Source organism: Talpa europaea, assembly GCF_964194135.1.
Source record: "Talpa europaea genome assembly, chromosome: 1".
Taxonomy (NCBI): Eukaryota; Metazoa; Chordata; class Mammalia; order Eulipotyphla; family Talpidae; genus Talpa; species Talpa europaea.
The window spans coordinates 65,280,160-65,350,537 of record NC_140073.1 but is presented as its reverse complement, the minus strand read 5'-3'; the positions used below and the strand labels follow the sequence as shown (position 1 = coordinate 65,350,537).

The window sequence follows — 70,378 nt, the reverse complement described above, 5'->3', positions numbered from 1 at the left end:
TTCAGTATTTCTCTTTTTCCTTCTGACTTATTTCACTGAGCAAAATCTCTTCTAGCTCCATCCATGTTGCTGTGAATGGCATGAGCTTAATCTTTTTTGATTGCTGAATAGTATTCCATTGTGTATCTGTACCACATTTTCTTGATCCAGTCATCTCTTTGGGCATTTGAGTTGTTTCCAGGTTTTACCTATTGTAAATAGTGCTGCAATAAACATAGGGTAATACAAAGCCATAATAATGAAAACAGTTTGGTATTAGCACAAAAAGAGACACACAGACCAATGAAACTGAATAGAAAGCCCAGAAATAAAGCCACACATATATGGACAACTAACTTTTGACAAAGGAGCAAAGAATATGCAACAAGGACAGTTTGTTCAATAATATTGGGGAAACTGGACCACCACATACAAAAGAATGAAACTAGACCACTACCTCTCACCACACACAATAATCAACTCAAAATGGTTAAAAGATCTGGACATAAGACCTGAAACCATAAAATATATGGAAGAAAATATAGGTAAAACACTACAAGACATATGTCTCAGTAATATCTTTATTTTTTTTTAATTTATTTATTTGTTTGCTTGTTTTTGTTTATACATGCACTGGGTACAGTCAGAAGCGCGGGAAGGTGAGAGAATTCACCAGAGCCAGAGCGGGGAGCACAGCAGGCAGAAGGACCGAAGTACACTGCTGAGGGGAGCAGCGGGCGGCAGGAGAGGTCTGCGCGCCATGTGGGACCCTCCTCTGGTGGCCGGGGAGCAACCGGGGATCGAACCGGCGCTGCAGAGGCCGCGGGCAGCTTCGCAACCCAGCGCTCAACCGCTGCGCCACCGGGGAGGCCCTCAGTAATATCTTTAAAGACTCATCACCCAAAGCAAAGAAAGTGAAGGCAAAGATAAACAGCTGGGATTACATCAAACTGAAAAGCTTCTGCACAGCAAAAGAGACATTAAACAAAACAGAGAGATACCACACTGATTAGGAAAAATATCTTTGCACTCCATTCAACTGATAAGGGAGTAATCACAAAGATATACAAAGAATTCACATGGTGCAACAAAAACAAAATAAACAATCCAGTCAAGAAATGAGCAGAAGAACTCAAAAGACATTTCTTCAAAAAGGAAAAGCAAATGACCAAGAGGCATATGAAAAAATGTTCAACATCCCTGATAATCAGGGAAACACAAATCAAAACCACACTAAGATACCACCTTACACCAGTGAGAATGGCACATATCAAATAAAAAAAAAAAACAAACAAGCAACAGCAAATGTTGAATGTTGGCGAGGATGTGGTGAAAAAGGAACTCTCCCACATTGCTGGTGGGTGTGCAAACTGGTCCAACCACTATGGAAAGCTGTAGGGAGGTTCCTCAGTCTACTAAAAATGGAGCTACCATACGACCCAGCAATTCCATTCCTAGGGATCTACCCAAAGGACCCAAAAACTAGGATGTAAGACTGATTTTTAAAATTACTTTTTAATTACTTTTTATAAGCATAAACTTAAATGGCCACATGTGGCCACTAGCTGCTGTACTGGACAAGCAGTGCTCTGGAAGAGGAATCTAAGGGGGAGCACTCTGGCAAGTCAAACACACCCTGTCAGCTGTGGCCTGCAGACCACGTAAGTCGTGTCTCAGGGAGTGTTGTATGCACTATAAGAAGTGAACAGAAAAGAAATAGCAGGGAAAAACAAAAGAGGAATAAGACCGTACCTGTTTTTGAAGTGTGGCAAAATGCACCCGAATGGTGTGGTCAGTGCCCCAGGCCTGCATGAGGTTTGCTGTGACACAGAGAGAGGGCCTTTGCCGCCTCGGCTGCTCAGCACAGCCGTCAGTACCCATCAGCCTCGGAGAGCTCCCCGGTTCCTTCAGCTGCGTCAGCCTAACAAACACCTAGCTGTGTCACCATCATTTTTGTTATTCCCATGGGCAGGTAAAAAAAAAAAGGTTAAAAAACCTGGTGAGCTTAGGCCTGGACGCCTGGCGCCATATATTTCCTTGGCACATTGTTGTTTTTGTTTTGTTTTTTGCTAATTTCCCCAACCATGTTATCTTTCCACAGCTTATCAAGTCAGCTTCATGGAGAAAGGGAGTTAAAAGACCCAGAAGGAAGGGGAGTCACAGACCTTGAGGCCAGAGCACTTGCATCTGGAGCCGCGGGCACACAGCCTCCAGGAGATGCCACCTGAACACAGTCACGGCCGGCATGACCCCAAGCTGCAGCTGATGGTGCCCACGATCAGCAACAATAATGGACTTTGGCCAAGTCCACTCACCTTGCTTTCTCAGCCAATAAAATTTGATTCCTTTATTCTCAAACCCCATTCTTAAAACCTATATAGACTCCCACCCCTGTACCTCCTGGAGTCTCTCTCATACCCAGCGAGGTCTCCCCAGGCACCCTTTCCTGGCTTTTTTGTTAATCAATAAGCTCTGACGCCTTGCCTGTGCTCACCACTGTCGGTCGAGTCCTCTTTTCAATCTTGGCCAGAGGGTCTCAAGAGCCCATTTCCTGACATGTGAACAGGAGCCCTCAGACCAGCCCTCTGACTCCCAGAGAGTGCAGCAGTGGACAGAGGCTGGTAAGCTGTAGCTTAGCTACCTGTTTTGTGGGGGCAGTTGGGGCCAGACTAAAGCACCTGGGCCCACTTCCTGTCCAGTGACACTGTCACCTCCTAAATGCATAACTGGATTTGCACAAAGTGAGCCTAACTTAGTTTCTCCATCCTGTGCAGAGTTGGGTCCTGTTTGTAATCATGATGATAGGGGTAGAGAAGTGAGCACTCAGTAGTTGGCTCTTGTTTCTCTCCTGGGTTCCTACAGCAGTGTCTCCCCAACAAGCAATGAACAGCACCCTTCATGAACTCATGAAATCATACCTGAAAATTCATCTAGGGATCCCACATGAGACAAGCCTTCTCAATTTATTAAAGAGAGTTAGAATGCTAGCCGACTTCAGGTTACATACTTTTTTAACCTTTAAAAAAATCTATTCTTTTTCATTTGTTTTGGCAACTTGTTAAACGTTATACATATAGTCTTAAGATAGATGATACATACAGATGGCTATTTTCTACCCCAAAGATATTTAATATTCCTCTATATTTTCTTTCTTTTTTTAAAGATTTATTTATTTATCCATACAAGAACCAGGGTACAGGTCAGATGCACGGGAGGGTGAGAGGATTCACCAGAGACAGAGTGGGGAGCAGAACAGACAGACTGACGAAATACACTGCTGAGGGGACCAGCGGTTGAGACAGGAGAGGTCTGCTGCACCATGTGGGACCCTCGCCTGCTGGCCGGGATCGAACAGGCACTGCAGAGGCTGTGGACAGCTTCATAGCATGGCGCTCAACTGCCTGTGCCACCAGGGGAGGCCCCTCTATATATTCTAATATACCTTTATAATACTTTATATGTCCAGTTTATTAATCCTTGTGAAATTTATATTTAATGGTGGAAATAGAGCTGCTAATTTCTCTCCCCAAATTCGTAATCAGTTCTTCAAACATAAATAGATCTATTCCTTTTTTTCCATTGGAGACACCTCCTTCAACATTTACTGTATTTCCAGAAGCACATGGGTTTTTCTGAGATCTAACATTTTGTTCCATTGCTCCATCTAGCTCTGACATTTTAATTGCCATAGTTTTCAAAATTCTAAAAATTCTTAGATGTTGTACATTTCATCTGCCCAATGTAGATTAGAATCAGTTTGTCAAGTTCCTTTTTAAAATCCTTTGGCAATTTGATTGTTATGGAGTGTTTTCTGTGCCTTCAAAGAAAACAATGTGGTCAGAATTTAGAGGTTACCCTTTATGAACCTTTATGACGTCTCCTTCCTGCCCGTGCTCACTCGGCCTTCCTGAACCTGACGCCACCTATCAGCCCTCCTCACACTGACACGCATCACCCCCAGGACCTCCCTTCTCTTGTACCTAATTTTGTCCTTTTTTTTCACAGCACTTACTCATACCAAACATAAGGGTGTTGACATATTAGACATATTAATAATGTCTGTAATAACAATTTAGCTAAAAAAAAAGCAACAACTTCTTTCTTTAATTCACTGGTCTATCCCAAAACACATTATAGATACTCAATATTTGTGGAAGGAAAGAGTGAAATTGGAGTGATGGTGTCTGGGGAATGAGAGTCACCCCCTCATATAAATGCCAGCCTCAGCAGTCAGGGCTGACCTCACATGGGAGAACCAGGTGGTGCTCTCCGTTGTGGAGGGGCACCTATCCAGGTGGAGAAAGACCTTTCTTTGGTCAACACCACCTTAAGTTTTGTTTGATCTTCTTAACAATGTTGGGAGGAAGACAAAGTAGTTTCAACACTGGTGGGAATGCAAATTACTGCAACCTTTTGGGGAAGCAATTTTGCACAAAATGTAGTCTTATGTTCTTTTCCACCCTTCCCCCTGACCCTCCCCCCGCCCCCGGCACCCAGAGAATGCCATACCAGGGAGAATGTACATACGTCTATTCATGGGTGTTTCACATGGAAAGAGAATTTTAGGAAGGGGGCATACAATAATAAGCATATAAACATAAATAGCTTATCAACCGTGTCAAAGGAAATTATAAGTTCATCTGACACACACTCACTGAGGGAGGGGCCTACTCCATTGTTGTTTTTCTCTGTGACTCCTGGTGATGTTTAAGGGCAAGAGCATAGAATGTGCTTAGAGCGAGACTGGCTCAATCCCGAGGCCATGCTGCAACCACAAGCTGTTCAGGCCTGGAAACTGGATTTTGGCCCTCAACCACAAACCTGATAAGGCAACTGTCAATCAAATACCAATAATAATTTATTAGCCACGGAGATGGCTTGTGTTCTTTAGTGACAATCGGGGGGATGGACCTCTCCAGTAAGAGGACTCAGGGATCCCTTGGGATCTTTCTGGGCTCAGAAGATTTAATTTGTGAGAAGCCACATTACTTAGACAGCTGTAACTTCTACTATTTCATGATGAAGATTGTAATCCAGTCATCAATTTATACACACACATACATTATTGTTCAAAATAAATAAGAATTTAAAGACTCAAATCGATAAGTATGATTACAATAGTCTATTCCATTCATTTGTCTTTCAGATGTTTGGTGAAATTACTGCAGCCAAACAACTAACACCATCTTGAATTTTGTTTATTGTAATAAAGAAAGTGTATTAATGAAAAAGTGCAAGCATAGTTAATAGAAATTAATGTGCCAGGACATAAAATTTTGCTTAAAAATCAAGGCAAGTACAGTAAAAGCTAATGTCCTTAAATGAGCATCATGAAATGTACATCTAACACCTATTAAAACCATTTTTATTGAAGTGTGTCTTTAAATGATCCAATATGAAAAATGACAGCAATATGCTCAAGACTGACTAAGTCTAGTCTATGGAAATAAATTAATTTTGATCAGTATTTAAAAGTTGTTCTGGATAATCACAGGAAATAGGAGTTGAAAAGTATCTGCATATACTCTATTTTTTCCTGTTTATATCCAAGTTTCATTTAATCTAATTCTAGTATTGTAAATTATTATACACAATTCCTTTCTAAAACATCATTTTGATTCAAATAAAAATAAACCCTCACTATCACTTATAATAAGATACAAAGTTGTATACTGATAATAGATAGTATACGGTATAAGAACACATTATATGGCATATACCATGTTATATGGTAGTGTATGGAAAAATGTGGGAGATAGAAAATATTATTAGATTTTATATATGATGTAACTAATAAATAATATCACTAATTTTCAGTTTGTAATATTTATAAGTTAAAAATCACTTAAAAAGTCTTCAAAAAATACATTAATTAATTCATACTGTTTATAAACGACCACTTTAAAATATGCTAATTTACCAACAAATAAATCTTCAATGAATTAGGAAAAATGTATAACAATTTCAGTCTTACATTTAAGATTTTCAAAAAAGCACTTTATGACTTAGTAGCAGAATATGTTTTTTACTCTAATTTTTCCTAATTACCTGAAAAATTAATGCACATCAACATAAGCATTTGTTGGACTAAATTAAAAAATAGTCCAAAGTCATATTGCTTCTGTGAAATGTTCAACTACAGTAAACAAAACAGATGTTCCATTCAAAGTAAGGATATCTGGTTTCGAATATTGAGCATCAAAATTGCTGCCAAATTGAATAATACCCTTTTGAAAAAGATTGTTTTATTTATGCATACAAGAGCTGGAGTATAGGCCAGAGGTGCAGGGGGTAAGAGGACTCAACAGAGACAGAGCAGGGAACAGAACAGCAGACTGACTGAAATCCACTGCTGAGGGGAGCAGAGGGAAGACAGGAGAGGTCTGCTGTGCCATGTGGGTTAGCTTCTGGGCTGTGGATCAAACTCTTGAACATATGCTTCACTGGCTGGGGATAGCTGCATAGCATGGAGACTTAACTCCTGCACCACAAGGGAGGCCCTGAATAATACAAGTCTAAGCCAGAATAAACTAGGGTTTGACGGGCGAATTCTACCAAACTTAAAAAAAAAAATTCTTTTAAAGATTTATTTATTTATGCGTAAAGGAACTGAGGTACAGGCCAGAGGTGCAGGGGGTGAGAGGATTCATCAGAGACAGAGTGGGGAGCAGAAAAGGCCGACTGACTGAAAGCCACTGCTGAGGGGAGCAGTGGTGAGTCAGGAGAGGTCTGCTGCCCCATGTGGGTCACTTCCCTGGTTGCCTGGGGATGAAACTCCTGCTGCAGTGGCTGCCCATAGCTTCACAATGCTGTGCTTAAGCCCTCGTGCCACCCAGGAGGCCCCACTTTTTTTTAAGATTGATTGATTGATTGATTGATTGATTGATTTACTTATTTATTTATTTATTTATTTATTTATTTTTATACCAGAGCTGGGGTATAGGCCAGAGACCCAGGAAGGTGAGTGGATTCACCAGAGACAGAGTAGGGAACAGAACAGGCAGACTGACAAAATGCACTGCTGAGGGGAGCAGGGGGGAGCAGCAGGAGAGGTCTGCTGAGCCATGTGGGAATCTCCCTGGCCAGCCAGGATCGAACCCTCGGTGCTACAGAGGCTGCGGACAGCTTCACAGCACTGGGCTCAAAGTGCTGAGCCACCGGGGAGGCCCCGGGAGGCCCCATTTTTGAAGACATCGTACCAATTCTCTACAGCTCGGAGTGTTTTTCTGATGGAAGAAGGTACATGAACACTTCATACCTATAGAAGCACACACATGCCACACTCATGTACAGACTCACATGCACACACTTGCACACAGTGCAAGACATGCACATACACCTAAAGAAAACAGTGCAAATACCTGATTCCATCCTCACTGCTAGCTCTGCTTCACGCGCCTGTCTCACTGTCTTACACCACGTGACCCCTCTGACTTTTCTACAATTTTCTAAATGCTTTCCAGAATTTTCTAAATTTTCTAAACTTTTCACTGCTGATTACAAGAATGTTAAAGGAAATTTAGGTCTCTGGCGTCCGATGTGTTGGAAGTGTGGGTGCAGTCATAAATGGAAAGCAAACGCGGTCGGTTTCGAACACCAATTTAATGTGTCCTGGGATAGACATTTTAACTGAACAATCCATTTCAGACTGTCTCCTCCAGGCGGAGAAGGAGCGTCCAGATGCCTCCATGTCCCAGGGCCCTGCAGGCCGAGCGGGTCACCTGGAGGTGCCCCTACTATGGGAGCCAGTGTGTCCACGGCGGCCGCCTCCTCGCACCCTCTGGGACCTGTGTGGGAAGAGCAGAGCCAGTAAAGCCCAAGCACGGAGGGACCTGTTGAGGAGGCGCTTTCCTTAGTGACATCCCCCAGGGGGTGCTGCACAGATTCAGATGCGACAAGGCACAGATGGAGACTTGGAGGCCCTACCAAGGCGCCACTAGCTGGGGGTGGGTGAGCTATTCTCCAACTTGGAATCTCCGTTTTGCAAAGGGGCCCAGTCCAGGGGGACTTCCTACCGTGGATGTCAGTCCCTGACAGCGCCAGTCAGCCCGAAGAGCTCCTGCATAGTCTGCGCCGTCCGGGTGCCCAGGGGCCACCAGCAGGGCCCTCCCGGGATAGAGCCTAAGATGGGGAAGCAAGGCCCTGGGGTCCCAGCCTCTGGCCCTGGGGCCTCTGGAGGCTCAGCCCACACAGCTCCACTCCCATCCCGGGCCCTGCACCTGCTCAGCTGCCCCAAGCCCTCCTCTCCCCCCCTTACCTCCCTGCTCCCCTCCAGGTGCTTCACCAGACCCATTGCCCTCCTGGCCCTTCACCTGCTCTGCTCCGGGGACTGCTGTGCTCGCGGACATCTGTGCTCCACGTCTCTGGGCTTGTGCTGCTCCTGGCCCCTCTGGCTGGGCCCAACCCCTGACCCCTCTCCAGGCCTGGGCCTCCGCTGGTGTGCTCCTTTCACCATGGCCACTGGGTGGCTTCCCTGGAGCGGGGAAGTGAATTCTGGGGAGGTGATGGTGATCATCCTAATCCCTGGCAGGGTGAACTCTGGACTGGTGTTTTCCTGGGAAGGGTGCACAGAAAAGGCAACATTTAAAAATCCTGTTGAGGATTCTTCGAGCTCTGGCCTTGTAGCCTCCGCAGGAATGAAGGATGGAATGGGAATGGTCAGCACGGAGTTCATGGCCCAGTGTCTCTGCAGGGCCACCGATCTCGGGGGAGGTGTTCAGGCGGTGCTGGAGGGCTGGGGGACTGGGCTGGAGGTTTTCCTGCTGCTTTCCTGGTCCGGCTTCAGCTGTGCTGTGCTCCTCCACGGGGCCTGGCAAGGTGGTGTTGGGCAGCGGGGCTTCCTCCTGCAGGGGGCCCGGCAGCGAGATGGCGCTGTGCCCCCAGGCCTCCCGCAGCACGGGCCCTGACCTGGAGGCCATGCTGGGCTTTCAGGCGTCCGGTAGCAGGGGCCCTGAGCCAGAGTCGGAGCTCTGCACGCCGGCGTCCTCCTGCGGGATGCCTGGCCCGGAGGTGGTGGTGGGCTTCTTGGCGTCCTCCTTCTGGGACACTCGCACGGGCAAGGTCTCGTGCCCTGAGACCTCAGGCTGCGGGTGGTCCTCCGGCATCGGGGCACAGTGGGCCCCATAGGGACTGAGGAGCTTGGGGGTGATGGCGGGGCCCGGCCCCTCCTCGTCCTCCCTCTGCCTGGAGAGCAGCATGAGGTAGGTCCCCATCACAGGGTCATACCTGGCCTCCAAAAGCGCCCTGTCGATGACCTCTTTCCGGAACCCCAGGGGGACCATGGCTTCTGTCGCGGCCTGGTGCTGGCCCCGGGGACGGCTCGCGGCAGGGCGGGAGTCCGTTCGTCAGCCCCACCCAGGGGTGCTGTATGACGCTGTCCAGGGTGCTGCAGCTCTGGGGGTCGAGCGCCCTCATCTTCCTCAGCAGGTCCCGGCACTGCTGGGAGAGGTAGTGCGGCTCGTGGTAGACGCCGCTCTGCACCCTGGCCCGCAGCTCCCCGAGGCTGGTGCCCGGGGTGACCATGTCGCAGAGGACCCCCCAGGCTCGAGATGTCCGCCGCGGGGCCACTGTACTCCTGGCGACGGAGGCGCTCGGGGGCGCGAACTCCGGGCGGCCGCAGGGGTCTTGAGCAGCGTTTCGGTGCCGGTCCAGGAGCAGGTTCTCCGGCTTCGGGTCCCGGTGCGCGACGCCCGGGCGTGGCAGTGGCTGAGCGCGCGAGGATCTGCCGGAAGAGGCGGCGCCTCCGTGTCCCCAGGCGCCCGCGCTCCAGCAGGTCGTCCTCCAGGTCGCCCCTGCACGCTCCGGGACCAGCAGCACCTCGTCCTCGGGGTCCACCACCGGGAAGAGCTGCACTATGCTCGGGTGCCGAAGGACTCATGCAGGCCACCTCGCGGGCCAGGAGCCTCTGGGGCGTGCCGGACTTGGGGACGACCTTTACGGCCACCTCCGTGCCTGTGGGCAGGTGCCGCGCCAGCGTGACCTTGGGTGGGCGCCCTTCCCCAGCGTGCGGAGCGTCACACACGGTCTCAGGGCCAGTCCCTGGGCACACGGGCGCGTCGGGCAGGGAGGCGGACCCGCCCCTGCGCGCAGGCCCTGGTGTCTAGAGCCTCGGCACTAGCTCCGCTACCGGATTAGCAAGTGCACTGTTAGCCTAGAGCCAGTAGCACTCGGAAAGGGTCCCCGAAACTAAGTAAATGCTACCCGCGCTGACTACTCTACCGAAACACTAAGGACGCTGACCGTGCTGACTTACCTCTACCAGAAACACGGACTATGCTAACCTAACTAGGACACTAATACTAACTAGCTACACACTCAAAAATGAAAACACACACCAAAAAAAAGTAACAAAGATAAATATTTAAAAATATGATAAAAAGCAATTATAAACTAACCACTAAGGTTAACAACAACACAGACAAAACCAACAAACCACAAGAGAACAAACAACAATTACAAACTAACAACTAAAATTAAAAAAAAAAAGACAAACAACAAAGGGGAAAAAACAACACACACAAAAATAACAACACGAGGGAAAATGGAGGAAATAAAAAAAATTTAAAAATTAAAAACGAAAGCAAATAAAAATTAAAATAAAAAATAAGCAAATAATAAAACAATAAAGGAAAATAAAAAACAAAGAAAATAAAATAACTAAAATAAATTAAAATAAAATAAATAAAATAAAATAAATAGCTAAAATAAATAACTGAATAAGATATAAACAAACAAAGCGAAAGCAATCCAACCCACCAACACGCGCTCTCTCTCTCTCCCTCCGAGCCCACCGTCACTAGCCCAACACTCCTCGCTCTACCTGCACCGCGCGGGGGCTTAAGTAGGCTCCCGGGTGACTACATCACAGAGCTCTTTGTGGCGTCAGAGCAGAGGCCACGCCCCCGGCAGAGGGCACCCCAGGGGCTTTTCAGCCCTCACGGGACAGCAACCGCCAGGAGCTGTGTGGACAGACTCCCTGGAGCCTGGAACCCTCCCCGTTCCAGAGCCCGCCGCAGGGCGCTGGCGAGGCCGTGTCCTCTGTCGCGAGCGACCTGTCCCAGGTTTTGGCTTTTAGGGTCTCTCCGCACAGCCCCCTCAAACCCTGATGCGTCTCACATGACCCGACACATCCACGGGCACAATAAACGACACCATGTTGGGCGCATGAGACGCGACAGAGTCCGCTCTTCACACCCCGACACTGAAAACTCTCTGGGATATGGTCCCCCCCCCCACGTTTGGCCCACGAGCTGCATGTGCCCCTCGGCGGCCCGCAGGCGGGAGGCCGGGGCGGCTCCCAGGGCGGCAGACGCTGTAAAGTGGGTTCTGGGGGTGGTGTCCGCCCCCCCCCACGCTGTGGGGACACCCCCTGACCTGACTCAGCCGGGGCTGGGGGCAGCTGGGGCTCGTCAGCTCCCCCCGAGATTTCCGGCTTGGAAATACCTGCTCCTGGGGCTCCCCGTTGGCGCAGCGGGTTGAGCGCAGCGCTGTGGAGCTGTCCGCACCTCTGCAGAGCCGGTTCGATTCCCGGCCCGCCAGGGAGAGCCCGCAGGGCGCGCAGACTCTCCTTTCCCGCCCGCTGCGGCCCTCAGCAGTGTACTTCTGTCGTCTGCCTGCTCTGCTCCCGGCTCTGTCTCTGGTGAATCCTCTCACCCTCTCGCAGCTCTGGCCTGTGCCCAGCTCTTGTATAAATAAATATTTTTTTAAAAAGACTATTAAAAAAAAAATCTGCTTCTTGCTCGAACTCGGGGTCGGGGAGCAGAGCTTGGCAAAGGCCAGGTCCGGACGCTGTGGCCCTGCGCCCCGCCGGGAACGGCCCGGCTTCTGGAATTGTGGGTTCGCGTGAACAGTGGGGTCCGCTGCTGCTCAGGCTGCAGGTTCCCCCCGCCCCCGGCCAACCCTGGTCACTCACGCACAGCGTCCGCCGAGGACCAGGTCTCCCCTGAGCAGCCCAGGGCGCGGCCAGAGCCCGAGGCTCAGAGCCTGGGCTCGGGGGTCGGGCCCGGTGGCCCCAGCGCCGCGTGTCCCGGGCCCGGAGGGCGGAGGGTGTCATCCGTCTCGGGGGACAGGACGCCCAGGGCAGGTTCCCGCGGGCCGCCCCCCGGGGACCTGCCCCGGCAGCGGCCGGGAGAGGCCGGGCTGCTCCTCCTGCGACCGCGGCTGCCCCGGAGCTGCAGCGCAGAGAGGCCTCGCCCGGGTCGGGGCGGACTCCCGGGCCCCTTCCCGGCTTTCTCCCCAACCTCACGGCCGCCTCGGGGGAGTCCGCGCTCTGCGGCCGCCTGTGTCCGCGCCCGCCTCAGCCTCAGGGCTGCCAACCCCACGGGGGCTCCGCGTTCCCTCTCGCCTCCGAGAACCCACGATGCCCCCGCCAGCCTGGGCTGCTGCGCGTCACGGGCCAGGGCTGAGCCCCTCACTGGTTCCTCCCCTGCCTTCAACCCCCCCACACCCAGGGAAGAGCGAGAGCGTCAATCAGGTCATCTGCTTGCCAGCCTCACGCCTTCCCGTGGCCCTGCTGGGCTTGACACTTCACAGAAACCCCTGTGCCCAGGCTTCACTGCCCCGCTGGCCTCAGCCCTGCACACACCCGCCTCCCCTCCCTGTCCAGCCCTCCTGGGTGAGCTGCCCTTCTGTTATTTTTTTAATTTTTTAAAAATTCTGTGTATTTTTAACATCATGTTTCGTTTTTGCCAATGTATGCATTTTCACCTTGGTTATAGTCCCCGTACAATTCCCACCCCCCTTGTTTTGATCCTACTCCCTCCTCCCCAGAACGGTAGTGTGTCTCTGGCTTATAGTTGCTTGTTGATTTTGATTTTTACTTTATATTATAATTAGTATTTTCCTGGTCCCTTATTTAAGTTTTCTAAGTTCCTGCTATGAGTGAGACCATCTGATATTTTTCTTTTTCTTTCTGGCTTACTTTGTCGAACATGACTCCTTCCAGCTCCATCCATGTTGCTGCAAATTGCATGAGTTTATCTTTTTTGATAGCTGAGTAATATTCCATTGTGTATATGTACCACATCTTCTTGATCCAGTCATCTATTTTGGGATATTTGGGTGCCCTTCTTTCTGCCACATCCTGTTGCCTCCTGGGGCCTTTGCTCTTCTTGCAAAATCCCTCCCCCTGTGTCTGCCCCTACCAGCTCTCTGACCTTGCTTTCCTCCAACCCACATGTCACTTCTGACCACCTTGCAGGCAGGTGCTGCACATTTCTTCCTGAACCACATCCTCTCCGCCCTTCACAGTGTCATCTGCACCTAAATCATACTAACATGTTTTCAGAATTTCATGCACAATGGAATTCCCACCTGTGTCTTGAGCTCCTAAGACAGTTTTGCTTATGGAAAGAATGCTGTTGACTGACCCAAATCAGTCCTAAAACAAGAACATTCTAAATAATGGTACATTTTGAATGTCCCCTTGCCTTTTTTTTTTTTTTTTGATTTATTTATTTATTACACAAGAACTGGAGTACAGGCCAGATGCATGGGAGGGTGAGAGGATTCACCAGAGACAGAGCGGTGAACAGAACATGCAGACTGACTGAAATACACTGCTGAGGGGAGCAGCGGGCAAGACAGGAGAGGTCTGCTGCGCCATGTGGGTATCTCCACAGCCAGCTGGGATCGAACCGGCACTGCAGAGGCTGCGGGCAGCTTCACAGCACTGCACTCAACTGTGCCACCAGGGGAGGCCCTCCGCTTGCCTTTTTACATGTGAACATATTGTCACTCTCCATCAGGAAATAGATTCAAACAGTTTTGACTAGGGAAACTTTGTTTTAAGCAATATTTCAAAGTGCTTCAAAGGACAATGTCACGTGCGATGTCATAAAGGTTTACATCATCAGCCACATTGAGTTTTTTTTGCTTTATTTTAACCTGTTGGCTTAATTTTGGAATTGTCTCGCAGTCCAAATCAGTGTCAATATGTGTGTCTAAACATAGAAGGAATCCAGATGGGGAAAGAAGAAGTAAAACTATCACTATTTGCAGACAATGTGATAATATACACAGAGAACCCTAAAAGCTCCACAGAAAAACTACGCAAAATAATCAACCAGTTCAGTAAAGTAGCCGGATTCATAATCAACACACAAAAATCAGTAGCCTTCCTATACACAGCCTGAAGAAGAAGAAATCAAGAAAACCATCCCTTATATAATTGAAACAAAAAAAAAAATCAAATACTTGGGAATAAACCTAATAAAAGAGGTGAAAGACCTCTACAGGGCTCCCTAGTGGAGCAGAGGGTTGAGCGCAGCGCTGTGAAGCTGTCCGCAGCTTCTGCAGTACAGGTTTGATTCCAGCCAGCTGTGGAGATACACACATGGCGCAGCAAACCTCTCCTGTCTCGCCCGCTGCTCCCCTCAGCAGTGTATTTCAGTCAGTCTGCCTGTTCTGTTCCCCGCTCTGTCTCTGGTGAATCCTCTCACCCTCTTGTGCATCTGGTCTGTACCCTGGTTCTTGTATAAATGAAATAAGTCTTTAAAAAAATACCTATACAAAGAAAATTATAAAACACTGTTAAAAGAAATAGAAGAAGACACAAAGAAATGGAAAGACATCCCCTGCTCATGGATTGGAAGAATTAACATTATTAAAATGTCCATCCTACCAAACACAATATACAGATTCAATGCTATTCCAATAAAAATCTCAATGACATTCTTCAAAGAAATAGAACAAATACTGATGAAATTCGTATGGAACCACAAAAAAAACATGAATAGCTAAAGCCCTGCTGATGAAAACAATGTAGAAAGGAGGTATCACACTTCCAAACATCAAGCTATACTACAATGCCATAATAATGAAAACAGTGGTATTGGCACAAAAAGAGACACACAGACCAATAGAAATGAATAGAGAACCCAGAAATAAAACCACACTTATATGGACAACTGATCTTTGACAAAGGCGCAAAGATTATGCAATGGAACACGGACAGTTTGTTCAATAAATGGCACTGGGAAGACCAGGCCATCACATGCAAAAAAATGAAACTAGACCACTGCCTCTCACCATGCACAAAAATCAACTCAAAGTAGAGAAAAGAACTGGACATAAGACCTGAAACCATAAAATATATGGAAGAAAATATAGGTAAAACACTACAAGACATACATTGCAATAACATCTTTAAAGACTCATCACCCAAAGCAAAGAAAGTCAAGAAAAACACAAACAGCTGGGATTACATCGAACTGAAAAGCTTCTGCACAGCACAAGAGACATTAACCAAAACAGATTGGGAAAATTCACCCCACTGATTGGGAAAAAAATTTTTCACTCCATTCAACTGATAAGGACTGATCACAAAGATATACAAAGAACTCACACAACTCAGCAAAAACAAAATAAACAATCCAGTCAAGAAATGGGCAGAAGAACTCAAAAGACATTTCTCCAAAGAGGAAATGCAAATGGCCAACAGGCATATGAAGAAAAAATGTTCAACATTCCTTATCATTGGGGAAATACAAATCAAAACCACATGGAGATACCACCTTACACCAATAAGAATGGCACATTTCAAAAAAACAAACAACAACAAATGTTGGCGAGGATGTGGCAAAAAAGGAACTCTCCTGCACTGCTAGTGGGAGTGCAAACTGGTCCAACCACAATGGAAAGCTGTGTGGGGGCTCCTCAGTCTACTAAAAATGGAACTACCATACGACCCAGCAATTCCACTCCCAGGTATCTACCCAAAGGACAAAAAACATTGATTCAAAAGAATACCTGTACACCTATGTTTATTGCAGCACTATTTACAATAGGTAAAACCTGTAAACAACCCAAATGCCCAAAAATAGATGACTGGATCAAGAAGATGTGGTACATATACACAATGGAATATTACTCAGCAATCAAAAAAGATAAACTCATGCCATTCGCAGCAACGTGGATGGAGCTGGAAGGAATTATGCTCAGTGAAATAAGCCAGAAGGAAAAAGAAAAATATCGGATGGTTTTACTTATAGCAGGAATATAGGGGAACCCAATAAGGCATCAGTGTAAAAAAATAATAACAGTACAAAGCACAACAAAGCAAAAACGGACAATTATAAACCAGACACATCCTGCAGGGAAGGAGGAGGAGGGAGAGGGATCAGAGGGAGAGAGGGAGGAGCACAGGGGACTGAGGTGATGGTGCACAGGTGCCTTGGGGAAGGAAATTCTATGGGGACTAAGCCTGAGGGGGTGGGAGGAAGCAAATATTGTTTAAAAATGAACAATGATGTAAAAAATTAAAAATATATATTGAAAAAATAAAATCTAAAAGGGGGGGAAGAACAGAAACAGAGAGCATAATGGATCATTTATTTTAGGTTTAAACTGAAATCTTAAATCACCTACTACTTGGGTTTATCTGGGACTTCTCGCCACAATAGTCCAAATTGCATGTGATGACTCTTTGGCCAAAACCTAGTCATCAGTTTCTAGAGTTCCTGTTCATCAAACCATCTCACTCTCTTCTGGCCTGTGTATTTCAGTTTCAAGAGGTGAGGTTCCATGGAAGTAGGAGAAAATGCTTAAGAAGGGCCCATGTGAGGTGAGGGTGGGTATGCTGGGGGAGAGGTGCTGGATGGCAAAGAGCAGCCAGACTAGCTTGGATTCAAGGAGGCACACTGGGACCTGGGTGGCCAAGGGCATCATGCGAGGGGTCTCTTCAGCCAACACCTGGTCCCTCCGCCTGTCCTCTTTCCTTGTTCTATCTCCAGGTTTTGGCACTTCTTGGCATCTCCACAGAATCCCCCAGGCTGGCCTCTCTCAAACATCTGTGAGTCCTGCATCTTTCCCTCTCAGATTTGATGCGCTGAGGCTGTCTCCAACTGTGGCCTCCCAGACGTCCCTCACCATGAATCCTTTTGGAATTGTTTGCCCTGAAGAATGGGGGTGTGTGTTGTCTGCGTGTCTTTCTTTCCACCTGCTGAAGACTGCTCTGGTCTGGTGCTGCGGTGCGTTTGGTCCTGTTGAGCAGCAGCCCGGCCTCTCCCTCCAGCGGCACGTGCACTGGGTGCGCGCTGGGTGCTCTTTGCTCGGGCTCTGCTGGGCCTGGGGGAGGAGCAGGGGAAACTGCTCTGAGGGCAGCGCCCAGGCCAGCAACAGCGGGTGGTTCAGGGAGAGGCTCTGCCCCTCATTGGTTCTTTCGGATCTCTCCAAAGCCTTTGTGTACTGGTCTTGGAGTCACTCTCTGTGGGCCGAAAATTTGGAAGCTGTTTGATTGGGCTTCGAATGACTTCTGTGTGATAAAAAGGACTTTCCTCGTGATAAAAATCAAATTTCAGTGTTAAAATGTGAAATCTGGTTATCTCATTTCCTCCTTAGCAGAGGGCATGTGGCCCACTTGAATGTACAAATGCTGATTTATAGAGGGATGAGAATATAATAGGTTGGGCAACATTTATATGAATATCAGGTGCCCAGCTGATCACGGCAACACAGAACTAATCTGGAATCTCTATCGCCAGGCCTATCCTTCATCATAACTTTCAGAACAGCACTCACTTGGTTATTTTTGTCTGGAAAGCTGGATTTTCTAATCACAAAACACCTCTAAGCCCAGAATTTAGGCAACATTGTATCCTCAGCGACTCTCTGGTGCTCTGCATCATCGGAAAGTTCCAGCAGATTTTGTTTGGGTTTCCGGAACCATCCTAAAGTACCCTGCACCACCTCCTGGCCTGCAGTGTGCTAATACACGGAGCCGCATGCACGCCTCCCCGGGCCCCACCCACTGCAAGACTCCTCTGTTGGCCTAGGTTGTAAGTTCCCTACTTTCTTCTTTTCACCAGAAATGTAACTAACATCTTCTCTTTACAGAAGCACTGTAGCGCTGCTGCTGGTGGGATTTCCTATTTTAGGAAGTTGACTTGTTGCCTTTAAGAAAACTAAGGCACTTTGGGCTTTATTAATCATAATACCACACCTCGTCAAAGCAGGGCCTCCGTGAGAGCAATAGGACAGCTGCCACACCTTCAAAAGGAAAGTTCTCATTTAAATGTAAAAATAGGACGAGATGCCCGTTCAGAAACACAAATGCATTCTGACATGTCTTCGTATATTTTAAAGGCTGAAAACGTTCATACTGGTCGTGCAGTTTGTGCTTTGTTTGTAAATTTTGATTTGATGTAAACGCGTTCTCTTGCCTGTTGGGTAGATTTCTTATTTTGAATAAAAGCATGCACTAGATTCTTCTTCCACGGTAAAGTGAACTCATGCATTACTGTAATGTGCAAAGTTTTGAAGTTCCTCATTCCCATGTTACTTTGTGTTGTGTTTTAAAAAGAGAGAGAAGGAAATTGTTGAGTGTCAAGAGCAAGTTCTCTGCCAAGTTCTCATCCAGACTTGGGGAGAATTCCTCTACGTGCAAGTTTGATGAGAGTGCAAGTTGGATGAGAGATGCACCCGATCTCCACCCACTTACTCAGCAACGGGGCGTCCCCAGAGAAGGTGCGTTCCAGCTTCCTTGTCCCACTCAAGGAAGGGTGCAGCTGAGCAGAGAAGAGCAGAAGCTGGAGAAGAGACTGAAGAAGGAAGGATGGAAGATGGGGGCCGGATGGAGACTGGAGGAGACAGAGGGAGCAGAGACACATGAAGAAGCTGTGCTCGCTTCTTGGTCCTGGACTGGTTGAAACAGACGTGGGTGAGAGACCCGTGGGGAGGGCCACAATGGCAGCTTTTTCCTTGGTTTTGATGTTGCTCTTTTCCTCCCAGACTTGTCTGGCTCATTCTGACCCTCTTCTACAGGTCCCCACCAGAAAGTGTCTTAGGCCTGCGGCAGGCTTTCAGGCCTCACTGGCCCTGCTTTCGGCCAACTCTGTTTGGCTGGGCAATTGCCCACAAGGGTCTGGGAGACTTGGGGTGCTTGATTTGAAAACTACATTCTTCCCCTTTTCCGTATTGCACACTAACTGCATTAAATCTCCTTTCCATTGAAGGTCTTATGCATGCTTGTATGTTATGTCTTTATGTGGTGGGAGGCAGAACCTATTTTCAACAGGCACTTTGGGGGTTCTGGGGTGCCCCTTTCCCTGCCCTGTACCATCACTACATCTCCCAATCAGGACAGAGCGTGTGCAGCTGAAATGTCTCTGCCAGATCATCCAACATAAGTCACTCACTGAAAACAAAGCTTTTGTTTCCTGGTCAGTCAAGACTCAGTTTGCAACAATAGAACCTAGTTCTATGGTATTTAACCGGGTTATGAATTGTGCAGTTGTGCCTGTGCGTGTGTGTGTGTGTGTGTGTGTATCTGCGTGTATCTCATACTAGTTAACCAACCAGGGCTGATGGCAGCTTGTTCTTGATTAAACTTCTATTCTGGGTCCATAGATCCTCAATGGTGGTGAGATTGCTCAAATAATGTGTCAGAATATCAGTATATAGAAAATCAAGGGTCCCAGCCCCCACAAGGATGGAAGCTGTATCCATTGTCTTATTTGGATGCTGATCAGTGTCATTTAATATCCTTTGTGGTAAACTGGTGATCTAGTAAGCACACTGGTTTCCTCAGCCTTGAGAGCTGCTGCAGCAGAATAATTAAACCAAGAAGTGGGTTATGGGAAACTCTGATTTACAGCCAGAAAACCTGGAGCCCAAGTAACAATGGCTTGGCCATTGGTGCCTAAAGTCCTGGGCAGTTTTGCAGGATCCAGGTAGATGGTGTTAAAAATCCAGGGCTGTGGAGGGACCCCAGAGATTCTTGACTTCTACAAAGGAAATAATCCTGTGGGAGTCAGTGCAGGGGACTTAGAGGTGAAGCTTTATTGCAGGGGACAGAGCAGGTAGTGTCAGAATTGAGCTAAATTCTTGGACACCATGCCTGTGTCCAAGGATTGCTTGTTGTTGCTGGGTGTTGCTCTACACACACTCATACTGGTATTGTGTCTGGGAGGTTCCCTTGTCACTGTTGGTCAAGCCCCCAGTAATCATTAAACCACCTGAAAGGCAGAGAAATTCAGAGAACGTAGCATAACTATTTTATTTATAACTATTTTATAAAGATTATTTATAGGAACTGAAGCATGGCATGTATAAGGCACACAATTTGATGGAATGAGTGTGCTTATATGATCAATATCCTCTACGCAAGCAAACAAAGGCCCTCTAAACAAACAGTGCCAGAGGTCTGTGTTTGTGTCCTGGGTGTTCCATGTCTGCTGAGTCAGCACCACGGGCCAGTTTGGGATTGCAAGGTTGGAGTGGGTTCTGCTCAGCCTCCATGAGGAGGGTCCACCTGTCCTGGGCTCAGGAAGGAGAGCGCATGAGATCCCCTCATTTTCCAAATGTTAACACAAGGGATGGTGTATATGCAACGGGCAGATTTGGGGGGAAGTTGGATGTGCTAGGAAACAGCCTCCTAGTTACTGCCTGGCATAAATAAATGAGGGACTATAACCTTGTTTCAAATGCAAATTTCCTCATCCTTCTTGCCAACGCTTTGGTGTTCTTTTCATACTTATACTTTGCCCATATAAGTTGGGGATGGCCACCAAAAAATCCTGCACAGGAGCCCCCTTCAGGTTAGCTTCTCTGAAATATGAGAGAGGAAGGGGTGAGCATGGAGCTATAGTTTAGTGTATGACATTGATTCTTGCCACCAGATCACATGGAGCAGTTTGCCTTGTCACGATCCTTCGGAGGAAATGTTTTACTTGCCCGCTTTTACCAAACACAAGGCATCAATCCGAGTGTTTTGGACTGAACCCTTCACAGTCAGACCACCCCTCAGCGCCAAAGAAAAGTACTCTACTCCTTAATCGACTTTTGAGGTTACCTCCAGAGGATAGATTCCTCGTGAACTAATTTGTCAAAGGATAAGATTGCCAAACAGTCCTTGAAAACAATTATCCCACTATATTCTCCCACTGCCAATATAAGAAAACATCAATTTTTATGTGATGGGGTCTCTGTGCTTCTCTAGCAATGTCCTGGCCAGGAACAGGCAACGTTCATCAGGGCTTTTCCTGACCCCCGCTGCTCCCTCCTTACTTCTCACATACCCAGACACAGGAGGCCAAGTTCCCCCTACACTGTTTTTGCTTCTCTTCACTAGATGGGAAAGTGTTTCCTTGCCTTTCCTTCCTGTGTTCCCTGGACACTAAAGAGGTCCCCACCACATTCACCCATGAAGGCTTCCCTTTGCTTAAGGCTGAACATGCTATTGCATTTGGCGGAAACAGAAACATGCCTGAGTCTTCTCTGCCAAGGTGGGGTATCCTGACCAGGAAGATTTTCCCCACCCTGCAGAACCACCCATGAGAAATAAGAAGCCCTTCAAAATAGACAAAGTAATTGTTTCTGATGCGTTTCCCTCCCTACCCCAATGCTACCAAGCAATTCTCCACTTCTCAGTGGGCACTGGACAGGTGTCTCGCAAATTTAGCTCAGTTCTGAGATCTACTTACTGTCAGAGCCCACGGAGAAACGGTTCAGTCCAAAACACTGGGCCCAGGTTAGATGCCAAGCACAAATCTGTGTTTTCATCTGTGGTTCTAATGGACTGACTACAGATTGGGGGTTCCCATGACCCCCTCCTCAGGTTTAATCTGCTGCAGTTTCTCACAGAACTCAGGCAAAGTTTACTTACTGGTTTCTTTCAACTAGTTAATTACAAGTGTATCACTAAGGATACAGATGAACCACCAAGTAAAGAGATATGTAGGGCAAAGTCCAGAAGGTTCCTGAACACAGGAACTTCTGTTCCTCTGAAGTCTGGAGTGGTCACCCTCTTGGTGTGAGGGTGCATAGTTCTAGTTTACCAATCTGGAAACCATTGAAACATGGGACTTTGGATGCTCCCATAAATATGATAAATAAATATGATATATTTTTTTAAATTTATTTAAGGCCTCGCTGGTGGCACAGGGGTTAAGTCTCAGTTCTTACGGGTAGCAGACCTCTCCTGACTTGCCCGCTGCTCCCCTCAGCAGTGTATTTCAGTGAGTCTGCCTATTCTGCTCCTCACTCTGTCTCTAGTGAACACACACACACACACACACACACCCCACTCTGGCCTACGTCCTAGTTCTTTTATGCATAAAGAAAATAAATCTTTAAAAAAAGAATGGGGTTTCTAAATAAAGGGGGAATTGGGGAAAAGGAAGGAGTTTCTAAAGCCACAAATGACCAGCTGTCCTACCCCATGAAGTGTCCAATAGTCCAACTCAAAAGCTGCTTTTGCAACATAGCACTGTCCCTTCTATGAGAGTCTGGAGAGGTGACACACTGATGAACAGAAGACAAGGATCCAACTCCCAGTGCAGCTGGAGATGATTATAGGTGGTGCTGCTGAGTGGCCCCACAGCAGCACCTATCCAGAGGCCAGGCCAGGCAGCGTCAGGCGCCAGACTGATACCAGAGGCAACAGCACCAGGAGCTGATGCCTGACATGCCAGAGGCAGGGGAGGTCAAGCAGCGGACCAGGCGATCAGAAGCTGTAGACAGCTCTTAAGAGATGGCTGGACTCAGCTCAGCAGTGCTGGTCACAGTGAAGGCAGAAGCTAGGAATGGCCAGACGTGACTGTACAGGCAGGCAGTTAGGAACAGGGTGCTCCAAGTTTGTCAGTCTGATTGAGAAACAATTGGTTGGAACCAGGAGGGCACCCCCACTCCCCAGCCCAGGTGCCCTAGGTCCATTCATCAGTCTGACTGGAGAGTTAAGAAAGACCAACACAATAATACAATGCTAAAGCTAGTTTCGGAAAGGTAGGCCAGGTAACCTGGGCAACCCAGGGGACCTCAGTAGCCTAGGAAGCCCCGAGGGCCCAACCAATTAGCAGCAGACACAACATGGAAGTGGCCAGATCCACTCCTTGCCCACTGGACCTATTGAAGCACCTGTTTTCACCTCCTCAGTGGCTACCCACTGGGGACCTCTCTCTACTCAGAGCGTTCCTGTCCTTTCCATCCATCAATACATCTGCTGCTTTTCTGTAACTCTGGTCTCCACATTGAATTCTTTGCTTGCCAAAGATAAGAACTTAGAAAGAGCTGCCTGGGGTCCACAGACTCCAGGCCTGCTCCCAAAAACCCCTATTCAACAGGTCAGGAGTCAGAGAGGCTCAGGCGTCAGTGTTCCAGCTCTTAGACATACCAGGCACATACCCGCGGCAGACAGCTCTTCCAGAGGAGGTGCCAGGGACCAGGCACCAGTGTACAGCTCTTTCAAGGATGCCAGCCACAGACCAGCAGCACCAGTCACAGGCAATGTGGAAGCAGGGTCGGAGGCAGGAGCAGTGACCAGGCAGTGATTTGGAGTAGAAATCAGGTCTCAGAGTTCTCGGAGGCCTGCAAAGTTCCCAGAAGTCTCAAAGGTCTTTCCAGGAGAGTCTGTCGAGCTGTCTGAATCCCCTGCTTTTATCCCCTTCGGGGAGTCTGCCTTTCGATTCTGATTGGTCTGTTTTCAATATTAGCTCCATTTCTAAGACTTAATTGGCATTGGTGTGAGCTTTAACCTGATTGGTCCATTTACAAAATCAGGTGGGCTTTAAAACTGAAACCCACCTTTCAGTGGGCTGGTGCATCCAACCCCAGCCCATGCTGAGGTCAGGTGTTGGAGTGAGCCCCATAGCAGAGCCAGGGGTGGGTCCCAGTGGCCAGACTGTGGGCTGCTGTGGCATAGCCCAAGCTAATGCCACTGGAGTGGGTATTGCTGCCACCTTTGAAGGAGGTCACCGGGCTGGACCACAGGGTATGCAAAAGCTGTAGGTGGAGCTCATTGTGAGGGTGGGGGGCTGCGTGCCCTGGGGCCCTCTCTTTCTGGCTAGCGCTGGAGCCAGACCAGTTCCACTTTATCTGAATGATGCTGGTCAGGTTCAACCCTGTCTGCTATGTCTCCAAAATCATTGCCCCTTTAAAAAACAAACAGGGCCTCTCCGGTGGCGCAGTGGTTGAGCGTGCACTGCGAAGCTATCTGCAGCCTCTGTAGCACCAGCTCGATTCCCAGCCGGCCAGGGAGAACCCCACATGGTGCGGCAGACCTCTCCTGCCTCGCCCGCTGCTCCCCTCAGCAGTATCTTTGGTCCATCTGCCTGGTCTGCTCCCCGTTCTGGCTCTGGTGAATTCTCTCAACCTCCCGCACTTCTGATCTGTACCCCAGTTTTGTATAAAAATAAATAAAATCTTTAAAAAAAACAAACAAACAAACTTGGCTGGGGTGTGAAAACTTGGCCCTGCACCAGCTTTGGCTATCTTGCACTGGGGGCAGAGCAGAACTGGGGGGAGAGAGGTTAGGAAAGTGGAGAAAACCACTTGGCTGTACCCCTGAACCAGGAGCTGAGGGGGTTCTTCTTGCAGATTCATGTCCTCTGAACCAGTCTGAATATTCTAAAAGAAATGTGCCATAAAATAAATAAAGCAATCTCCACTCACAGGGTTATTCACTAATGTTTAGGCTAAATTAAGCTACTACTGTAACAGGACCCCTGGAACCTGCCCCTGTTTTGTTACCTTCCTGTTGTTGAAAACCACAAAACTCCTACCAGCCAATACCTTGCTTCCCTGCTACCACTCCCTGGTCATCAACCCCATAAAACCACCAACCCCTTGCTGCTCTGAAGCTCAGGGCTATTTCACCCCTCTCCGACTTACTGTGTGACCCACACACATATTCCTCACTTGAAATTGGTTATTAGCTCTTGCAAAATTTGTCAGGGATTCATTGGTGGAAGCCAGACAAACACACTTCAGTGTCAGCAGCAGTATCAGACATTGACTGATGGACGACAGCTGCTTGTGGCTCCTTCGGTGATATTCGCAGAGGCTGCAGCTGGCTTCCTGCAGATTTTCCAACAAGACCACTTGTAAGACTCACTAAGCACTTCCACTGACTGAGCTGAAATTCACCAATATCCTCAGAGCGCTGCTTCCCGAAGTAAAGTGAGGTCCGGCAGCAGGAAGGTCCATGATGAGCACCTACTACAGGGGGTTCAGTGCACGAGTTTCCTAACCTGATTCACTCAGAGGGGTTCTGTGTGAGAACAGACTTTGGGAAGCGAGGTGGGAGCAGGAAGACTGGGGTAGGAAGGCCCCTGCGTTGTCCAGGAGGAACGACTCTCCGGGGCAGGTGGCAGGTAGATTCTGGAAATACTGTGCTGGCAGGACTCTGCTCTGGCATCAGCTTACCTGAGAGACAGACACAGTGGACACCTCCAACATGTGGAACAGAGGACGTGGACCAGGGGGTTGTCCTACACTTCTTTTCCATCTCAGTGCCAGGAGGAAGATCAAGGACTTCAATTTTTTTTTAAAGATTTATTTATTTATACAAGAGCTTGGGGTACAGGCCAGAGGTGTGGGGGGTGAAGATTCGCCAGAGAGAGTGGGGAACAGAACAGGCAGACAGACCGAAATACACTGCTGAGGGGAGCAGCAGGTGAGACAGGAGAGGTCGGCTGTGCCATGTGGGACCCTCGCTGGCCCGCTGGGGAATCGAACCAGCACTGTTGAGGGTGCGGACAGCTCCACAGCGCTGCGTTCTACCAGCCGCGCCACCGGGGAGGCCAAAGGACGTTTTTGAAATATTTAGTTTGGGGTGTTCAAATGGAAATGTTGAGATTTGGAGTTCCGTGCTCTATATTTAAGCCAGAGATGAAGAATTTGGAGTTGTCAGTGTTTCAAAGGAATTCAGTCTATAGCTGCACCAATCACGAGGGGCGGGGGCGAGTGATGGGTGTTGCTTTTTTGCATAGAGAAGAGGGCCCAGAACCACTCCTTGGTCAGGGAGGTGGAGAGCAAACAGTGGAAGCGTGGAACGAGGTGAGTGTGGCATCCACACATCCAAACCAGCTGAGAGTTCCCGGGAGAGTCAAATGTTGGTGACTGATGAGTGCAGCAGGCCTGGGGTCTAGCATCGCGGAGGACACAGTGGTCATTACTAGCAGTTGTTTCACAGTGGCAGGAAGAAGGGAGAGAGCAGACAACAGTCAGCATTTGAGGAAGCAAAGGAATGGGGTGGAGCCGTGCCTGGCACAGGAAGCAGGCGACAGATGCAGAGCAAGAAAAGGGTTCCCGGCAAACGGCTGTTTGGGCGGTTGGGAGGACAGTGAAGTACAGTCAGGGGCGAGAAGGCGGGCAGCTGGTCAAGGCTGTGGTCAGGACAGCTCTCATTGTGGTCACTGAAGTTCAATCTTCCAAAGAAAGCTCTGCAAGCTGACGGAAAATATACCCTGAGGGCAGTGGCTGTTCTTCTATCACCCTCTCACTCCTGGAGGAAGGGGAGATAGTTCATCCCAAATCTCTTCTGGTGGATGAAGGATGTAGCCAGGGGGAGGCAGCAGGAAGGCAGACTTCACTCAAGAGTAGGGTAGGACAGTGCTGACACCGGGAGCTGCCAGCACGAGGCACAGGAGGAACTGGAGAATGGCACGTCAGCACAAATGCTGGGGAGAGGAGGGTGGCAGGGACAGCAAGATAAATGCTGTGCTGGCCAAGCACAGCTTGGGGTCTAGGGGACAGCGCCCCCAGGCCTTTTGTGCGCTCTCAATTTTCTTGTGCTTTTTTCAAAGATGCCTTAGGCAAACCCAAGGAAAAACACATTTATATATGTTCACACAAATTATTTTTAACATAACCACCTTTTATGTTTTTCATTCTTCAATCTGGAGATTTGGCCACACCAGGGCATAGGTGTCTTCATTCCTTCTTCCCCTGCCCTTTTTTTTTTTTAAAGATTATTTATGCATACAAGAGCCGGAGTACAGGTCAGAGGTGTGGGGGATGAGGGGATTCACCAGAGATAGAGTGGGGAACAGAACAGGCAGACTGATGAAATACACTGCTCAGGGGAGCAGTGGGCGAGTCAGGAGCGGTCTCTTGCACCATGTGGGTAGCTGCCTGGCTGGGGATCAAACCCTCACTGCAGAGGCCTCGGACAGCCCCATAGGTTGTGTCTAAACCCCTTGTGCCTCTAGGGAGGCCCATGCTGCCCTTTTTAACCACTGCATAATATTCCATCACAGAATTTATTTACCCCCACCACGAACATGTGAAGTGTTTCCAGTCTTCTGCTACTTCAGACAGTGCTACAGCGAATAACCCAGTGTAATAGTCATTTGGGAGTTTTGGGAGTTTCCATGCAAGAGAAATGCCTAGAAATGAAATTTCTGACAGAGTATGTGCATTTTAAATTTTAATAGATATGATAAAATGCTTTTCACATAGGTTGTATGAATATATATGCCCACTAGCCATATATGAGAAAATCTGTTTCCTCACATCTTAGTCAACATATTGTGTTACTTTTGATTTTTGCTATTCTAAGCGAAAATGATATCGCAATGTAATCCTAACTTTTCTACCTTTTTATGTATAAGGTAGGACTTCTTTGCATATTTTTACAGTTTTTTTCCTTTCCTTTTTGACTAATAAGAACTTTTTACATCTCAGAAAACTAATGTTTTGTTGTATCTCAGTTGTGTTTTTCAAGTTTGTCATTAATTTTCTGACTATGCCTATAGTGATTTTTGTGACTATGCCTATAGTGATTTTGTAGCAAGGGCTGTGCTGTCCAAGATTATAGAGACTTTCCCATATTTTTTTCTATGATTTAACACATTACATCTAAATCTGACACATTTATCCTGCTATAAAAGGTATGTGTACTTCAAATCTTTTCCCCCTAAACGACTACTTAATTACCTCAATAACCTATGTTAAATAAACCATTTTCTGCTCACTGATTTAAAACACAATTGCTCTCAAAGACTAGATAGAATCCTAGGCTTTCAGTAGGAGAATGTGTAATCAATTTTATTTTCACTTATTTATGTCTTAGGTAGTTTTCTATATTATCATTCCAAGCATATTGTTTTATTCTGGGGGGAGACCCCTGAAACCTGAGATTTCTTACTTTCCATGTATGTGATGAAAATCTAGATTTACTTTTGTGCAGAATCCTATGATAAAGGTAATTTTATTGCCTTATTTTATTGATGAGAAAACTGGACCAGAGAGAAGTTAAGAACCTTGCCCAGAAGCCTCACTCTGTCATTCCTCATCTCTTGCCCAGTTCTGCACAACTAATAAGTGACTTAGTCCAAATTAACTACTACTCCACAGGTATAGTTGTTTTTTTTTTTTAAAAAAAAGATTATTTATGCATACAAGAACTGGGGTGCAGACCAGAGGCATGAGGTGGGGTTTATGAGAGGATTCACCAGAGACAGAGTGGGGAGCAGAACAGGCAGACAGACCAAAATACACTGCTGAGGGGAGCAGTGGGCGAGATAGGTCTGCTGCACCATGTGGGTTGCTCCTGGGCGGCAGGGGATCGAACTCATGCTCAGTGGCTGGTGACAGCTTGATAGCTCTGTCTTTAACCACTGCGCCACCAGCGAGGCCCCAGGTCTATTTAGTTTAAAGAAACATTAGCTGATGCTTGCGGACACTGTGTTTATGAGTGTAAAGTGGGGATAGCAAGGTCACCTCCATTGTGGGGTTGCTCTGATGGCTAACACCTCAGTCCATGTGTACATATGCACCAGGGGAAGCCAGCTTTCTGTTCATTTCCTAACTTAGAGCCTCTTTCATGCGAAGCCATGTATTTCTTCACCACTGAGCAGTGAGACCTAGTTCTGGCTTTGAATCTCAAATTAACAGCAGACTTTTCAGAGGCTCCCTTTTATCTGTAAAACGAATGCAATGATATATATATACCTACATATATCATTCTACAGATCAAATGAATTAAATATACAAAAAGCCAGCATGGTATGTGCCCACATTCTCCACCTCACCAGCCCATGATCCCTTTTGCTGGCACCTCCCCTTCAGCTGTCACCAGGACTGCTCTCTTCCGTTCCAGCCCTGCTCCTTATTTTATCTGGAAGACGAAGCTAAGGATTGCAAAAGGCTTAGTCCCAAACCTACTCCCTCAAATATCTCACCTGTCTGTCCACTGCCCTCCCACAGTCATGGCTTCTAGTAGGAAACTCGGCTAAGTGGGTAGCAGCCCAGGCAGACCTCAGATCAGTGCTCAGTCGCGGGCTTTGCCCTCCCTGCTCAGGAAGGGGCCCTCTCTTCCTCCATCACCCCACACTTCTCTCCTTTGGTCTCTGGAGTCAAACTTAATGTTTCTGGCTTTGAACTTGATTAACACAGTAAGTGATCGCCCTCTACTACCCTCCTGCCTCTTCCCATCAAGATGGGCTCCAACTTTTCATCTCAGAGTTTGAGATGGTGCTGGCTTCCTGTTCCCAGTTAAGCTGGGGAGTGCCCGAGTTTCTGTGCCATTCTTGATTGCTTGCTGCTGGAGAGGCTTCTTGTGCACCTTACAGTGCTGGACAGATGACGTCCTGGAAGGCAAGCTGCATCATCCTTTACCAACACTCACGGGGCAAATGATTTGTCTTGGGACCTCTGTTGAATTCAGAGCTGATTATGGGCTAACATTTATTGTGCACAGGGTAGGTACTGAACCATCTTCATATTTTCTTCCACTGAATTTTCACAGTAATTATACTCGGAGACGTGGGCCTGGCTGGGCAAGGAGAGATGGAGGCCTTGGTGGTCCATGTTCATCACACAAACAGGAGTTTTCCAACAGCCTGGAGAGGGCACTGTGTTGGGGGGAGTCTGCCTGGATGAACCTGACATTGTCAGATAAACATCACTGGAAAGACCACATTGGGAGGGAACACAGAGTGGGATCAGGAGTGTAAATTTACTCAATTTTTTTGACCACCTGGGGTTCAGTCCAGTTTGAAGCGCTATTGGATAGGGAAACTATTTTCTGACTATGTAGTCCCTCTGTCTGGGGGTCTGCATGCCTGTACAGCCAGGGCCTCTGTGAGGGTCTTATCAAATGTGGAGTCAGTCTATCTCATTTTCTCAGCTGAGTCTATTTGGAGGTTCATCTGTCTGTCTGGCTAGAGGCCCACCTGTCTCAGGCTGGAGGTCTGTCTCATTGGCTGCTGACTTGTCTGCCAAGCTTTGTGCATTTACTGTCTAGCTCAAGGGCTGGGGGTCTGCCTTGCCAGGGCACTGTGTGAACAGCAAGGGGCCAGGCTGGTTGGAGATGTGTCTAAATAGGGTCTGACTTGTTTATTCACCTGTTCAGATGGGGTTCATGTGGTGTGGGAGCTGTGTACCCAGCTCGGGATCTAGCTAGCCAGTTGGCTTGAGGTCCAGCTATCTCACTATCTGACTGGTTCATCCACTGAGGTCTGTCTCAAGCATCTGCTGATCTGCCATGGACACCCAATTGGGAGATGGTCTGGATAGGGGGGTATCTGTCTGGTTTATGATGGTTATTTGCCTGTCTGGCCAGTTGACTGCCTGGAGGTCTACCTATCTGCCTCTCTGGGAGCCTGGCTGGCTGGTTGGGGAGTATGTACAGTTAAGGTTCTGGGAGTCCAGCTGTCTAGTCGGGAGTCTGACTAAAAGGTCAGTCTGTATGCATTTGGCAGTGGGTCTAAGAGAATATGTGTCTCCATTCAGTTGGGTGTTTTTGTCTGTCTGAAATTTCTCCAGCAAGGGGTTCATCTGGCTGGTAGCTGTCTGGCTGCCCAGTTGGGGAAGGGTGCTGATCTTTTTGATGGTCTCTTGTTGAAGATGACGTATCAGGCTGCTGTTCAGCCTATCTTTGTGGACTGTCCCACTGACGGTCTGGCCATCTACAGGTTATGGCTATCTGCCTGTCCAGACAGGGGTCTGTCTGCCCATCTGGGGATCTTACTACCTGTCAGAAATCAGTCTGCTTAGCTGTCACGCCTGCCTTGGGTCTGTCTGAATGGGGGTTTGGGGGGTGGGGGGAAATCAGTTTTTATCCAGATGCATCCATCTTGCTGCGTTGTGTACTAAGTGTCTCAGTCAGTGAAGCTCAGAAAACAAAATGAACTAGTCCATTATGTGTGTTGGGGGAGGGGATCACACTGTCCAGCAGTCCTCCTGTCTGGCCTCCCCTTCACAACTAAGGGTGTCACTCAGTCCCTTGGGACTGGTCTCCTTCCTGATGGTCATTCTCGCCTCTGCAGCGGTGCAGCCTCAGCAGCCTTCGCGCCCTCCCCGAGCCTCAAGCCCTGAATGCTATAATCACGGGGTAGAATTCCCACATTTCCCACCCTGCAAATCTTTTATTTTGATGCAGGCGTGGTGGTCCCAGTCCCAACAGTTCACAGTAGCACAAGGCCGTCAGCTCCAAGGCAGGCCTCCCGGGTGAACACGCGGCCGGCCGGCACTCACACCCGGCTCCACTCGGCGGGGGGGTCCCGCGGGCCCTTCGGTTTTCCAATGCGCAGATTGAAGCCTGCGAGAGGAGGGTCACATGGGCCTCACGCCAAGAGGGGGTGTGGGGGGCAGCCGGTAGCGGTCGGCCCTCCGGGTTCACCACAGCCACACGCGGAGGGCTCGGCCACACCCCCAAGCCCCCAGCTCGGGCTTCCCTCAAAGCCAGCCCCAGACTCGGGGGTCACTTACCGAGCCCGCCGCTGGGCGCCCCGTTCGCCACATCCTCGTAGGCACTCGCTGCAGCCGGGGTTCGCTCCGCGGGAACTGCAGGCGGGAGAGCCCCCTATCAGCTCGGGGACCCGCCGCCACCCCGGGGGATGCGCCGGCGGGAGGGGTGGCCCCGGAGGGGACCCCAGCGCGCCGGGCCGGGGCACTTCCGCGCGGAAGCCCCAGCTGCGCCCCGCGGCGGGCTTGGCCGGGGTCCGGTCAGCTCGGGGACGACCGGCCGGGCCAAGGCGGGGGTCCCCTTCCGGCGCTGACCCGGCTGGTAAGCGCCCCCCCCACCCCCTACCCCCTACCCCCTCCCCCCTCCCCCGCGCGCCCCAACGCACCGCGGCTGGGCGGCGCCCCCGGCTCGTCCCCCGCGCGCGCTGGCGCCCGCAGCGCGCGCGGGGTGACCTGGCTGTAGAGCGCCTCCCCCCCGGCCCGCGCCGCCGCCGCCGGGGCCCCGCGCTTCTGCACCGACGCGTAGGTGTCGTCCATGGCGGGGGCCTGCGCGGGCGCCGGGAGGCTCCTGCGGGCGGGAGGAAGTGAGGCCGCGGGCGGGGGGGGGGCGGGGGGCGGGGAGCACCCGCCGCTTCCTCCCTCCGCCCCGCGGGCTGGGGGGGGGGCGGGGGACGCCGGCGTCGGGGTTCCCGAGACTGGCTCCCGGCGGGCTGGGGGCTGGCGCGGGGGACGGCTGGGGGCGCTGGGCGCTGCTTCGGGTACGCGTGTGGGCTGAGACAGGAGGCAGTGGCTTCTGGAGAGAGGAGGAGGGGGGCCGCCCTGGTGGCGCCAGCTTTAGATGCAACCGGTGAGGCTGTCCACAGCCTCTGCAGCACGAGTTCCAGCCCCAGGCTGGCCAGGGAGCTACCCACATGGCGCGGCAGACCTCTCCTGTCTCACCCGCTGCACCCCTCAGCAGTGGATTTCAGTAGATCTGCCTGTTCTGCTCGCTGCTCTTGTCTCTGGTGAATCCTCAATCTCTCTCTCTTTCTCTCTCTCTCTCACACTCACGCACCTCTGGCCTGTCCCCCAGCTCTTGTATGCATAAATAAATAAATGTTTAAAAAAAATAGAGGAGAAGGCTTCAGGACTAGGGCTGAAACCTGCTGCAAAGGCTGAGTCCACTCTGCAGCTCCTGACTCGAGGCCTGCTAAAGTGAGGGCTGAGTTAACGTCTGGGAGAGCAGCAAAGGGGCCAACGTAGAAGGCAGGCCTGGCCCTGGAGCTAGAGGGCAGGGCATCCCCTAGATGAGCATGTTCCCCCTAGCCTTCCCAGAGCCCAACTCATAGTAAGCGAACACTCGGTGCCTGGTGTTTCCAGGGTGAGCAGGAAGGAAGGACGGGCTGCAGCTAGTACCTGAGCACCCCGCCGATTGGGCGAGGGTTAGCAAGAAGGTCCGGAGGAGGCCGCGGGGAACGGGCCTCATATAGTGGAGCACGATTCTGGGGAAAGACAGGAGGTGGGTGGGCACTGGGCTCAGCAGGGAAGAGCAGGAGGAGACAGCCTGAAAAGGGGGTAACGGAGGAGGACAAGGTGGCAATCACTGGGCCGGTCCCTGCTTCCAGTAGGCCTGGAGGAGTCTGTGATGGTGACTACAGACCTCTGCTCGGGGGCCGCATCTCTGAGGGTGTTGATGGTGGACGAGAGTGGGAAGGGATCTTGATACCTCCTTGAGGTTCTGGTTGTGGGGGGTGGCATTCTGGAGCGCTGAGAGGAACATCTGAGACACTGTGTGGTGCAGGAACTTGTACTGCTCCTGGTAGGGGAAGAGCATTGTCAAGAAGGGACGGGAGGAGGAGGGCCAGGTTCAGAGCAGCAGGGGATTGAGGCTCCCACCTCTGTCTGCACGAAGGAGGGCCGCTGTGTCCGCATGTTGAGGACCACATCAAAGAGGCTGAAATTAGGTGGGATTGTCTGGGCAGAGAGACAGGGCATGTGAGCAGAACTCAAGCGCAGGGACCCTGCAGTGCCCTTGTGCACAGGTAGGCCCTCATCATACCTGGGTCAGGAGCAGCTGCCTCACATAATCCACAGTGCACAGGACACCTGTTCGACCACAGCCTGCGCTGATAAATGAGCAAAGCCAGCTCTGTCATGATCCCTTTTGGATGGGGCATTGGAGTTGAGGGTTGAGTCCCAGAACTCCCGGATTATAATTTAAAAGGAAACCCTTCTTAACTGCTTATATATTTGTGATCAACTATGTGCTTTCTCCCCAGCAGGCAGTCTGCATGCAATAAAGGCTAATAATTTCAGTAGATACAGCGTGAGCAAGTGTGGCCTCGGGGTTTCTTGAAACAGACACTCAAGCTGCAAGACTTGCTCCAAGCCCTCACTGTCCTTCCTGTCTCTTGCCCATAGGCATTTCTCCCCCCACCCACCGTCAACCTCTCCCCCAATCCACACCAGACCCAGATAAACCCATTTCCTAAACCTGCAGTGGACACAGAGGGGAGGGCAGGGGCCAGATCCTTGGAGGCGATGTGCCTCCTCCACCATGGTGAGCACATGCTCAGGGTGGCTGGGCACCCCTCTGTCTGGCCAGGACATATACTGCAGCTGATACACACGTCGGGATTCCTGAAACACAGAAGAGGGGGCAGCGAATATAAAAAGAAAAAAAGAACAACACTTACTATCGACTACATGTCAGACTCAGTTTTAACTCCAACAGATAACAACAGGAGACATGCCAGTTTACTGGTGAGAAAACAGACAGCAAACACCTCTTCCCATGTGGGAGCCTCCTCGTCCCCTTTTGATACCTTCTGGAAGGTGACTTGGAGAGTCCTGAGAATAATGTCCGCATTCACCCACTTCTCCTTTTTCTGAAGATGCAGGGCAAGTGGAAGAAAAGGGAGAACAAAGATCACAAAGCCAAAAGACACATTCACAGAAAATAAAGCACTTTTGCTAAAAAAAAAAAAAATTCAGTTAGCCCAGTCATTCCTCGTGCTTTTCATCAGGTACACGTTTGACAAAGGGGAGAAACAGAAACTATTCTTAACCCCATTCTTAATTCTTTAACTGTTAAGAAACATACTTGACTATTCTTAAGCCCAAACAAGCTCATTTACAGTGACTAAATGATTTATTTTGTTCTAAAACAGAACAGTTTTGTTGTATTTACTGTATGTATGACTTGAGGTCAGAGGTTTTCCTGGGTTCATTTGAAATGGTAAGAGAATAAGGACTCTAAGAACCTCACCAGGCATATTTACATTAGAGATAACCATGGTGATAATTAAAATCCAAAAAGCAGTGCATATATTGAGTTGGAACTGTTTGCGTGCTGTTATCAGAATCCCCTCAGTGTGAGAGAGCTGCCAGAAAACCGTTCTTCCTTTGAGGCCTAGCCCAAAAACTTGCTGCTCTGAGAATCTTCCATGAAACCTCCCACAACATCCAAGACTCCATAAAACGCTGTTCCCACCTCTGCCCCAGCTCACCAGGGTGATGTAGAAGAGCCCGATCTGTAGGGGTTTTTGCTCTTGGGCCCAGTAACGCTCACACTTTTTCTGCAAGAGGCAAGAGACAAAGGGCAGGAGTGAAGTGATTCTGCTTTTTTAGAGTTCCAGCTCAATCCACACACACATCTAACAGAACAGCCCAGGCACTGATGCAGGCAGCATAGGCAGCTGTGGGTATGATGGAGGCTAGCTGCAGAGCCGTGGCAGATGATACACAAGCTAAACATAGACTTGAGTTTCTGACTGTGTAGAGGAAACCAGTCTAGAATATTCTCCCACTGTAAGCAACTAAAAAATTGCACAAGATATATGAGCCACTATTTTCATACACTGGGCCACAAGCATTGCAGGATTGAGATCACTACATAAAGGGAAACACATCAAACCCTGTGTTCTCCTGCTCACTGCTTAGAGCCTCACCAGTAGCAAGACATGGAGAGTCCAATGACCCCACTGAGTGAAAACCCAGAGATCATGGCTCAGGGCAGCCAAAGCAGCTGAATTTGAAAGGCAGAGCCTAAAAAGAACAAAATTATGCAAAGAAAGCAAAAACTCTAAGAAGTCTGCATGAGTGTCTCATTGAGACTTTAACTGAATAATAATCTGAGCACATGGAACATAAGGCTAGGCAAAAGTAACGTCCTATGAAAGAAAAAGGGGTGTAAGAAACATTTCTTAGAGCTCACAATGGGGCAGAAATAATCCACATTTCCTCCATCCAGAGTGGCGAGACCAGACTGATTTTTAAGGGCCATTCACTAGAAGGACCACACATGAGAGAGAGTGAAATTACTTCTAGACTTAGAGTCTTCAGTAAAACTGCCCCTATGAAATCTTACAAATAAAATTTAAAGTGATCAAATGTCCAAAAGCAACTGTCATGCAGAAAAATTTAAATGCATTCCTGTGTAAAATTCAAAATACCAAGCATCTAGAAATCATAAAAATTTACTAGGTGTAAAAACAAGAGAAAATATGACACATAACCAGGAGAAAAATCGTTCAATACAAAAAAAGCTGATCGAGATGAGGAAAGAAAACAAAGCTCTTAAAATGGTTTTTTTAATATACTCAAAGATGCAAAAGAAAGCATGAACATGATGAAAAGTAAAAGATATGAAAAAATACCTAACTGAAACTTCTAGAGAGGAAAAAAGAAAATATATTAAATGAAAAATTCACAATCTAACAGACAACAGAAGATCAGTGAATACAAAGACACAGCAATAGAAACTATTCAAAATGAAAAAAGAGAAAATGATTGGGAAAAAGATGAACAGAGAATCAATTATCTGTGGAAATATAGTCACCAACCTGGATTCCAGAGGAGAGGAACAATAGGGGAGAACAGAAATGTTATTTGAAGAAACGGTAGCTGGAAAATTTTCCAAATTTAATGGATCTATGAACCACAGTAAGAAGAAACAGAGTCATGCAAGTCATATCATAATCAAATTGCTGGAAAACAATGATGAAGAGAAAATCTTAAGAGCATCATGCAGGAGAAGCCACAGGTACATACTGAGAAGCAGATATAATGATAGCAGAATTTTGCCTGAAACTCTACAAAGTCAGTGATGTGACATCCTAAAAATGCTGAAATTTTAAATAATAGCTTTTAAACAAAAGCTCAGAAAATGTTATCACCAACAAACTTGTATTGTGAAAAATATCAAAATAAGTGACAAAAGGAACACGATACTAGTAGAGTATAGATCTATAAAAAGAAATAAGAGTAAAGGAAAAGTACATGAGTGGCTAAATGTAAAAGGTGTATTTCCTTTTTAACATCTTGAAAAGATAATCTAGTGAATTTTACCAACATAGGATGAACTGATACCAATCTTTCACAAACTTTTCCCAAAAAACTGAAGGCAGAACATTTCCCAGCGTATAGTACAAAGTGAGTATTACTTTGAACCAAAAGCAGACATAGACATCACTAGAAAATAAAGCTACTAACTACCGTTTCATGAATATAGACAGCAATCTAACAGACAGCAGAAGATCAGTGAAATCCTCGACAAAATACTGACAACAGATGATATACATCATGACCAGCTGGCATTAACTCCAAAATGCAAGGATGACTCAATATGTGAACCAATAATGGCATAAACCATATTAATAGAAAATAAAACAAAAACATGCAATCATCTGAATAGATGCAATTTTTTGGGGATAAAATTCAACACCATTTCATTATAAAAAATGCAAAAGAAACTAAAAATGGAAAGTAAATGCCTCATAGAAAACCCCACATTAAAAAAAAATGTCAGCTAATCTCATACTTAATGATGAAAGACTTACTGTTTTGCCTTTAAGATCAGGAACAAGACAAGGGTATTTCTACTTGCTACTTCTGTTCAATTTTGCACTGGAAGTTCTAGTCAGTGAAATTAGGAAAAAATAAATGAAGGAAAGAAGGGAGGAAGGACAAAAAGAAAGGAAGATAGCAAAGAGGAAGGAGGGAGGCAGAGAGGGAGGAAGAGAGAAGAAAACTATCTCAATTTGAGATGACATGATGTCATATACAGAAAACCCTAAAGAATACACACAAAAACGCACACACACACAAACTTAGAATTACAGCTAACAAACAAGTTCAGCAAAGTTGCAGGATAAAAGATCAATGTAGAGAAACCAACTGTATTTCTATATAGTGAAAACCATCCTGTTGCAATAAGTAAACTGAAAATGAAATAAAGATGATCACTCCATTTACAAGAGCATCAGAAAATATGAGCTACTCAGGAATAAATTTAACAAAAAGTGCAAGACTACAGAACATTGCTGAAAGAAATGCAGACGTCGATAAGTGGAAATTGGCAGACGTCGGTATCTTTCCATTTATTTTGTGTACAGAAGAAAATATTGGCAGAAAGAACCCCCAAAGTGGCAAGTACAGTATAATACAATTGGTATTAAATCCAACAAGGCTTTGTGAAGCTATTGGCAAGCTGATCTTAACAGTGATGGAAACACAAGGTGACCTGGACCCCCAAGAGTACCCTCAGGTTTGGTGATTTGCTTGGAAGACTCACAGAACTTGCACAGAGCTGTACCGGCAGTGAAATGATACAGACTATCAATGAGCAAAGGGAAAGGTGCATAGAACAAAGTCTAGAGGAAACAAGGTGCCAAAATCCAAAGGTTGTCTCCCAGTGGAGTTGTGCAGGATATGCTTAATACCTCCACCAATGAGTTGTGATGACACGTGTGGAATGTCCCGGGGTCTTTATTGGGGCACTCTATGTGGTATGTCAGCACCCTCTGAACTAAAACTTTAGAATCCCAGAAGGAGAGCAGATATTCATTGTAAAATCACATTGTTTGCATAGATGGCTGAGGCATAGTGAGTCATTCTTACTAGAAATCCAAGTTTCAGCCAAGAGTCAACCTTGCAAGGCCTTTTTAAGCAGAAGCAATTATACCTATTGTGTTAATTATTTTCTACACAGTAAGTGACCAAAATAGCTAAAACAATCTTGAAAAAAGAACAACTATGGAGAAGACTCATATTTCCCAATTCAAAAATGACTACAAAGCTACAATCACTAAAGTCATGTAGTACTGGCATGAAGATAGATATATGAATAAACTAAAAAGAATTGAAAGCCCTAAAAGAAAACTCTTACAAATGTAATGGTCAATTGATTTTCAACAGTATAGCAGGACCACAATCTTTTCAAGAAATGGTACTGGGGCAAGGGGATAGCCACATGCAAAAGAGTGAATCCAGACCCCAACCTCAGATTACATAAAAAAACTAACTCAAAATGGATCATGCTCAGCGAAATAAGCCAGAAAGAAAAAGAAAAATACCGGATGGTCTCACTCATGGCAGGAATCTAGAAAACTTAAATAAGAGACCAGGAAAAAGAATAACTATAAGAAAGTAAAAATCAAAATCAACAAACAGCTATGAACCAGAGACACTCTATGGGGTTGGGGGGACGGGGAAAGGAGGGATTGGGGTCAAAATAAGGGGGTTGCAATTGTATGGGGAATATAAAAATAAAATTTAAATTAAAAAATTCTACTTTAAATAGAATGTAAAACATTCTAATTTAAATACAAAGTGTTCATTATGTAAAAAAAAATGTATTAAATAGAGAGAATTGGCACATTTGCAATATGGAGTCTTCCAATTAAAAATATGGCTTTTATTGATTATCTCTTCTATAGCATCTCAATATTTTATAATTTTCTCGATGGAGGTTGTGTACATCTTTTTTAGATATATATTTTGGTAGTTAATATATTTTATGTTATATTAAAATCTATCTTTAAACTTTAAAAAAAAATGGATCAGACAAAGATGTAAGCGAGAAAACTATAAAACACTTAGAAGAAAACACATGAGTAAATCTTCATGACTTTTAACCAAAAGTGACTTCTTAGATACACCAAAAGCACAAGCAAAACAACAGGTAATCTAGAATTCACAAAATTAAAAAGTGGTTATGCTTCAAAGAACATTATCAAGAAAATTGGAAAGACTGTGTACAAAATGGGAAAAATATTGATCAATCATATCGGAAAGGGACTTTTTCCCAGAACTCTTACAACTCAATTATAAAGAGATAAACAATGCAACTAAAATACATGGGCAAAGGATGTGAATAGACATTTGTCCAAAGAAGATAAGCACATGAAAAGATGTTCATTTCATTAGGCAAATGCAAACCAAAACCACGACCAGATACCACTTCTCACCATTAGGATACCTAATAAAACCCCAGAGAAAAACAAGTGTTGGTGAGTGTACCGAGAAAGAGGAACCTTTGTGCATCACTGGTCAGAGTGTAAAATGGTGCACTCTCTGTGGACAACAGAAAAACCTAAACTTAGAATCACCAGATGAATCAACAATTCTGCTTCTGGGTCTACACCAAAATGATTGAAAACAGGGACTTAAAACAGATGTTTATATTTCAGTATTCATAGCACCATTATTCACAACAGCCAAAGGGTAGAAACAACCCAAATATCTGCCAAAAGATGAATGGAGAAACAAAATGTTGTCTATACATGTGAAACATAATGAATTATATTGCAATATTATTCAACAAAATATTATTTGTCCTTAAAAAGAGTGAAATTCTGATACATGCATATATATATGTGTGTGTATACACACACACACACACACACACCTTGAAAACATTTTGAGTGAAATAAACCAGACACAAAAGGACAAATATTGTATGATTCCACCTATATGAGGTACTTAGAATAGGCAAAGTAATTGAGACCAAAAGCATAATGAAGACTACCAGAAGCTGGGCAAGGAGGAATCAGGAGTAATTGTTACATGGGTAGAGCGTTTCTGTTTGGGATGATGAACAAGTTCTGGAAATGGTGGTGATGGCTGTATAACATTGTCAGTATACTTAATACCTCTGAATGCTACATTTGAAATGGTAGTTTTTATGTTAGGTATAGCTTACTGCACTTGAGAAACACCACTTGCTTGTATTATAGCCAACCTACTGTTGGCTATAATAAAAAGCAAGTAATAACAAGCACTGGTGAAGGTTTGAAGAAACTGGAACCCTTATACACTTCTGGTTAGAACCTAAAATGATGTAGCCATTGTGGAAAACAGTTTGGCAATTTCTGACAATGTTAAAAATGAAGTTATTATGTGACCCCACAATTCTCCTTCTAGATATATACCCAAGAGATATAGAAACATACACAATTCTTGTACATGACTGTTCATAGTAATGTTATTTGTAATATCCCAAAATTGAAAATAGCTTAAGCCTTACAAACTTATTAATAAATTAATGAACAAATAAATTAAATAGAATATTATTCATGAGGAAAAAGGAGTGAAGTGCTGATACTGATATATGCTACAATGTTTATAAACATAATAAAAACATTATTGCAAGTGAAAGAAGACAGTCAAGAAAGACAATATATGATTCCACCTATATTAAAAGTTCAAAACAGGCAAATCTAGAGATTAAAAACAGTTTACGGATTGCATAGGGTAGAGGTTGATGGCAAATAGGAAATGAGTGCTAATAGAACATGGTTTCTTTATGAGGTGATAAAAATAAAATTTATTGTGGTTATGGTTGTATAACCTAGGAATGTACTAAAAACAACCAAATTGCACAATTAAGCAGATGAACTGCATCTCAATAAAACTTTTTTTCTTAAATTATAATCTAAAGCAAAAATAATAGTGTATTATGGTATATATTTCATATTTAGAATTAAAACACATGGTAATAATAACATAAGTCATTGAAAGAGAAGATTGAAAAGTCCTCATCATTTTACATGAAATGGCATAAAATTATTTGAATGCAGCTTGTGTCAATTAAAGATTATATATTGTGGACCCCCACTAAAGCACATAACACAAAGAGGTATTTCTAATAAGTGAATAATGGCTATGAAATGGATTCATAAATTCTTTTTTTTTTTTTACTTTTTTTTTTATTTTTTTTTTTTATAGAGGCATGCTTTATTTATTTGTTTTGCTGGTTTGTTTGTTTGTTTTGTTTATACATGCACTGGGTACAGTCAGAAGCACGGGAGGGTGAGAGAATTCACCAGAGCCAGAGCGGGGAGCAGAGCAGGCAGAAGGACCGAAGTACACTGCTGAGGGGAGCAGCGGGCGGCAGGAGAGGTCTGCGCGCCATGCGGGACCCTCCTCTGGTGGCCGGGGAGCAGCCGGGGATCGAACCGGCGCCGCAGAGGCCGCGGGCAGCTTCGCAACCCAGCGCTCAACCGCTGCGCCACCGGGGAGGCCCAAGGATTCATAAATTCTTAACCTGAAAGAAGACAGAAAAGAAGAAGAAAGGGGAAAAAACTGATGGAACAAATAGAAAACAACCTGCAAGATGGTGGATTTAGAGCCAACATTATTGATGATCACATTAAAGGCTAAATGTTCCAATTAAAGGCAGGAATTGTCAGAGGAGATAAAAAGTAAGTCCCCATGAGATTGTAGCTATAGGAAGCTCACTTTAAAAATAAAGATGAAGGGGCCTCCCAGGTGGTGCAGCGGTTGAGCGCTGGGTTGCGAAGCTGCCCGCGGCTGCAGCGCCGGTTCTATCCCCGGCTGCTCCCCGGCCACCAGAGGAGGGTCCCACATGGCGCGCAGATCTCTCCTGCCGCCCGCTGCTCCCCTCAGCAGTGTACTTCGGTCCTTCTGCCTGCTCTGCTCCCCGCTCTGACTCTGGTGAATTCTCTCACCCTCCCGCGCTTCTGACTGTACCCAGTGCTTGTATAAACAAAACAAACTAAATAAATAAATAAATAAATAAATAAATAAATAAAAACATGCCTCTATTAAAAAAAAATAAAGATGAATATGGATAAAAAGCAAAAGAATGAAAAAGACAAGTACACTCCGATAAAACTGAAGTGGCTACATTAATAAAAGTGCGCTTCAGAAAAAAGGATTATTACCAGAGATAAAAACAGACATTACATATTGGAGAAGGGATTGGGTCATTAAGAAGACCCAATCCTAACTGCATATGCCCTCATTACGGGGTTTTAAAACACCTCAAGTAAAAACGGACAGAATTGAAAGGAGAAATACTGATAGATTAAAAAAAAAAAGTTAGAGTTGGTGATTTTAACACTCCTCTTTCAGTAAATAATAAGGCAAATTAAAAAAGTAATGAGGCAAATTAAAAAAGTAACCCCTGGTGGCACGAGAGGTTAAGACGCAACACCGTGAAGCTATCCGCGGCCACTGCAGCACGAGTTTGAGTTCAATCTCCGGCCAGGGAGCAACCCACATGGTGCAGCAAACCTCTCCTGCCTGGCCTGCTGCTCCCCTCAGCAGTGTATTTCAGTCAATCCGCCTGTTCTTTTCCCCACTCTGTCTCTGGTGAATCCTCTCACCCTCCCGCACCTCTGGCCTGTACCCCAGTTCTTGCATGCATAAATAAATCTTAAGAAAAAGTAATGAGACTAGTAAGATTTGAATAGTACTACTGGCAATCTCATTATAATTGACATAATAATTGAAAAAAAATACTATTGACAAACTGTCCTGACAATTATACATCTGGAGATTTCAACACTCCTCTCTCAGCAACTGATAGAAAATTTAGAGAAAAGAAATCAGTAAAGATATATGATACAGTAAATACAGAAGAGATAATAAAGTGTTTCAAAAAAGATACAGCCCAAATTTGACCAAATAGATATTTACAGACCAAATTGATATAACACTCACTCGATAAAGCAGAATATACAGTATTTTCGAGTGTACATTACCGAGACAGACATATTCATGGCCATAAAAAATTTCAGGACATTTAGAAGGACATTAGCTAATATCATTTAGTTAATGGCATTAACTAAAAGGCAGTAATAAGAAGATACATGGTAACCCCCTCTTAACCCCCTCCTCATAATATTTGGAAACTGAATCAGCCATGGTCAAATACCATGTTTCAACAGAGAAATTAGAAAACATTTTGAACTAATTGAAAAAGAAGACACATCACACCAAGTTTTTGAGATGCAGCTACAGCAGCGCTTATAGAAAAATGAGTAACATCAAATATTTGTGTATGAAAAAAGAAAAATCTCAAACCAATGATCTAAGCTTCAGAAACTAAAAACTAAAGGGTAAATTGAACCAAAATAAGCAGAATAAATTAAATTAGAAAGAGAAGGAATTAATGAAATAGAAAATGACAAACAAGAAAATGAATAAAAACTAAAGCTAGTTTTTTAAAAATATAACATTGATAAATCTCTAGCTCAGTCACTGGCTAACTTCTACTATACAGGGCCAGATAATAAATATTGACAATCTACTTAACTTGCAAATACTAAACTCTGCCATTTTAGCATTAAAGCAGGCATAGACAGTATGGCAGCAAATGAGTGAGCTGTGTTCCAATATATTTTATTTACAAAAACAGACAGCAGGACAGACTTAGTATAATAGGTAAAGTACGCCCATCTTTACTCCAGCTGGGCTGATGGGATGGGAGGGCAGGAAACCACGTTTCCAAAACCACAAACAAGAAGGCACCACTACAGATTGTACAGATTGACCAGCCAAAGTCATCCAGGGAAACACTTACTCCACCCCACCCTCACAGCAGGAGATGCAGAAAGAACTGCCTTCATGATGACAGACATTTTTTGAGGAACTAATTTATGCTAACAGGCAAAACAAAGATCCCTGCCCTCATGGGACTTTCTTTTAATCACAGAGATGGACAATCAATAACGCACATTATACATTCGTAAAAAATCTTGTATGTTAGAAGTTGATAAGAACTGTGTAGCAGAAGGGAGGACTGAGGAGAAGGGTGGGAGGCCTGGGAGTTTGAAATAACGAGAGATCTAGGAAGATCTCACTGAGGAAGTAGCAGTTGAGCAAAGACCTGAAAGTGGGGATGAAGGAAGCTAGGGGGAGAAATGTCCCAGGCAGCCGGCACTGTCCAGGCCCAGGCCCTGAAGCACAGCAGTCCCTGGCCTGTCTATCAGCAAAGGCCAAAGCAGTAGTGTGAACAAGGGGAAGAGGTGGAGATACAAAAGCTATGCTGGAAGCTACAATACAGGGCCCGAAGGTCTGCTGGTGCAGAAGGCGGTTGGAAGACCAGCAGGAGAGGGGATGCCAATCCTGGAGGGGTGTACTATGAATAAAAGGAAAAAGATGAACAAAGAGATCCTACAGCAGAGTCACTGAGACATCGGACCCTTGAATCCTGGGATCAGGGGGGCAGCTAGCAGCATTTTCCACTTTCCTCCGTGAACAAGGACGTGCGTTCCGGGGTGGGGGGGGCTGAGGCCACCTACCTGCCCGTTCTCCACCTCACGACAAGCCATCAGGATCACCTGGAGAAGAGGGGTAAGGAGAGAGGAGGTGATCTGGCTTAGGGGATGAGAGAAATAGGCCCAAGGAAGGGCTCAGAATGCTGGCCCCACCTAACCCTTCCCGGAAGCTGACCTTGACCCCAAATTCCCAGACCAGACGCCAGAAGTCCAGCAAGGTGTTGGGCAGGGGTCCCTGTGTGGCAATGTAGGCCTGGCTGCCATCTGTACCCTGGTGAAGGTTGAGTTTACTACCAAGATCACAGTCACCCCCCCCCTTCTTCCCCTCCCGGATCCCCAGCCTGACCCGTATGAAGTTGCCATTGATGTAGTCACTGTGTCCCTCCTCCCGGAGCAGGGAGAGGATCACCCGGGTCTGATCATCTGCCGGTGGGAGAGGAGAGAAGCATGGTTGGGGAGCATCAAAGTCCTAACAGCCTCCTGGATACAAGCCAGCAGCAGGGAGATTCCCCGGGAAGCCCAGCGAGGTGTCCCCGGGGCTGCTGTGGGGTGGTGGTGGGACAGAACCAAGCACGGCTCCGGGAGAGGGGCTGGAGGACAGTGGGGAGTGGCTGTGCTGACACCTGGGCGTGGGGTGGGGTCCCCTGCCCCAACTCACAAGGCACCACATCTTTATAGCGGTTCTTCTTCACATTTTCCGGCTGGCAGCCGGCGTTGGCGGGGTACACATTGTCAGCCTTCCAGGAGATCTGGCGGGCCCGGATGTCCTGAGGGAGGACAGAGGAGGGAGAGAAGAGGCGGTCAGAGCCCGGGGACCCTGTGGGATTCCCAGGGGTGCAGGGCCCTTGGCCTGGAGCGGTGCGTGCAGATGCCCAGGCTGCACCAGGCCGGATGACTGCAAGGACGCACCCCTGCGTCCATGTCTGCCTGGAAAGTTCCCACAGCTGCTACCTAAGTTCCTCTATTTAAGGGCGCATCACCTGCAGCCAGCGGCGCCTAAGCGCGCCACCGGCACCCCTCGCCGGCTCGCACCGCCCGGGAGTGTCTGGGGTCCTCAGGACGAGAGCCCAGGTGCCGAGCGCATCTCCGCCCGCTTCTGTGGCTTAACCTTCGGCCACTTGGGCTACTGAAGTTCGCCTTCCCCGGGGGGTGGGGGGGGCAGCTCCGTCGGGGCCATGGCCACCCCGTTCCCTGCTGGGCCTCCCGGTTCCTCTCCTGCGACCGCGCCCTGCCTGGACGGCGGCCGCGACCTCGGGGCGCCCGGGGCGGGACGGTTCCCCAGCGGCGCCCGCAGCGCGAGGGCGCGGCTCCCCGACTTCTGGACTCGCCTCCCGGCTCCAGCGCGCGGCGGAGCCGGGCCCGAGGGCGCCGCAGAGGGGCCGGAGAGGAGCGCGAGCTCGGGCAGGAGCCGCCCCGGGGCCAGGGCCGAGGGTCAGGCGGCCGAGCGCAGCGGGCAGCAGCCCCGCGGCCGGGCAGGGCGCGCCCAGCCGCCCCCCGCCCCGCACTCACGCTGAACTCGCCGGCGAGATCCGCGCCCGCCCCGCCGCCCCGCGCCTCCAGCCGCTCCACGAAGCTCCGCGCCGCCTCCCAGCTCCGGCTCATGCTGCGGCCGCCGCGCGCCCCGAGTCCGCTCCGACGACCCGGCCCGCGGGGGACGCCTTGGCCGCCCCGCCCCGCCCCGCCGGCCAATGGGAGCCGCCGCGGCCGCGCCCCTCGCCCGCACCCCTGCAGCCGGGGCCCCCGCCGCCGCTCGGACCCTGACCGCGGCCGGGGCCGCCTGGCGGGGCGCGGCCGGGCAGCGGGGCGCCCCTGGAGCCGGTTAGGGGCGCCGCGCCCGCGGCTGGAGCACGTCGGACCCGCTGGCCGGGAGGCGCCGGGGCCCGCCGCGCCGGGAGCTGGACCGCGACGGCCCGAGCGGGGACGCGAGCGCGCGGAGGGGCCGCTCCCCACCGGCCTCGGGAACCCGCGGGGGTCCGCCCGGCGCCCGGAGTCGGGAGGGACCGGGGAGAGGACACCCGCGCCTCCGCGCCCTGCGCAGGGCCGGGGGGTGGACACCCCCGCGCCGGGCGTTTCCAGGGGCGCCTCCTTGTTGTGCTCTGGGAGAGCGGCTGGAACCGGGGCGCCAGGCGGGCCCCGGCCCCATTTTGAGGATCTCAACCCGCGGGAGCCCGCTGGGAACCCGAGACCGGGGGACGAGGTTTTCCCAGCGCTCCTGAAGAGCTTGTTTCTGTCCCCACGGCCCGTCTCCGGCACCTGCGCGCGGAAAGTCCGGGCGACTTCTGCCCCGCGCGGGGACCGGGAGCGGCTGAGCGAGCGGAGGGCTGGGCCACCCCCACCCGGGTGGCGGAGACTTGAGGGGTGTCCTCCGAGGGGCTTCTGTGCAGTCGTGTGAGGACCTTGAAGTGCTGAAGGTGACTAATGGGTGAGGTGCACTTCGAAGTCAGAGTGCTCACTGGCTCCGTTTGTGGATCGATTCATTAACTGGCTAGCAGAGCTAATCCGGAAAGACCAACTTCCAGACGCGCTTTGAGCGCCTCCTTGTCCCGCTGCCCTGTCCAGGGAGAGTGAAGGCAGCCATAGGCAGTGCATGGAGGAACGCGTGTGACTGTCAATGAAACCTTACTTGCAGATGCTGACATTTTGATTTCATGTAGTTTTCAATGTCTCACGAAACATTCTGTTGTTATGCTGACAGGGTTTAAGCGGCTGAGAGGTCAGTGTCAGTGGGCATTAAATGGCTGGGGAGAGTTCATTTTTTGAAGCTAGTGGGGATCACTGTGGACTCAGCGTTTGCTTCACCTTTGAAAGTTCAAAGATGGGCGGTTGTGATCACTGAGATTAGTTCTTGGGGGACAGTGGGAGTTCCTTGGAAGTTCATAGGGGACTGTGAGAATATGTTGATGGCAGTCACTGGAATGTCGGTGACGGCGGCAGACAGACAGCCCATGAAGTTCTCTGCCATTAACGCACTTGGAGTCTAAATGAATTTGCAATGGGGGGAGGCTGGGGAGAGCCATCCAGAGCAGCTCTGCCTTTCACTTTCCCAGCTCAAGCTTTTATTGAAGATGTGAACGCAGAACAAAATAGCACACAATTGTGTTTTTGCTTATACAGATGAATAAGTTACTGCTGAAATCAAGTTTTCCTGGTTAGTGGGGAACATGCGCACAAGCCAGCACGTCCTCAGAGGAGAGGAGTCAATTCTGGGACGAAGTTCTGTTTGCAGAGCTTCTGATGTCCTGGAACTCCGTATGCAGAGTAAACAGGTCTTCTCCAAAACTCCAGCCCCCTTTAGGGCAGCCGGCTCCCAACAGGTGACAGTGGAGTAACTGGGGGACTATGTTTTGAGTTTTAGTTTAAGCAATGCCAGGATCAAGTGTCAGGGGAGGTCACTGTGGGCTTCCATGGGGCCACAAGAATAAATGTCAGGGGGTGGCTGAGACTTCATGGCCATGGGCTGATGGAGACTCAGGGAGGCAGGATGCATGTCTCAGTGATCTCTGAGAAAACATGGAGGTTTGCTGGTATAGTTACAGAGACTCAAGTTCCTGAGGACTCATGGATACTGGTGGTAGTCATTCAGGACTAGAACTTGAGTAAACAGACAGGAGTCACTATGTCCTTTGTGGCCCCTGGTGGATGTCACTGGAAGATTACTAGAAATTGGTATCCGGGAAGCAGAGGCAGTAATGAGGGTCAGTGGGCCATCCATATTGTCTGTGCTACCTGAGAGGCAGGGCAGCTGACCCAGCAACTGGAGTCCTGGAAAGCTGAGGCTCCTATTAGGGGATCTAGGATTGTGATTCATCCATGCAAGCGTGTGTATATGTCTGTCCATCTGGATTGAGGGTCTATCCCCCCAGCAGGTTTGGGGGTTCTATCTTGTTCAGGGTCTTTGTTGTTACAGGTTGTTACTTACTGGCAGAAGCTAAGTCTGTCAAGCTGTAAGTCTGGCTGACTAGTTGACTGGATAGGTGGGGTATCTCTGGTGGGGTAACCTTTGTCCAGTTGTGGGCAGGAGGGTGGAAGGGCTATCTATCCTTGATAGGTTGTCTTGGGTCACCTCCCAATTGGCTGGAGATGTCCATGTGTCTTGCCACAGGTCTTTCTGGATGCCTGAGTACCTTCCTATCTGCACAGTAACCTGTGTTCACTTATCTTTTTGCCCCACTGGACTCTTTCCCTGGGACTCTGTCTACTACCTTTAGATAGATACGCAGGTGTAGCTAGGCATCTATATATCCAGTTTGGTGATCTGTTTTTCTGCCTGACTAGGGATCTGTAAGTATTTGTGGCTGACCCTGTAGTCCACTTATACTCTGGCTGGGTATCTGCCGCTTGCCCTCTTCTCTAACCAGGGCTGGCCTTTGGACACCATTCCTCTACATCTCCCTCAACATCCAAACTCTTCTGGCTCGCCCTCTACTGAGCTCAGATTCGGTATGGGGCATGGGAAGACTAAGACCTCCTTTGACAGCCTGGTTCGCATCACTTCTCTCTTCTCCCAGAAGACTAAGCTGTGTTCTGGAATGGGACACCCTGCTGCTTATTCACCCTACCGGTGATAAACCCCCTGCTGGCTGGCACTGCCCTCCAAAGATCCTGAGAAGCCCAAGTCCCACAGGCTTGCCAGTTTGGAGTATTTGCTGAGCTGCCACTTCACAGAGCTGAGTGGACAGAGTACTGCAAGGTGGCAGGGGATACACTTGCAGTGCTGTGAGGGACCCTGTCTGGGCCAGAGTCACAAAGGAAAATTATGACTTTACAGTGGAGAAAACCTGCAGACATCACTTTAACACCGGAAGCTTGTGGGGAGGTATTTTGAGACAATGATGTCCCCATTGTAGTTTTCTGCCTATCTTTTTGGTTAGTACAAAAAAAGAGAAGTGTGAAAACACTCCCTTATTCCACTCTTGAGAAGCTGTGGGCTGGGTGGGATGATCCACTGACCTAGCCCAAGTCCGGCATTTAGTAAACAAGAAAAACGCCACCCTCTCCAGTCACATGTGGCATCCAGTGTCCATTGGCGCACTCTAACTACCTTTGGAGGGATCTTTGTTACAATCTTCTCTCTTCAGGGTTCTACGACACTGTGTTCTGCACTGATGTCTCCTAAGGTTTCAGCCCCTCCTCTCCGTAAGTGCTGTGGACCTGCGGGTCCCTGCTCTTCCCCAGTCGCGCAGAACACCCAGTCTGAGCCACTTGTTTCTGTAACTTGACAAGCACCATCCATCTCAGGGTCCTGACATGGGCCCCCCAGGGAGCCCCTGTGTCTTCATGCCATCAGGGAGCGCCCAGAGCACTAGCCAAGGTCCTCCCTCCTCTCTCTCCATGTACCTGCTTTGTCTCTTCACAGGTCTGTCCTAACCCAGCATGTCATCACATCCTTCCAGGTCAAGCTGTACGCATTCCATAGGGTTGTAACAACCATTCTAGGTACAACCAGGGTGCTGTGTACACACTAGGAATGTGACCAGAGAGGAGGCAGACGGCGGTGTGACAAACACGTTTTATTCTGGGCCCTCCCCACCTGGATCCAGGCCTACGTCCTGATGCAAGCAGGCTCACTCGGAACTTAGAAAGACCCTCTTGCGTGCAGTGTTGGTGTATGGGTGCCAGCGCCACTCCACGTCTGCTGTGGCCTCTTGTTCCAGCGTGCCCAGGCGGATCATGTATACTGGGGAGGAGGGGAGAAATGCTGTGACCTGCACAGCCAACATACTCCCACCCCCACACGTACTTTAATGCCTCAAAGCTCACATTTCAGTTCAAAGCGAGGCCCGACCTCAGTCAGCTCCACGTTATGGTGGCTGGTCTTCTTATACACATGGTGCCTAGGGCAAGGGGTGGCAGGGAGCAGCTGTGGGTCAACAACAAACACTGGAGAGACACAAACATCAGGATACTATTCTAGGGCCCAGCCCATGGACCCACCGGAAGGAGATGTAGTCGTCCTGGTTTGCAAAGGTGATGACCCGGTGGCTGTCATCTTTGGGCACTGGGAACAGGTAACGGAGTATGTCGGACACCTGGGAGAGGGAAGGGAAGTGGTGAACGCCCAGTCTATTGCCCCCTACCCCAGTCCTAGCTCTCACCCCAAGGTCCCAACTTACCCGCTTGCCCAGGCGGGAGGAGAAGCCATGCATGATGAGGTGAGGTTTTGCCTCTGACACGGTGCCCAGGTCGGGGATGTCATGACGCATAACGACATTGCACAGCGTGAAGTAAGCCGTGGGGCCAAAGGGCAGGTGGCTAACAATGAGTCCCACTGGCAGGGCCAGGCAGTCCGTCAAGAGACCCTGTCTGCTCTCAGACGGCCACCCGAGCAGACCCCTTACCGCCCCTAGCAGCCTTACCAGGAGTGCCTCTGTGCTCATGGACAATCAGCAGGTCAGTGACGCCATTGGCCTTGCAAGCTCGTACCAGCGCCCCCACCTCATGCCGGCCACGGTTCATTCGCTGAGCGCCCGGGAACACCAGCTTCATCTCCTGCGCAGGAACAGTTCGGACGGGGCTGGGGTCAGTGGTCTCAAGCCTCTCCCACTCACCACCAGCCCCCCACGTCCCAATACTCGCACCTTTGCAAACATTTTGAGGCGGGAGCTGGGGTCTCGGGAGGTGGTGATCATGACCTTGGGGTCCTCCACCCCAGCCCACCGATACTCGTCATCAACATGGCTGGTGACACCTGGGGGCGTGAGGGGCAAGAACGTGACATTGAATTGGGAAGTGAAATGCTAAACCGGGGCTGGCCGAATCTGTCTAGAATGGTACTGACAGTAGCTTTAAGAATGGTAATGCTCCATGCCCACACGGGACTGCAGGGTGGCCCCAGTCACACTGGCTCTAAGCACAAATGTGATAAAGAAAGTGAAATTGTAAGTTGGAATTACTTTTAGTTCATTTAAATTATACATTAAGCATATGGAGCTAGGCGCTACTATGACACCGTGAGAGTGGAGGTCTAAATCCTTAGTAAGGCCCAAGGTGACAAACTCATTTCCTTCAGAAAAAACACTGAGAACATTTGAGTCCTCTCAGGTTTGCTGAATGATGCAATAAATGAAACATGTGGGTGCTGGGGTACAGCAGTGATCAGAATGGCCATGGTCCTGCCCTGGCAGAATGCACATTCTATGAAGGGGGCCAGTTAACAAAGCAAAGCAGAGAGTAAGTGGGTATGTATGGGACCAGGAGCACTCAGGGTGCTCCCCTGCAGTGCCATCTGTGTGGAGCCACAAGGCACTTGGGTACAATTCCTAGAACAGGAGCTGCAGGTTTTTTTCAGGCATTAAGAGAAAGAACGTGTAGGCCACTGGGCTGGAGTGCAGAGGGGCGCTGGCGCATTGTCAGGGAAGGTTACCTTCACTGCCGGCATCATCAAATTCCAGGGACCCCTGCAAGGCCAGAGCCTCCTGTCGTAACTCGGTGGGAATCAGGCGGTTCTCTGCAGGGAAGACAGCGGGCTGCGTGTGACACATGCAAGTTCATACGGCATTACTTACCAACGTGGACACACCTGCTGGAGAAGTAGCTTTCTTCATCTTTCTGAACAGAAAGATGCTTAAGTGACCTGTGCTTGTGTGTTTGAGGGTGGGAGAGATAGTTTATTCTTGTTTATATGCGGAACTGTTAATAGTGGTTATAGGAGACTTCATTTTCTATGGATCCCGAGTCTCATGGCTTGAGAACTTCCTAAAGTATTTCAACACAAATATGCCTTGCTCTTGTAGTTAAAAAGTTACTACAGACTACTTGTAGGGGCAGGAAGGCCACAGTGCAGATTTTCTGATCCAGCAGACAGGTAAAGGAGAGTCCTGGAGCCCTCAGTGGGTTTCTCAGGCTTTTACTGAGTTTTACATGCATTGCAGGAACCAGGTACAGGGCATGCAAGGGTGCCTGGGGGCCAGGCGGCCATTAGGCCTCCAGGCCCCAGGCAAGTCTTTGGGCTTGTATGGCCTGCTTTTCTCCCCTTCTTTCTCTTGCTTCTGCTTCTATTGGCAACTGTATCTCAATACTCCTCTCACCACCCACAGAAGTAAACAACAGTTTGCAATAATATAACAACTGCTGCTAGTACCCCATGAGGCAGGGCAATCCTAATGGTAAGAGGGCAGAAAAGCCTGAAAAACCATTTTCCCTACACTACTCTTTTTACATGAAGGTGGACCAGAAAACTGCAAACATTCTCACAACAAAACTGCTAATAATTTTTTTTTTTTTTTTTTTTTGGTGGGGCCCTTGCCAGTGGCCAGGGATCGAACTGGTGCTGTAGAGGCTGCGGGCAGCCTCGCAACCCAGCGCTCAACCGCTGCGCCACCAGGGGAGGTCCAAAACTGCTAATAATTATGCTCCAGACAGAGGTTTCCTCTGCACTAAAGTTGAACCTGGCAGAAGGGAGGGGCTGCAGCATGCTCACGGTGGAGTACAGAGCTAAACATGAACATGCCTGTGGGCCCAGCACTTCTTCTCAACATGCCCTGGAGGGGCATTAAAAGATTCATTTATTTATGCATACAAGAACTGGGGCACAGGCCAGAGGGGTGAGGGGTGAGAAGATTCACCAAAGACAGAATGGGGAGCAGAACAGGCAGACTGACCAAAGTACACTGCTGAGGGGAGCAGCGGGCGAGACAGGAGAGGTCTGCTGCGCCATGTGGGTCACACCTCCCTGGCCGGGGATCGAACTCATGTCTCAGTACCTGCGGTTAGCTTTGTAGTGCTGCGTCTTAACCCCTTGTGCCACCAGGAAGGCCCCTGGAGGAACTTTTATACGTGGAAAATATTCCAGGCAGTATTTGACAACTCCACAGGCCCAGTATTTAGTCATTTCCCAAATATAACCAAAGCAAAGACTGATAATTCCTCTGAAGTCTGGTAACACACCCTAATTACAAAAGGAGTTTTACTCGGATCTCTGTTCAGTTGTACCTAGCTACAATTTATTTTTTTTCACTTTTGCACTAGCTACAAAGCTAGGACAAAACCTATGGGGGGGGGGTGGTGTCAAAGTTCTTGGAATATAAAGAAATAGACAAAAGGAAAACCTTATCTGACCCTTACAGTTTTCCTCCTTATAACAAACGACACAAAAACATATGAGTGGTGGAGGAGACTAGAAAAGAGATCTTAAGAGGCTTTAAACAACACTTAAAATAACTCTCCAGTTTGCTTAATTTTTTAAATTTGCAGTTTTCAAGTTTGGAGCACAAAAAGGTTTTAGAAGTTCAAAAGAACCCCCACAATAGCCACTAAAGTTTTTCATCATCATTGGTGCTATTGACCCAGCAAGATAAGAATTTACAAAACCAACAAGGGAAGTGATCTTTTTATATAAAACCAGCTGGAGTCTGAAAATAAAGTCTGAGAAGTGTACAAAAAAAAACACGAACATTCACCAATGAGGGCAAGCCCTCCCACAGAAAAACTCCTGCTACGCTTACTCACTAACCAGGGAGTTCTTGCTGCAGGACAGCTCCAGCCACAGGCCAGTCTTTGGAAGTGACTAGCACTTATCCCAAACAAAGGATAACTTCAACTAAAAGGAAGGAGGTTGGTTCTTAGCAGTGTTCGTGGAAAGAAATGGTGGTTCGTGGAAGCAGTAGAGTACAAAAGGCTCAACTGGAGTGCCCGATGTTTCCTGGAGATACCAAATCTTCAAAAGTGAGATGGGGCATCCCTGCTGGGCACAAGAGCTTAAGCATTAGCACTATGAAGCTATCCGCAACTACTGCAGCACGAGTTGGATCCCCAGCCAGGGAGCTGACCCACGTGTCACAGCAGACCTCTCCTGTCTCACCCCCTGCTCCCCTCAGCAGTGTATTTCAGTCAATTCGCCTGTTGTGTACCCCACTCTGTCTTGGTGAGTCCTCTCACTTCCCCCACCTCTGATCTGTACCCCAGTTCTTATATGCATAAATCAATAAATCTCTTTTTTTAAAAAAAAAGATGACTTCAGGTCTCACTTCCAACATCATACATGTTAACCTCTAAATAGAAGCAATTAAGTATTTGGGATTAATGAACTGCAATTTAGGGTACACAGTTTCATATAAACTTAAAATGTGATCTGAGAAGGGGAAAAAGTTGGGGTTTTATGGAAAGAAAAAAGGAAGATGAGGTGAGTGGTTAAAGAGTTTATATGTTAACAAGCTTAAGCTCTTCTTGGTTATAAATAACTGGATACTAAATTTGGCCGACATCCATTATGTGGCCAAGTAATGACGACAAACATTTTTCTGCCATGACAACTCTCATCCCATTTTGTACAATGGATCCACTTTGTTTCCATTTTATTAATCTTTTCATTTTCTTATATATTTATACATATATATATTTAAATGGAATTACCCTCTGAGGAGAAGGAATGAGACCACACAGCAACAAATGCTGTGCAGTGTTTAGCTCAGCAGAAGCACTCCATAAGCATTTTTTATAAAAGATCTATTTTATTTATTTATGCATACAAGAACTGGGTGCGGGGGTGAGAGGATTCACCAGATACAGAGTGGGGAGCAGAACAGGCAGACTGACTGAAATATACTGCTGAGGGGAGCAGCAGGCGAGACAAGAGAGGTCTGCTGTGCCATTATGTGGGTCAGCTCCCTGGCCGGGGATTGAACTCATGCCACAGTGGCTGACAATAGCTTGATAGCCCTCAGACTTTAACCCTTGTGCCACCAGGGAGGTCCTGTTGTTCATTTTTGTGCATTATTTGATTTCTCTCCTCAGGTGTATTCCCTGTAAATACCCCACGCCCACAGAACCCACAGAACCCGTGACCCATCAAGCTATCACCGTGGTCCCTTGTGTTAGTCCCCCCATTTTGATCCCTCTCCCTCCCCTGCTGTAAGCCTCAGATCTAAAGTTGCCTACAAGTTTTGTCATTTTCTTTTTGACCCTTTGTTTGGTTTCCCTATATTCCTCCTGGACATGATATCATCCAGTATTTTCTTTTCTTTCTGACTTATTTCACTGAGCTTATCCCTTCCAGCTCCATCCATGTTGCTGCAAATGGCATGAGTTTATCGTTTTTGAATGCTCAGTAGTATTCCATTGTGTATATATATATACCACATCTTCTTGATCCAGTCATCTGTTTTGGGGAATTTAGATTGTTTCCACAATGGCTCCACTTACATATATTTTTCACACCTATCAATCTTTCAAGTTAGTTATACTGGGACAATTTAACATTTCAATTAGAGAAGAGACAAAGAGCCAGGAGTTAGAGTCTGTCTAGTCTTCCTTCATGTACAGGTAAAGAAGAACGGTCAATGTGTGGTCTTGTAAACAAAAGGTCATTTGGAAAATGGAAAAATGGATGAAATACTGCAAAGTTAAGAGTCCTTCACAATGGAAATAAAATTAAGTTCTACACGACGAATAACATTTAAAAATGAAAGGGAATCTAATAGTGCCAAAAGTACTTAAAATGGTAGCAGGAAGAAAACCTGCAGGGGAGGGAGGAATCTACAGGATCATGTAAAAAATTCAAATTTGGGAAGAGCTAGATGCACTGTACATAAACACGCAAGCTGTAAAATCTATACATTGCTACATAAATGACAAGTAATTCATACCATCATATGAACGGGTCATTGACAAGCCAACAGCCAGTTGCAACAGGTAAGGAAACCACCAGCAAATACTGGAAATGATGCTCTGCCACACCAACTCTAAGACTAAAAAGTGTTTTATATATACTATTTGGTCTCCACCTGCCCCTCCTCATAGTGTAACGGGGTGGTCCCCAGTGAAAGGGGAGTATCCAGGTTCCTGGCCCCACCCAAGAAAGGGTGGAGCTGAGTAGAGAGAAGGAGAAGAAGTCAGAGAGGAGACAGAAGAAGACAGAAGGATGGAGAGCCTGGAAACCTGGAGCGGACATGGAGGAGAAAAGAGATGAACAAGCAGCGCTTGCTTCTTAGTCCTGGACTGGGTGAAACAGCCGTGGGTGGGAGACCCGTGGGGAGGTTAACGATGGCAGCTCTAATTTTGATTTTGCTCTTTTTTTCTAGTTGTGCCGGGCCCCTTCTGCCCCTTCCCTATGGATCCCCATCAGAAGGTGCCTTGGCCTTGGGGCAGCTTTCGGGCCTCAGTGGCCTGCTCTGGGCCAACCCTGTTGGGGCATTTACCTACGAGAGGGCCGGTAACTTTGGGCGCTTGATTTGGAAACTATATTCTTTATCTTTTCTGTACTGCACACTAATTATTTTAAAGTTGCTTTCCGCTAAAAGTCTTACGTGCTAGAATATGTTTTGTCTTGATGCAGCGGGTGGCAGAACCTATTTAGAGGCGGCAGGTTTGGGGTTCTGGGGTGCCCCTCACCCTGTCCCGTGTAAAATGTCTTTGTAAGGCTGGCGGGGGTCCAGGTTGGAGTCGGGTGGGTGGAGGGGTCTTGAAGACCAGAGACTTACCTTCCAGGGCGCGCTTAACCTTCTCCTTCTTCTCCTGGGCCGTGCGCTGCGCGTCCTCCCGGGCTTTGCGGTACAGGTATTCCCGGCGGAGACGGGCCTCGCGGCGCAGCTGCAACAGCGGGTCGGTCAGCCCCTCTGACGGCACCCCCGCCCCAGCCGAGGGGCATCCTCCCCGGGTCCCCGGACCACATTCCCAGCCCTCCGCGAGCCCCCACCGCCCAAGGTGAGAACTCCAGGTACCCCTCCTACCATGCTGGGACCGGCCCACGTGCGCCGGAAGACTCTCCGGGTGGATCCTGAGCCTCGCTGCCCTCGCTGCCGCCCTCAACAATAAAGGCTGCTAGGGCTTCACTGCGCCTGCTGCGCACGCGGTTGCCCGAAGCTAAGATGGCGGGCGGCGGGCGGGGCTTGAGGGGGATCGGCCCCTCGCGAGCGCGCTTGGTGCGGCCGCCGGGAGGTGTCAAGATGGCGGGCGGCTCCGGACGGCGGCCCAGAGAGACGTCGCACCCTCGCCGCCGTGCAGGACGCCCCTTCTCAGTGACCGAGCCGCTGAAGTAGTGTGAACGCTGCACAGCGATTCCCTCGAGCGGCCCGGGTGCCTTTTACAAGTTTCCAGCCGCCCCGCAAGGCCGGTCCCGAGATAGCTGCACCCGCCCCCCCGTCTCCACAGCGCCGCCCCCGTCTCCACAGCGCCGCCCCCGTCTCCACAGCGCCGCCCCCGTCTCCACAGCGCCGCCCCCGTCTCCACAGCGCCGCCCCCGTCTCCACAGCGCCGCCCGCCGCCGCCGGCCGAGGGGTCCGCGGGCGCTCCCGGAGACGCCTTCGCGGGGCGCGGCTCCCGCGCGGGGCTGAGCCTCCCGGCGCCGGCACGGCCTGCGGGACCCTCGGCTGCGGCGCGGCGGGGCGCGGGGGCCATGGCGGCGGCCGGCGCGCGCGCGGAGCTGGACTCCCTGCTCCTGCGGCTGCTCGCCGACCTGGAGGAGCTGGAGGCCAAGCGGGCGGCGCTCAACTCGCGGGTGGAGGAGGTGGGAGCACGGGGTGGGGTGGTGGGGCCCGGGGGAGGAGGCGGGAGTGCGGGGGGAGCGGGCGGGGCGCGCGGCTCCAGCGTCTGCTCTCCCCAGGGCTGGCTGTCGCTCTCGCAGGCGCGCTACGCCATGGGCGCCAAGGCCGTGGGGCCCCTGCAGTTCGCCGCCCGCATGCAGCCCCGGGTCCGCGTGGCCGCCTGGTGAGGAGCCTTCCCGGGGGCGGGGGCGGGGGCGGGGGCCGGGCCGGGCCGGGGCGCCAAAGGTCCCCTCTCTCCTCAGCGAGGCCCAGGATCAGCTCCAGAAGTTCCGGGTGGTGAAGGCCGGCGCCCCGGCCCCGGAGGAGGTGGGGCCCCGCGAGGCCAGTGAGTAGGGGCCGCGGAGTCGCGGCGGGTTCTCGCCCGGGCGCGGGAGGGGCGCGGCCTCCGACAGTCGCGGGATGACCAGGCGCGCTGAGGGGAGGCCCTGCACCGCGGCTGTAGGTTTCGGTGAACAAACTATCCTCTCAGCGCCCCGCTGAGGAGGCCGGAGCCAGGCCCGGAGGGCCTCTCTGGCCGTGGGCATATTGGGGCAAAGCGGGCAAGACAGGTCAGGAACCACCTGCCGGGGAGCCACCTGCCGGTCTCGGGACAGACACTCGCACTTGAATCCCGCGGGAACGCGTGGTGCTTTGTGGTAACTTGTTTCAGAAACAGAAAAGTTGGGGGATGGGGTTTTCCAACCGCTGGTATTTTCCCAGGACCATGAGCTCGGATTAGGTCCCGCAAAGACGCCGAGAATACGAGGGCCGGGCTCTGAGACCTCCACCTCAGTCTGTCTTTCTCCAGCTTTGCGCAGGCGTAAGGGTCCCCCCAAAACCCAGGAGCCCGAGTCGGCCCCAGTGCCTCAGGATCCCTTGAACTGGTTTGGAATCCTGGTTCCTCACAGTCTGCGGCAGGCCCAAGCCAGCTTCCAGGAGGGTGAGTGGACCCTCTCGTCAACGATTGTAGCTCTGGCCCAAAATCAGGCCTTTTGCCTGCGAGGAGCGCTTGAGCATTAACGCTGAGGTTAGTTTGCCAAGTGCTCTGCAGGTTTTCTCCATTGCAGGCTTTTGTTGCGTACCTCCTCTATTTTCAAAAGATATTTGTTGACTTTGCTGTGGGCTAGGCTCATGCTCCGAGCTAGAGATAGAGCAGGAAATAAAAGAAGAAGTACCCCGAGTTGGGGTGTATTCTATTGAGGGAAGAAAAGGACATGCAAATGAAAGAAAATGCCTAAATACAATACCAGATAGGGCATGGTGGATGGAGTTGGGACCAGGAGTAGGCTGACACAGTTATCTTATGAGAGATGGCCTCAAAGGCTTCCTGAACTGATGAAGGAATGAGCATCGTGGGCGGTTATGTACGACAGTGTCACAGCAGCCAGGGCAAAAGCCCGAAAGCCCTGAACTGATATCTTGTCTGACACAGCAGAAATGAGGCCAGTGGGCTGGAGCAGAGTTGGTACAGTGGGGAGAGGCCAGAGAGGGCTGGCCCAGGTGATTTGAGGGCTGTGTCCCGGTTGAGGACTTCAGAAGTGATGGGGTACCTGTGAGCAGAGGGAAGTGCAGGGCGTCAGGAATCCTTGGGTGCAGGGTGGGGACAAATCAGAGCAAAGTAGGTGCCAGGGAGCAGCCAGACATGAAATGCAGGGGAGGAGGGCGTAACTGGTAGGAAATCATGTTTTGAGAATAGAAGCTCCAACATTTGTTGACAAATCAATCCAGAAGTTGGGGAAGGAGAGGCGTAAGGGAGGATCCCTCAGTCCCCAGAGGTGCACCAGGGAGGATGGAGCTGCTCTCACTTGGTGGGAGGATGCCAAAGCCTAGCTCAGGGGAAGTCAGGAGTTGGATTTGGGCCAGTTCCTCTTGCTGTGAAGTGGAAATTCTGAGCAGGTGGTTGAGTACATGCTTGCGGAATTTGGAAGAGGCCTGGCTAGAGAGAGCAATTTGGGAACTCACTGCATATCACCAGTATTTAATTCTCAAGTTGCTGACATGGCATAAGAGCTGAGATGAGATAAGATCAGCAAGAGATTGTGAGTCTGGATGGGAGGCGCAGGGAAAGGAGGGGAGATTCCATGCAAGAAGACTGAGAAGCATCAGTGAAGTCAGAGCAATGCCCAGAGGAGAAGGTAGCCTAGAAACCAGGAGAAAAGGTTTCCTGGAGGGAGGTGATCAGATGTCCAGCCAACTCTGCTTCTAGACAGGTAGGGTGAAGATAGAACTGGCCAGTGGACTGGACAAGGGTCTAGAGAACTTCACTTCAGCCTTCCCAGAAGAAAGCCATGAGAAGTGGATCCTGGATGTGGACCACTTTTAGGCAGAGAAAACAAGTGAAAGGAGAAAGGGTGGGGCACTGAGGAACTTTGGTAATAGAGGAGAAACAGAAGGAAATGAGGCAGTTTTATGATCTGTGAATTTTCAGTTCCTGCTGGGTGATCTGCTGGGGCCAAGGAGATCTCTGGGGAGTTGACAGCTGAAAGAGGCTGAAGGTTTACAGTGAGATTCTGGAATAGCCAATGCAAGACTGTACCTGCAATGTTTAGAGAATTGTCTGGACCTGGATGTGATGTCCTGAGACACATGTCACACACAGGTGCCATAGCGATAATCTCTTTTCCTCTAGGCCTGCAGCTGGCTGCAGATATAGCCAGCCTTCAGATCCGCATCAACTGGGGCCAAAGCCAGCTTCGTGGGCTCAAGGAGAAACTAAAGCAGCTCGAGTCTGAGGCTGCCTGACCTGTGATCTCAGAGACAGGGCAGTGACACAGATGTTCTTCCTGTGCTGCCTCATCTCAGGCCTCTTTCTTCAGCTTCCCAGACCCCAGCCGATACCCCCTTCTTAAATTTTCTCTGGTTTGCGTGTTTCAAACTTGGTAGATGTGAAAGCCTCAAGAAGCAAAAACTTAATGATGCTGAAAGTCCCTACTGTTAATAACTAAAAGCAAAGTCTCAGTGCTAGTTCAATATGCTAGGTAGTTTATGAGGTAATCAAAATTAGGCTTCAAATGCTGGAGCAATCTGACAGGTTTTATTCTGTGCGAGCTGGTCCATGAAACCTAAGTTTGAATTTACTTTATATAAGTAGGAACACTGAGTTCATACTCATTATATTTAGAATGTGATTATTTTTGTCAGGACGGGCTTCTAGTTCAGATTGTCCTGACCTAGAGATGCACCGATGCTGCAGGAAGGCCTCGCCGCATTTAACCTCTTCGTTTCAAAATAACACCTTGATTTTTTTCTAAGTGGGAGACTGGTAAATACCGGATGGTTTCACTTACATGTGGAATCTACAGAAACTGAACAAAGGATCGGACAAAGACAGATCCTAAGACTGACCCTGGAAGCAGACTGTCGATCTGACATGCTCTGGAGAGGAGGGAGGTGGGGAGAACGGAGAGGAGTGGGGAGGAGAGCGCAGTGGGGTGTGGGGAGGACTGGGGGCACTTTGGTGGTGGGGAACTGTGGGGACTGCTCCTAAGGGGAGAAATCCTATAGTGAAAAAATAAACAAGGATTTTTAAAAACAAAACGAACAAAAACCCTAAATAATGCTCTATCGGTGCAAAAGCTGGGAACCCATTCTAAACTCTCTGGTTCCTTGGTCATTGGCAGGGTGAAAAGACTAGCTTTATTTGCAGCAGCAGATTTCTGCATATAGGATGGAACCAGTGAAAATGACTTTGCTTTTACCTGTTGGACCAGGGGCAGAGCTCCCAGAAAATTTTACAATTTGTTCTTGCTACTGTGAAGCCAATTCCAGGCTTGTGCTCTAGGACACTCACGGGACTTGCTAGGTTAGTTAATATTAACAAACAACTGGAACAGCCTTATGGATCAATCAGTTGTGCTTTTTTTCCAAAATTTGAAATTCGAAGGGCTGGTGGCAGGTGCCAACTGGAGTACAAGTCTCTATGATAGTTAAACTAATAAAGATACTTAAGGTGAGGATCAGAACCCTAGAGAAAAGACTGGTGGAAAGGGGTTCCAGCCAGTTGCTTCTTAAACCCTTGCCTGAGAGGGCTTGGTTTTATAAAATCTTGAGATAGGTGGAGATTTCTCAAAAGGGGGAAAAAAGGAATTGCAATTGAGACTTGAACAAGGCAGAAACAAACCCCCCAACCCCCGTGGGCACATGTTAATTTCAGATCTCTGGTAGGCAGTTTGCAGGTAGGAAGAAATGCCTGTTGGTTGGCATCTGTGAGCTGGTCTTGAGAGGGGGTGGGGGACTGGGGATAGAGGCTGATGCATGACAGCAGGACTTAGGAGGGCTCTTGCAGCAGGTGTCTTGACCTGCTGCATCTACCTCTACCTCTTTCTTTGCCCAAAACTTGTTATATTTGTTTTCTTTCGCAAAAGGAAGGACAAGAAATAGGAGACTCCGTTTCACTGGAACCCTCAACACTGATGTTAGTACAGGAAGATGCTATACACATTACAAGATCAGGACAGCATGGCTTCCTGTAAATAAAACACAAATACTTGAGTAGGTGGGCAGCCGTTGGCGGGTTTTTTAAGTCAGAAAGTGAAAAGATGTAACCTAGATTTTCAAGAGAAAATCTCTAGGAAGACATCTTCCAGGTTTTTAAGAACCTGCATTTTTGTTACTAGGAATGAGACCGAGCCTCTTAATTTGTTGAAGAGGCAGTTGTTTCCTAGGTAGGAACTCTGTATCCTCACTTCACTTTTCTACTGGGTTGATATTTTTTAGTAATTTCTAGGAGCTAATCTTTATATTTGGGTGAAATTAGTCCTCTGTTTATAATATGAAATGTATTTCCCCATTCACTTTGTCTTTGAACTTTCCTTATGGTGGTTTTTTTTTTTTTATAAACATATGAAATTTATCTCTCATGGATTATTTTTAGTAAATTTTCCTAATAGAGTTAATTTTATCAATCAGCTATTTTATGATTTTTGAATTGTACTTGATGCAGTGATAAGGGAATTCTGTATTTTCCTCAAGAACCTTTGTGCTTTCAGTTGAGTATGGGGTCCGTTTGTTATAGGCTCTGACAAAAAAGAGTGAGTCCTTTTCCCTCTAGGGAAAGAGTTAAGCTGAGAGTTCCAGGGGTAGCTGAGCAAGTCAAGGCTGTGTTAGAGAAACACTTGCATGCAGGAGCCAGTGTGGGAAAGGAGAATTAGCCTGACTCTGAAGGGAGTTAGAGATGTTTAAAGGCGGAGCAGAGGAGAACAGCATCCTAGCTTGTGTGTCGAGGGTTACAGCCTTGTGAATGCAGACAGGTTACATTTCAACTATGTGTGTGGGCTTGTAGCTCTGTCCCTCCAGGAGATTGTGAGATAATCATTCAGGTTCTAATACTTTTTGTCTGTCTTGGTAGCTCATGGTCAGCGTGGTAGGCCAAATTGTTTGGACAGGATTCATTAATTCAGGATGTTGTCCACCTGTTCCAAAGGTAACTCCTCCTACTGGCTTGCAATTTCTTCTCCCTCAACTGTTTCTAGTTCTGAATCCAACTTCATCTTTCATATTGCCAGAGGCTCAGGGGAAATTTCCTCACCCCATGTGGATTCTGAGACTGGACAAATTCACATTAGACAGATTAGTAGGAGAAGAGGCCAAAATTTAATAATATATATGTGGAAAATTCACATGGTGGTAAATTCTAAAGGACAATGGAGTGAGGTGGGTACTCTGCATTTAGGGGCCTGGGGCGTCAAGAAGAATGAAGGTTAGAATTCACATGACAGACAAGGAGGGAGTTACCTCATCCTTCTCTGAGAATAAAGAAGAGATTGTGAGAGAGAACTTGTTCACTGATAAACCTAGAACACTCAGTTAAACACCCCAAATTACATTCTTCAAGATTATGAGAGGTGGGGGCGGGGGGCTCTGTGATTACTTCTTTGATTAGGAAACGCGCAAAGCATGCGGGCAAAGAGAAAAAGCTCTTCGGCTTCCAGAGCCCTTACTGTTCTCAACTCGAAACATTCTTCATTCCTTAAGTGATGGCCATACAGCTCCCGAGGCTCCCACAGGCCCTCAGCTGACCTCTCGCTTCCATATTCAGTTAACTAACAGGAAGCCCATTCCGGACATACTGAGAAAAACCTTCCTGAGCGTGTTGAAGAGACCAGCCTCACCACGTCCTAGGTCTGCATACTGTATTGAATCCTCAACCTTGCTCTTGATTGGAGATGCAGCCTTTTTCTGTCTTTCATTCCCAGCACATTGCCCTATCATATTTGGAACTTCGATTTTAATTTATGGATCTTATTGTCAGTATATGGACAGCACACTTTCAGTTCTTGAGGTTTTAACATACACTTTGGAGATAAGATAGATTCGTCAATCTTTTTTGTTTCTGTCAGCCATGATGTTGAGCTTGATTTGCCCATTAAAAGACTAATGGCAGCACCGGTGGGAACTATGACTGGAGTAAAAATGGATGTTCCTCCCCCAGTACAAAGGTTGAATTTAATAAAATCCCCTAAGTGCCAGCCGTGAGATTTTGAGGTCAAAATAAGGAAATAATCACATTCCCTCTTAACTTGCCAGAGAGAAGATGCTCCTGTAGAACCGCAGTCTGGCTTGGGCCCTTGTGTTGATTGTAGTTGTCAGTTAATGAAGATCAAGGTCCAGCAGTGGTCTTCCTGCATTTACCACTTGAGTTGGAGCTTTGGATGTAGCACTCGGTCTGCTCTCAGGAGAGCGATAGAAGACGCTTAACAGTCTGCGCTTGCTCTAGTTCCTTGGGAGAACTAGAGTTGTCCCCTACCTGGAACCCCTGCTTCAGAGAGGCCAGACTATTGCAACTTTGACCCAGTTAGGAGAAACGAGTTTAAAGCCAGAGCCCCCTCAGCCCTGGGGTGTGCAGGTCAGGTATAGATAGCCAAGCGGATGGACGTGATGTGTACAAAGAAATGCTAGCTGAGAGTTCCCACATGGTCTTCAGTCAGGAGTCCTGGTTCGCACCTAGGTCTTGCAGTTAGGATTCCTAACTTTCAGCTGTTGTTATGAGAACAGCTGTTCCTTTTGTTAAAATTTTCCTGTTTGCTAGTAGGCCAGCTTAGGTGTTTCATCCAGTTTCCCAACACTTGCTCTGTTTATACCTGGAGTTGGAGACCTCTGGCCCCACAGTACTATGGTTTAATAGAAGTGTCCATTTTCATCACATCATTAGCTGTTTTTCTCTATCAGTAACTTAGTGATGATAATAGTAAAATTTACATTATACATGTCAGTCATGAATACTCAAATATGAAATATTGTTTTAGATACTCAATATTGTCAAATTCAGCTGTGGAGGGCACCCCTGCCTGGCTCCTTGGGCACCCCACCTGGTAGATCAGACCTTCCCATTTGGGTGGTGGGGGAGGGGGTGGGTGGGAAAATGAAGAGGCAGGGTCAGGGTAGATGCAACCTGTGCTCCAGGGACTTCCCAGCAGGTGGACTGTGGCCATGGAGCCCAGAGTACAGCACGCAGGAAGGGGCCATTCTCTGGCCTTGTTCCTGCTTTGTCGGCCTTGTGACACAAATTTATGACACATATTTAACCTCTTTTCAGTGCAGGCTGTCTAATACCACGTGACTGCTTACTCATTTGCCTCCAAAAATAAATTCAGGAACCCAGGTCTATTCGTTTTTTTGAAGTCGTCGTCATTAACATGTGGCTTTTGTTCTGACTATGGTGCTTGGGCTTATTCCACTCAGTTGTAGAGAAGAAAATGGTGTGTCTTGGGCGACATTCACATTTGTGCATGACAGAAAATATAACTTCCGCTCACATGTAATTGCACAGGACTGACATGGTTATGGGCAGGCGCCAAGAGGTAGGGCAGGAGCTCACTGAGACTAGTGGGAAGGAGACAAGCTTGGCAAGTAAGACCCTTCTGATTTCTGTCATGTACACACTGATTTTCGAACAAATGATTTTCTGGTTTGCAGGCATTTCGTTCAATAAAGTGACTCAAAACAGGACTACAAATTAATTATTAAAATGAACTTGTGGAAAGGGCAAGAATGTCCCCTTTTGAAAGGGGAATTCATGTTGATTTTCAAGAGCAGAAATTAAAATTGGAAAATACCCAAGACTATACTCCACTGGAAAAAAGATAGGATGAATATATTTAGTCACGTTTAGATAAAAATTCATCTTGGTTCCATCCCTCAGTCACAGTGATTTACTAGATGGACTTACAGGGGCTCCACCGCACCTCGGCGCACCAGCTGTGGGCAGCCCCCAGACCAGCCTGGTGAGTGGTAGTTTCCTGGCCTGCCCCAGAGTGAGCTCGCCCTGGGGCTCTGGCAGTGAGGCTTGCCCCGGCCTAGTGCAAGCCACAGGACAGAGGCTGGCCATGTACTAGGCTACATGGTGGCCTCTCAGAGGTGACCTGTGTTCCAGCCACTTGGACTCTTGTCCAAGTTCTGCTGAGGCGGCCGCTTGCACTGTTACACCTGGCACCACTGAAGCGCACAAGCCGCAGTGAGCACCTGGCCCTGCTGAAACTGGCTCTAGCCATGCTCCCCTGAGCGCACTGCTGATGAGCCCGCCCTGGCATTAGTGTAGGTTGAGTCTGGATAGATAGGTGGCTGGGTTTCACTTTTGAATATGGTCCTGGGATTGGAAACGAAACAATCAGATTTGAAAGCTGGAGACCTTGAAGAGGACATCAGCCAGAGCAGAAGTCCGCTTGAGGCATTGTGCAGACGGCTGCAGACCCATTTGTCAAGCTCTCAGCAGACAGATTCATTGGGACTTCGAGATCTCCATAGACCTTCCCGGAAACCCTAGAGACTTGCAGAAACCTGGCTGCTGCACCTGCCTCCAGCCCTGCCCCTGATGTTGCCTGTGCAGAGGTGACCTAGGCCCCTGAGTCTCTCACCCACATCTCTAACAAGTGTCTGCATATTTCTCCTCCAACTCCCTGGCACAAGTCCAAGACTGAAAAGCAAGTGGGACTTCTTCACATGTCTCTGCTCCACATACCTTCTCCAAGTTTCTAAGTCTTCTCTAGCTTCCCCTTGCTGCTCAGCTCCACCCTTCCTTAAGTGGGGCAGAGAAACTGGAACCATCCCCTTTTATGTAGATTATTCCAGCAATTCCTCTCTGTTATAAGAGGACAGAGTAAAAGTTTTTCCCTCCTTACCGCTAGGTATCTCCAGAACTCTTTTCATCTTGCAAAATTGACAAATACACCTATAAAACAACTCATCACTCCATCTCCTCACAGTAACCATCGTTCTATTTTCTTTCTCTGTGAACTGAACCACATGACATCAAGTACTCCAAGATACCTGCTACAAGTGGAATCATGTAGCCTTGCCCTTTTGTGACTGGGCTGTTTCACATTTGTGACTGGCATGATGCCCTTGCGGTTTATTCATGTGTTATAGTTTCCTTCCTCTTTAAGACTGACTAATATTCCATTGGATGTGATAAGGGGCCAGGGAGGAAGGAAGGGCACCACACCGAGTATAGGAATCTGCACATACACCCAGGGCATAGGCTGCCTGTACACACCGTGTGACTAATAATGTTTCCTTTAAACTAAAAGTCTTAACATTAAACTGAGATGTTCCTGTCCTGACAATGCCGGAAGGTGGGCTGGTCATTGACACCATCAGAAATTAACCAGGATCAGCAGGTCAGGTGTACTGGAGTCAAGATAACCAGGAGGATGATAACAAGTTCCAGGGACTGAAGTGACAAATACCAGAAGCATCAACTGTGAGGGGCGGTTCACTTGTGACTGTCTAACCCATTATAAGTAGGCCAGATAGATAAGCGATGTCAGAATGGTTTCTTCAGGGAGCTGTGCCCACCGTTCTCTCAGATCAATGACCAGAAATCTAAAAGAGAAAAGTGCTTATAGGCTCAATTCTTGTTTCTGCTTACTGGCTTTTTAGCAGTGACAGGCAGCACCAAGAACCCAGGCCTATTCTGCTATCACTGGTACAATCCTGTGTCACTCAACAATGGGTATATGTTCTGAGAACTGTGTTGGGAGGTGATTTCATTGTTCTGCAAACTTACTGGATGTAATCATATTAACCCATATGTAACCATGTGCATCCCTGGTTCACATGTTGCTGTGTGGCCCGTGAATGTTTATGTCATAATTTGTTTATCCATTCATCTGTTGAACGCTTGGGTTACTTCCACCTTTAGTATAATATGAATAGTGTTGCTATTGTGAATATACTGTAAAATGATTGGGATCCCCCATTCCCTGGTCTAGCAGGCAAGAGAGAGAAGCCACCTATATAGACTTGTAGTCAGAGTAGGCAGCACCCTATAGTCTATACAGGAATCTTCTACCTGAGGGTAAACCAGCCTTTCAACCCCACTAATGACCAAGAAGTCAGATAGAGATCTTAACAATGTAGGCACCTAACATTTGCATCTTCAGAAATTAGGGAAGTGCTATCCTTAGGGAAACATCAAAACCACAATAAGATACCACCTAACGCCAGTGAGAATGGCCCACAAACAAACAAAACCACAAATAAGTGAGGGTGTTGATATAAAGGAATCCTATTCCTGTTGATGGGAATGTAGACTGTTCCAGCCACTAAGGAAAGAAGTGTAGGGATTCCTCAAAAGACTAGGAAAGGGGCCTCACCGGTGGCACAGCATGTTGAGCGCAGCACTGTGAAGCTATCTGCAGCCTCTGCAGCGTGGGTTTGATTCCCAGCCGGCCAGGGAGATTCCCACATGGCACAGCAGATCTCTCCTGCTTTGCCCACTGCTCCCCTCACGAGGGTATTTCAGTCCTTCTGCCTGTTCTGTTCCCCACTCAGTCTCTGATGAATCCTCTCACCCTCCCCTGCCTCTGGCCTGTACCCTAGTGCTTCTATAAATAAATAAATCTTAAAAAAAAAAAAAGACTCAAAATAGATCTACCATATGACCCAGCAGTTTCACTCCTAGGTATCCAAAGAGCACAAAAATACTAATTCAAAAGGAAACCTGCATGCCTATGTTTATAGCAGCACTGTTTACAACAGCCAAGCTATGGAAAGAACCTAAATCCCCCAGAACAGATGACTGGATCAAGAGGATGTGGTATATATTGATACACACAATGGAATACTATTCAGAGATCGGAAAAGATAAACTCACGCCATTTGCGGCAGCATGGTTAGAACTGGAGGAGATTGTTCTAAATGAAGTGTGCCAGGAGAAAGATAAATAGCAGATGGTTTCACTTATACGTGGAATCTAGAGAAATTAAACAAAGGATTGGAAAAAGATACATTGTAAGACTGACTTTTTTTTTTGAAGATTTATTTATTTATGCATACAAGAACTGGGGTACAGGCCAGAGGTACAGAGGGTGAGAGGATCCATCAGAGACAGAGTGGGGAACAGAACAGGCAGAAGGACTGAAAGACCCTCCTGAGGGGAGCAGCAGGCGAGGCAGGAGAGGTTTGCTGCGCCATGTGGGTGGCTCCCTGGCCGCCCGGGGATCCAATTCGTGCTTTGGTAGCTGCGGATAGCTCCATAGGTTGCTTCTTAACTCCTCGCACCACCAGGGAGGCCCAAGACTGACTCTTTAAAGCAGACTATAAATCTGAGGAAAGGAGGAGCGGGCCAGAGGAGGGGAGAGTAGAGAAGTGGGGAAGGAGAGCCTGGTGGAGGTGGTGGAGGGCTGTGGGCAGTTTGCTGGCGGGAAAACTATGGTGACCACACCTGAGGCAAAATATATTGTGGAAAAAACAAGGATGTTTAAAAACAAAAATAATATAAAATAAAAAGAAGAAATCAGGGAAGTGATTAAACTCCAGAATTTGGGGGTGGGGCAAGATGGCAGAAGAGTCAATATGCTGGGCTCACCTCTGTATACTCACAGCTGGATTGAAGCAGAACAAAGCCAGTAGCTCCTGAAAGAGAAACATGATTACAGCACACACTAGCGCAGCAGGGGGGTCCCCAGGGAAAGGGGAGATTCCAGGTTCCCTGCCCCTTCCTAAGGAAGGTGAGCTGGGCAGGGAGGGGAAAGCTAGAAAAGACTCAGAAGGATTGAGGGAGAGAAGACCTGGCCGAGGAGAAGCAGAGAGAGATGAAGATGAAGACTGGAGGAAGCACCTAGAGCAGAAAGACGTGTGAAGAAGCTGCCCTTTCTTCTCGGTCTTGGTCGTGCCCTGGGAACTTGGTGGACATGGACGGAGACACTTGAAAGAAACTGAGGCAGGGCCTCCCTGGTGACGCAAGGGGTTAAGCACCACACTATGAAGCAAACTACAGCCACTGCAGCACGAGTTCAATCCCCGGCCAAAGAG

General features: G+C 48.3%; 3 protein-coding genes across 6 annotated transcripts; 1 reads left to right on the top strand and 2 right to left on the bottom strand.

Annotated features, from left to right (window-relative positions):
• Nucleotides 1-31,089: 31,089 nt before the first annotated feature.
• PTPN18 (protein tyrosine phosphatase non-receptor type 18) lies at nucleotides 31,090-46,374 on the bottom strand. The gene is made up of 14 exons (XM_084253693.1): nucleotides 46,179-46,374; nucleotides 45,328-45,436; nucleotides 44,845-45,092; nucleotides 44,694-44,732; nucleotides 34,872-34,940; nucleotides 34,188-34,250; nucleotides 33,857-34,002; nucleotides 33,422-33,488; nucleotides 33,259-33,336; nucleotides 33,089-33,178; nucleotides 32,779-32,864; nucleotides 31,770-31,951; nucleotides 31,408-31,482; nucleotides 31,090-31,237 (listed from the first exon to the last, which is right to left on the bottom strand). The coding sequence occupies exons 1-14, from the start codon at nucleotides 46,269-46,271 to the stop codon at nucleotides 31,170-31,172; spliced, it is 1,413 nt and encodes a 470-aa protein (XP_084109819.1). The 5' UTR covers nucleotides 46,272-46,374; the 3' UTR covers nucleotides 31,090-31,169.
• Nucleotides 46,375-50,233: 3,859 nt separating this feature from the next.
• On the bottom strand, nucleotides 50,234-51,298 carry IMP4 (IMP U3 small nucleolar ribonucleoprotein 4; the record flags this gene model as incomplete). Of its 3 annotated transcripts, none has more annotated exons than XM_084237128.1 (6): nucleotides 50,234-50,346; nucleotides 50,430-50,503; nucleotides 50,604-50,698; nucleotides 50,783-50,937; nucleotides 51,026-51,158; nucleotides 51,248-51,298. In XM_084237128.1, 6 exons carry the CDS (start codon nucleotides 51,296-51,298, stop codon nucleotides 50,234-50,236), a joined length of 621 nt encoding a protein of 206 aa, XP_084093254.1. The 3 variants fall into 3 exon arrangements, with proteins under 3 accessions (XP_084093254.1, XP_084093255.1, XP_084093253.1); XM_084237129.1 differs by having other exon boundaries at nucleotides 51,026-51,149; XM_084237127.1 differs by having other exon boundaries at nucleotides 50,604-50,937.
• A 6,701-nt stretch (nucleotides 51,299-57,999) lies between these two features.
• On the top strand, nucleotides 58,000-60,924 carry VMA22 (vacuolar ATPase assembly factor VMA22; the record flags this gene model as incomplete). 2 transcript variants are annotated; one of them, XM_084246919.1, is made up of 5 exons in its annotated part: nucleotides 58,000-58,086; nucleotides 58,207-58,310; nucleotides 58,390-58,472; nucleotides 58,935-59,066; nucleotides 60,756-60,924. In XM_084246919.1, 5 exons carry the CDS (start codon nucleotides 58,000-58,002, stop codon nucleotides 60,866-60,868), a joined length of 519 nt encoding a protein of 172 aa, XP_084103045.1. In that variant the 3' UTR covers nucleotides 60,869-60,924. The 2 variants fall into 2 exon arrangements, with proteins under 2 accessions (XP_084103045.1, XP_084103044.1); XM_084246918.1 differs by having other exon boundaries at nucleotides 58,000-58,110.
• Nucleotides 60,925-70,378: the final 9,454 nt, after the last annotated feature.

Bases quoted from the DNA above. Each gene is read 5' to 3' on its own strand.
- PTPN18 (XM_084253693.1), bottom strand. From the start codon at position 46,271: ATGAGCCGGAGCTGGGAGGCGGCGCGGAGCTTCGTGGAGCGGCTGGAG. The intron at 44,733-44,844 runs GTCAGCTTCCGG...CCTCTTCTCCAG, and splicing joins TCTGGGAATTTGGGGTCAAG to GTGATCCTGATGGCTTGTCG. The intron at 34,251-34,871 runs GTGAGCTGGGGC...CTGCATCTTCAG, and splicing joins GGCTCTTCTACATCACCCTG to AAAAAGGAGAAGTGGGTGAA.